At 37.0% G+C, this 72,089-nt stretch overlaps 3 protein-coding genes across 17 annotated transcripts; all 3 read left to right on the top strand.

The window, feature by feature from the left end:
- Window positions 1–31,080: 31,080 nt before the first annotated feature.
- LOC105178756 (chlorophyll a-b binding protein 5, chloroplastic) lies at window positions 31,081–32,261 on the top strand. Its single transcript, XM_011102300.3, has 2 exons — window positions 31,081–31,278; window positions 31,501–32,261. Exons 1-2 carry the CDS (start codon window positions 31,130–31,132, stop codon window positions 32,150–32,152), a joined length of 801 nt encoding a protein of 266 aa, XP_011100602.1. The 5' UTR covers window positions 31,081–31,129; the 3' UTR covers window positions 32,153–32,261.
- An 8,082-nt stretch (window positions 32,262–40,343) lies between these two features.
- Window positions 40,344–46,597, top strand: LOC105178754 (uncharacterized). 15 transcript variants are annotated; one of them, XM_088876576.1, is made up of 5 exons: window positions 40,344–43,338; window positions 43,439–43,484; window positions 43,715–43,760; window positions 43,881–44,088; window positions 46,270–46,597. In XM_088876576.1, exon 1 carries the CDS (start codon window positions 40,583–40,585, stop codon window positions 43,334–43,336), a length of 2,754 nt encoding a protein of 917 aa, XP_088732702.1. In that variant the 5' UTR covers window positions 40,344–40,582; the 3' UTR covers window positions 43,337–43,338; window positions 43,439–43,484; window positions 43,715–43,760; window positions 43,881–44,088; window positions 46,270–46,597. The 15 variants fall into 15 exon arrangements, with proteins under 15 accessions (XP_088732702.1, XP_088732700.1, XP_088732701.1 ...); XM_088876574.1 differs by having other exon boundaries at window positions 43,851–44,088; XM_088876575.1 differs by having other exon boundaries at window positions 43,423–43,484.
- A 1,255-nt stretch (window positions 46,598–47,852) lies between these two features.
- Window positions 47,853–48,212, top strand: LOC148784626 (uncharacterized). Its single transcript, XM_088876234.1, has one exon. The coding sequence runs from the start codon at window positions 47,853–47,855 to the stop codon at window positions 48,210–48,212; it is 360 nt and encodes a 119-aa protein (XP_088732360.1).
- Window positions 48,213–72,089: the final 23,877 nt, after the last annotated feature.

Genomic DNA, 72,089 nt, shown 5'->3' with positions numbered 1-72,089 from the left:
TCCCCTATCAGTATATGATGGATATGTCTCCTATACGCTTTGAGATGGTTTAAACTCTTTAAGTCTATAGCCATAGCGATTGGTCGAATAGGAAATAGTTTCCTTTGTCGATTAATAGAGTAAACGCATCTAAGTATTCGACATAGTTGTCTGGTCCAGGATGAGAACCATTGCCCAATTCCATGCCCTAGACTAAGGTCGGGAAATCGCCGATGGAAGGACCGTACCTGTATGAACTCGAGAGTCTAAATGTTCATGTCAATATTCACCTAGTCTCTAGTGCCATGGATCATTGCTAAATGGCTACCCAGGGTGACGGGTGTTTCTGATTAATTGTTAATTAGAAATAATTAATTAAAGTAGATTTAATTAATTATTTGTGTTGGATAATGTCCAAGTCTAGCTGAGGATGGACCTCAAGAATCACTATGGAATTAATTCGAGAATAAACAAATTAATTTAATTTGATTAAATTAATTCAAGGAGAATATATAAATAATTCGATCATTTATTTAATAATCTTTTTGATGGATGTCACAAGAATGAATTAATTACATTAAATAATGTTGGGCTTAACACCTTTAAATTAATTGGATTAATTTATAAGGTTTGACTTAATTAATTGATTGAATCAATTAAGTAGTATTTGAGCTCAGATTTATTTAATTGGATTAAATGAATTTTTGAGCTTAGTTGGGCTAAAATTAATATAATTAATTATTGTCCAATGAACTTTGGTTGGGCTTGATTTAATTTGATAAATCAAGCCCGGTGCGTACTTGAAGTCTAATCAAGTTAAGAATGAGTTGAAAGTCCTCACCATGATAAACATGATGGAGTGGTTATTTCATCATGGTTGGAGGTTATATGCATGTGTGTATAGGTTGCCTTGGAGACAAACTTAGTAGTTATTGAATTTTGAATTCAATAACCATGATATGAGCCAACATATCCAACATATCGAACATAACCATGATATGAGCCATGAAATTTTGCTGAATTTCTTTCTCAAAATATTCTCCTATTTATTCTATATTGAAATTTGATGCAAGTTAGAAAATAAAACAATCCAAAAGCGCTAAACAATAGTGTTTGTTCGGAGTTATTTTTCTTCATGTTCTTTGTTTTATCTAGCAATAGATAAAAAACTATATTTATTCCATAGTGTGGAGTGGAAAAATTAGAGGGATTCTAATTTGGATTCCAAAGTGACTGGAATGAGAGAATGTCAAGGGAACAACACACGTTGAACGCTTCCATCGCGTTCCCGAGCTATACCGATTCTTTCACCCGGTGCATGCCTGATATCTGCTCGTCACGCTCAAAGTGTACGCGACACCAGGCTTGGTACATCGGACAACATACTAAATGTCCACATCCTTTTAAGTTCCTCATCCGTCTGGGGAGACTGCTTCCGGAACATCTTAATCCCATGCTTCATGGGAAAAAATTCTCATTCTGAGTTCTACATCTTGAATCTTTTCAAGACTTTCTCAATATACTAGGATTTGGTCAACCCTAACATCTTTCTGGAACTATCCCTATAGATCTTGATGCCAAGGATGTAAAAGGCCTCACCCATATCCTTCATGAAAAATTATGTGGACAACTATGCTTTAATATCACCCAACATCTTGGCATCATTCCCAATGAGCAAGATGTCGTCTGCATAATGCACAAGGTATGCAATCGAGCTCCCACTAATCTTCTTTTATACACAAGGATTAAATTTGTTCTTGATGAAATCATAATCCCGTATGACTTCATCAAAACATGTGTTCCAGCTCGCGAAGCTTGTTTGAGGCCATAAATGGACCTTTGGAGGGGACAAACCTTCTATTCTTCTCCAACAGAAGTGAAACCCTCCAGCTAATCCATGTAAATCTCTTCCTCAATGAAACCGTCAAGAAAAGTCATTTTCGCTTCCATCTTTCATATTTCATAGTCACACCATGCTGCTATTGCAAGCAGAATCCGAATGGACTTGGCCATGGCTTTGGGCGAATAGGATTTCTCCAAATCGACTACTGGTCGTTCAGTGTATCCTTTTTCCACGAGCCTAGCTTTGAAGGCTGTAACCTTCCCGTCAACTTCAAGCCTATGTTTATAGACTCATTTCCAACCAACAGGCTTAACACCTTTAGATGGGTCTACAAAGATCCAAACTTGATTTGAACCCATCAAATCCATTTCAGATCTCATGGCCTCAAGTCACTTATCCAAATCGATATCCGACAATACTTCTCCACACATCTTTGGATCATTTTCCAATTGACTAGTCAGTCATAGGAATCCAAACTTATCAGGCGGTCACGATTCACTGGTCGACCTGTAGAGGACTAGAACACTATCATTGGGAACTATTGGCCCAAATGATGTTCCTTCATTTTGTTGAGGTGTTTCACTTGTTTCCTCAAGTAGCACCTCATCGCGTCGGCTATCCGCAGGAAAATCATTTTTCAAGAATACTGCATTTCTTGAGATAAAACCTTTTGCTCAGATAGATCATAGAAGTAGTATCCCGCAGTTTCTTTCGGATATCCGACAAGCATGCACAGACTAGACCTTGAATCTAGTTTGTCTCCCACTAGCCTCATGACATATACGGAACTACCCCACACTCTCAAGTACTTGTAGGATACAGGCTTGCCATACCATATCTCATATGGCGTCTAGGGAACCATCTTAGATGGCTCCATGTTAAGTAATTTGGGCGCCGTCCCAAGAGCGTGACCCCAGAAGGAAGTGGGCAATTCCATAAAACTCATTATGGACCGAACCATGTCCAACAGGGTTTGATTCCTCCTTTCAGCCACGCCCTAAGTTGTGGTGTTCCAGTAGGAGTCGATTGAGAGAGAATTTCATTCTCATTTAAGTAATCAATGAATCCACCACTTAAATACTCTGTGCCTCAGTCGGACCAAAGGGATTTAATGTTACGGTCAATTTAATTGTCAACTTTAGGTCTGTATGCCATGAACCTTTCAAAGGCCTTAGACTTGTACCTCATTAGGTAAACATAACCATACCGTGAGTGATCATCGGTAAAGGTTATGAAGTGCGAGTATCCTCCTCTAGCAAGAGTATTTAATAGTCCACAGACATCTGTATGGATGAAATCCCAAAGACAGTTAGCAAGTCACTTTGTCCAACAAAAGGCTTCTTGGTTATTTTTCCTTTCAGATAGGATTCACAAGTTGGCATATTGTCCAAATCGTCTACCTCTATGCTCTTTCAGTCTACCAATTTTCTCATTCTATCTTTTGAGATATGGCCTAGCCTTATGTGCCATAACTTTACGTTGTCATGATTATCTCATTTTCGTTTGTGTTAGGCAGTCATAATTCAATTAGACTGTTGGAGGATATAAAGACCATGTACCAATGTACCAAGCAGATGATAGTTATTGTCAATCATCAAATAAAAATTATTTTTATTTATCGCAAATATATAACCATCATTGTCTAAAACAAGAATGGAAATAATATTTTTGATCATGCTGGGTACATAATAACAGTCTTTTAGTTTTATCCAAATATGATCACTAATAACTAAGTCGAGAGATCCCACGGGTTCCGCAGCGACAGCCTTCCCATCGCCTAGCTTAGAATCATCTCATCCTTACTTAGCTTTCGGCTTCTTTCCGACACCTACAAGTTATTGCAGATGTAAGCTCCACAGCCAGTATCCAATTAACAAGAAGCAGAATTAGTTATCATATTCATTTCAATCACAAAAATACCTGGATTGGAGAGGAGTTGTGGGTACTGCCTCTTCCAATGCCCCTTTCCTTGGCAATGCATGCAACCATCATTTGCCTTCGACCGCTGAGAACCGCCTACCCTTTCCCTTTTTCCATTCCCACAGTAGCAATAGGGGCGCTAAAAGCGCTACCAATGGCTGCGATGGCTTTCCTCTTGCCCTTCTTCCTCTTCTAGCGTCCGGCCTTGCTTTTTGCTTTAGAGGTTGAAGCCTCTCCTTCCAATATCTCTGGCGTACACTTGTGGGCCGCCTCCTGGTATTGGACCAGTATATTAGTTAACTCATGAATAGACTTCTGAAATCCGCTCATGTTGTAGTTAATAATATACGAGTCATTATCAAGCGCAGCTTTAAAGTCTTCGAGCTTCTCCACTAGGGACAACATCTTGACCCCATGACATTGTACTGACGATCCTTCAGCTCGATGTGGTAAGTGGTCCGGAGCCTTGTAGAGTCCTTAAAGCAGGAGCTCTCCCGGCTCCTGGCGGCATATTTAATATGCCTATCAGGAATTGCATAAACTTCCTTCATGTGGATCATTATTTAGGTAACGTAATCTAGCCTATCATATTGCTTTTGGATGTCATTGAACATCAAAGCCAATATGATACTGCGAACCGTGCGGTTATCCTCAAGCCACTTTCGAACGTGACATGTTCTTCGGGCGAGGACCTTCCGCCAAGGCTGTTGCAAGTGGCTTGACCAAGACAATGCCCTGGTTCACAAAATCTAGGACAATCCTCAAATTTCACAACCAGTTGTTCTAGTTGGTGCCATTGAATTTGTTAGTCTCCAATATCATGGTTAAAGGATTCTTAGACATTTTGTAGACAATAGAAAATTAAAATAGAAATTAGCGAATGATTGTAATATTATAATTATGCTTAAAGACTTGGTCTTTAGTCTTTAACTCTCCCATTATTTATACGAAAGCCCACCACTCTCAAGTGGAGTTTCGGAAATAATATTTCCTAGTGGGCTTGGGATCCACAAGTGAATTGGCCATGCCGCACTTTTACGATTCACATGGTAAAAGCCTCATGGTATGTATCTACAATTCTCATTCGATTAGATTCCCAAGATCTTTACCTCTTCACATGATCCCGAGGATTCCAAGCGAATCATGTTACTCGGTGTTAGGTCCGTCCCATCAACCAAATCACATTTCATTCGTCACTCCCACGACTCGTGAGACAAAAAAATGGTGAATATGTTTCTTTGTTCACAACAATTGTGCAGCTTTCCTCTATCCCAAATGTTCCACGACTCGTGAGACCACACTTGGGTATCAGTAGCTTCCTCACCATATTCTTGTATCGAAGGCTTGGACAGATCAAAACCATTTTGATCTAGGTCCATTATGAGCCTGATATTTAACCTGGTTCAACAAAGTGAGAGTTATTATTGAAGTTAGACCAAGACCTCATCACATGTTAACATTGCATGCAAGAGAGGTGTTCAGCCGAGTGGTGGAGAGTGTGTAGGAAATTAGTTTTGTGTATTCATTCATTAGTTATTCTAAATAACTAATACAATATATACCTTGCATGGATGCATTAAAATGATGTCTAGGTTCATTTAACCATACATAAGGTAATAAAATCATCTATTCCAAATAAAGGATGACTAACATGGCACGTTCCAAAAGTGAATTTATTAGTCAATAATTTTATTTTCTAACAATTTCCACCAACTTAATTAATGGGCATCGGCCGATTTTAATTAATTAAAATGCAAGGTCCAATTAATTAAATCTAATTTTATTAAAAAGCCTTCTTTATTAAGTCCATCATATATTAATCCAATTAAATAATAAATCCAACTTATTAAATAAAAAGGACAAGCCCAATATAAATTAATTCAATTATTTTATCCTTGGGCTAATCCATCCAATAGATTCCTCTCATGTATAATTATTTCAATTACTTATGGAATTAATTTCCAATTAATCCCTCGTCCCTTCTCGGTGATTTGTTTGTGACTCTTTAGGCTCACCTTTCAGCTAGACTTGGGCTAGTGTCCAACACTACTATTAATTAAATCTAATTTAATTAATAATTTTTGATTAACCCTTGATCAAGAAAGCCCGTCACCATAGGTGGTCGTCTAGCAATGCTCCATGGCACTAAAGACTAGGCGAATTTTACATGTGAACTTTTGAGCTCCTGAGTCCATACGGGTCCTTCCGTCTACCGTCTCCCAGCCCTAGTCTAGGGTATGGAATTGGGCGTCGGTTCCCATCCTATACTAGGCGTCTATGCTTAATACTTGAGATCGTATTATGGAAAATTGCTCGACATAGGAACCTCTTTTTCCTATTCGACCAATGACTGTGGCCACAACTTTATAGAACGTAGACGCATTTCCAAGTGCATAGGAGATAGCTCTGTCATGTTTTGATAGGGGACGGATCCTCTTCTTGGAACTCATCGTCCTCGCTATATACTTTGACTGCACTAGACAAAGCTTATGATGATCGTGTCTAAGACACGATCACCTCTCGCACAAATCTAAGATACAATCATCGCATGAACATGACTTCCGTGATTCCTCAAATTTGAGGACTTCTCCCATACTATCAGAGCCGGGGACTCAAGTCATACTGACCAAGCCTCCAAGGCTTCCATATAACGATCCCCGCAAGTCAGTTCAGTCGATTTGACACCTAGCTAATTGACCCATTAAGATCGCATAGACGTCCCACGTCTCTCGTCGATGAAAGACGGTGCTCATTTAATGAGTGCGACTCTTAATGCAAGTCTTAGTAGGACTCTCGATGCCCAGTCTTGAGGTCCTTGACATGGAACATTTCAGACCTAAATATAAACAGTTGGTTTCATGACAGTCATCCAATGCGCAGTCCAACTGTTGCACGGTTGTTAAAGTGATTTGTGGGCATCTGTTGTGACGTCCAAGCAGTCCTTGATGTAATTTGGTAAGCACAACGTGTCGATGACGAATTTTTACCACATTCACCAGGACAATTGCTTAAATAAAAATTGCTTTAATGGTTCTCAAACCGCCAATCAGATTGGCTTGGTCACCTATTCCAACATAATCATGTGATAACGAATCAACAACAAGAATTGTCTGTTGGGGATATTCCCAACTCAATGATCCATATGCCTTTATGATGAAACTATTACGTTACATTCCATTCCTCAATCATTTGGGTAAATCAAGAATCATAACATAATTTTTCATCCTGATTAGTCTTACAAGTGCAACAAAATTCCTGTGGGATGCTGTCATTGCGCTAGATATGATCAATCACAATTAATGCCCTTTTACTATATATGTGATCATGAATACTCAAAGCGTAAACATAAATTAAACATGTTGTGGCTAATCTTTAATTAATGAAAATTCATACCACAAGGCATTAAACTTCATGAATCAAATTGATTGAAATACTCATGACAGTTATATGTAAAATAAATTCCATGATACATATATTTTGTAACATAAAAAATATATAACAGATTTCAATCACAGAATTACATATAATTTTCAATTCTCAAAACACCAACAACAACTCAAATCAAGACAGAAATAAAGCATGCTCTGGTACGAAATGTAATAAATGAAAACAAGATGGTTGAAAACTAAATCCATCTAAACATGAATATTACTAAACATAGATGCTGGCAAAAATGTACATGTAATATATATGAATTAATTGCATCTATATACATGTTAAATTATGAGTGCGGATGCAAAATACTTAGCTCTAGCCATTTTCAAATGCAAGTCTATAAATAAAATTGAACCATTATAAAAATATTGATGTTGGATTCTTCTTAAATCTAGTGCGATCAAACCAATCATTACGCATCACTTAAAATTTTTTGCAATCATTCACCCCACCCATGATATAATAAAAACCAATATTCCTTCTGCTCCTAACTTAGGGGACATGGTGTATATTTCAATCACGCTGATTTCATCAGGATCACAATAGTTTATATGGTTTATCTTACCACCTAAGTGAAAGTTAGATTCTAAATTAACAAAACCCCTAAGTGATGCATTGTTATGGTGAACGTGACTTGGGAGGACGCAAAAAATAATAAAAGAATATCTACTACATTATTGTATACAACAAACAAAACTAAAAAGTATATACAACTACAAAGTGGGATATGTTGGAATACGTGACCAAAAGACATTTGGATTGATTGATTTATACTAAATAATTTTTATTAGAATAATATTAAGGTGATGAATATGGTAAGAATTCATCAAGATAGCACTCTATTTTTGTTGTGGTTACTGAAGAGAGTGAATCAATCCATGAAGCAACGCGAAAGCGCGAAAAATCAAAATTAAACAAAAAACACAAATGAAAATCCCAATCAAGCGGCGCATCTTTGATCTTTCTCAAGGTTTCGATGTATTAAAAACAATATAATTGCATAAGTCAAGAATAAAAGGAAAAGATGGAGAAAAAATATATCAAAAATGTTACCCTCATTGATTTCTTGAATAGACTTCAAGCGTTGACTCCCCTTCTCGGATCTAGATCTCTATGCAAAGATCCTCCAAAGATATCAATGCTCCCGCTATGAGGATGTGACTTTCTCGTGGTAGCAAGAACAATCACAAAAAAACAAAAACTCAAACAACTGTTATCAAATTAACGTGTTCAATCTTCTTGATTTTTTTCGACGGAGAGAGAGGAAGGAATAGTGAAAATCGAGTCTAAAGATTTGGTCTGTGTTAATATGTGTTCTCGCCACAGCTAGGATTTTTATGTGTGGTATATATATGACCTAGTCATACACATATAGGACTTGGTCTTGTGTTTAATGGATCAGGCTTATTTAACTAAAATTAAATCAAATTCATATCTAATGGACTTTTAATTAAATTTAATTACAATTCCATCATTAAACTCCACGTATTTTAATCCAATTAAAAGATCCAAGCTCATTTTCTCTCTTTTAATTTATAAATCCAATTTATAAATTGGATAAAGTCTATTAAAACTAATCCATTAATTTTAATAGCTAACTTAAAATTTTAATTAATGCAATTAATTAAATATCAAATCACTATTCAGATTTGTCTAAATAAATAATTCGGTCATTTATCCTCTCCAAAAATTAATTTAATTCAATTAAATTAATCCAATTATTTTGGAATTAATTCCAAATTGATTTCATTCGGTTCTAGTGGTAGTATGTAACTCTTTTGGTTCACCCTCAACTAGACTTGGGAGTGTGTGACCAATACAGTTAATTAAATCTAATTTAATTAATTAATTCAGATTATTCCACAACTAGAAATAACTAGTTACCATGTGTGGTCGTCTAGCAACAGTCCATAACACCCTAGGTGAATAGCGGCGTGAACATTTAGGCTCCGAATGTCATATGAGTACGATCCTATTGTCAACCGTCTGCTGGCTATAGTCTAGGGCATAGAATTGGATGTTGATTCCATCCTGTAGTCAGCATCTAAGGTTGTAACATGATTTAATTTTAAATTAAACACAAACCCAAGGCCTATATGTGTGTATATGACTAGGTCATATATATACCACACATAAAATCCTAGCCGGACTAGAGAACATACACAACACACACCAAATCTCTACACACTCGGTTGTCTCTTTTCCTTTCCCTCTTTCTATTGTTTCTTCTTGATCTTGGAGATAGAAGAAAAATCAAGAAGTTCGAACACGTTAATTTGATAATGGTTGTCTGATTTCTTCCTCTTCTATGGATGTTCTTGCTAGCACGAGAAAACCACATCGTGTTAGTGCGAGAATGGATATCTTTGGAGGATCTCTATGTATAGATCTAGATCCGAGGAAGGAATCAAAGCTTGAAGTCAGTTCAAGAAACAAACAGGGGTAATATTATCGATTTAATTTACTCGTTCTTTTCTTTATGCTTGGCCTATACAATTGGATTGTTTATTTTGTTACATCGAATGTTCGGAAAAGATCAAAGGTACACCCTTGATCCGAATTTATGCTTTGATTAATTTTAATTTTTTGCACTTCCACCGCGCTTCCTAGGTCGATGCGCTTCCTTCATGACAATCACAAACCATAAAGCACAATCATATAAACGGACAAAAAAATACAACAAACACAACAAAAAAATAGAATGTAGCAACATATGGGGAACAATCAATATAAAAAAACGTACCAACATATGGGACACGCACAAAGCAAAACCACTACATATTCATATTTTCAAATTTTTGAAAAAGCACAAACACTATAAGTGTCACATGGAATTTCAGAAAAAGAACAAGCAGTATTCATTCCTTCACATTTTTAAAAATAAACAACCAAAAATCTGAAAACTGACTTACTGTGATCTGTACAAGCTCTTTCAAATGTAAAATATTCAGAACTGTCCTTGTCTCGAACCTTCCACACAGTCTTCACAGAGTATAATACCAACAATCGGCCTAGGGTTATGAAATTGGGGGTTTACGAAGGAATTTAGGGATTTTGTAGAAGAACCATTTTCCACCGATTTAGGTATTATGGAAAAAATTTGGGAAAAAATGTAAGAAATTTTCATGTATGAAAATATAAGGCTCTTGGGGAAACATGTTTTTAACACAGTTTCTCTTTAAAATTACTTATGTGATTTCTTCTTTCTTTCTTTATATCTGTAGGGACTATTTTTGAAAAGACTACACTGCCCTTAATAGACTCACATGCACTGCACTTGCATTATTTTCGGCTGAAAAAATGGACGAAAAATGGGATCAGATGACAAAGTAAAAAAAATACAAAATTTTGAGGGTTAGTTGACACAAAAAATAGTTCAGTTGCAGTGTAAGAAGGCCTATAATTCAGAGCACAATATATGAGTTGCCCTTAATAAAAAAAGCAAGTTTCATTTTTCTCTGGAATTTTGATATTCACTATCTACTAGAACTACTTGTGTTTCCTGTGCTAGTAAAATGCTGCAAAAAGAAAAAATGAAAAAGGACTTAGTAGTCTAGCTAATAAGGTTATATATTTAATTTTTAAGTTTTATGTTATAGTAAGTTTTAATAAAATACTTTATAGGAATTATATTGAACATTGTTTTTGTGGTCCAAAACAAATTTAACTTATTTCAGATAAAAATTCTAGTCACTCCAAACTAACTTTAATGATCATTATTTTTCTTCTCAATAAATTTTGAAAAATAAAATATTTTAAACTTATTTTTCTAAATAAAAATTTATGGTTCCATGACCATGTAAAATCTTTTAGTTCCATGACCAAAAAAATTTAATGTAAATTATTAACTTATAATTCTACAATAATAAGATTTTGAAAAGAGCAAAGAAAAAAAGTCCTACTTTGAAGGTTCAAATATCACTGTACTATGTGAAGGGACAAGCAGATTGGCCCGGGAACACGTGAGCAGAAGTGAAGAGCAAAAATGCGTAAAATAAAATTTTAAGTCAACGAACCAAGGGGTGAACTTGGAGTTTTCGAGCGTTCAATGTAGTATGAAAATAAAAACATAAAATAAAACCATACGAGAGTTGTTTGTAGGAAACAAGAAAATAAAAGGGATGAAGATGATACCTTTTAGTTTTCATTTACTTAGCCGAAATGTTCACCGGAGGTTCCAATGTAGCAACCCTCTAATTGCGTCCACACCACACCGAAAATAGGGATCTCTTGAACTCCTTGCTAGAAGAGAATAAGAGAGAAAAATTCTCCAAGACAATTGAGAGAGAGGGTCGGCTAAATGCGAGGGAAGGAGGAGTGGAATTTTATTTTTGTGTTGCATAATAATGTGTGGTAATTATTTTTTAAATAATTATACAGCATATGTATCTTGTATTGACGAATAAGAATGTGTCCAAATACATTCTTTCATCCAAAACGTACTTTTTTTCTTTGTTCTAAACAAAGAGGATGTCATTAATGACCAAAATTGCACTTTTCAAAAATAAAAATTGTTGGTCAATTTTCCCATGGGCTCAAATAAGCCCAAACTGTCTATATTAATTAATAAAATCCAACTTATTAAATAATAAGGACAAGTCCAATATAAATTAATATCATTAATTTATCCTTGGAACCTTCCATTGCTCTCATTTGTAAGTAATCTAATTACTTACAGAATTAATTCCTTATCCTTTCTCGGAGATTTGTATGTGACTCTTTAGGTTTACATTTCAACTAGACTTGAGATAGTATCCAACACTACTATTGTTAAAATCTAATTTAATTAATAATTCTTGATCAACCATTGATCAAGAAAGCTCATTATTATAGGTGGTTATCTAGCAACGGTCGATGGCACTAGAGACTAGGTGAATGTCCATGAACGCTCTCGAGTACATACGTGTACGGTCCTTCCATCTACCATCTCCCCGGAGATAGTCTAAGGCATGGAATTTGATGTCGGTTCTCATCCTAGACTAGACATCTATGCTTTAATACTTGAGAGCGTGTTACGCTTAATTGATCAATATAGGAATCTCTTTTCTTATTCGATCAACTACTGTGGCCATAGATTCAGAAAGCATGATTGCGTCTCCAAGTGCAGAGGAGATACATCCATCATATGCTGATAGGGGATGGATCCTCTTCTTGGAACTCACCGTCCTCGTTACATACTCTGATTGCACTAGACGAAGCTTATGATGATTATGTTTTTAACATAATCACCTCTCGTGCACATCCAATATACAACTATCGTATGCACGTGACTATCGTGATTCCTCATGTCCGAAGAATACTCCCGTACTATCAGAATTGGGAATTCAAGTCATACCGACCAAGCCTCCAAGACTTTCGTATGACGATCCTGCGAGTCAGTTCAGTTGATTCGACACCTAGCCAATCAACCCACTAAGATTGCATAAATGCACCTCGTTTGTCACCAATGAAATGCAACAATCATCAAATGAATACAACTCTTAGTGCAAGTCTCCATAGGACACTCGATGTCCAATCTCGAGATCCTCGACTTGAAAACGTTTCAGACCCTACCCTTCGGCAGTTGATTTCATGACCGCCATCAATGCGCAGTCTAACTGCATGGTTGTTAAAGTAGTCTCTGGGCTTTGTTGTGATTTTCAAGTAGATGTAAACATACAAATCGAGAAAAACAAATAAAGAAGGCAATCAAGTGAATACTCATTTTATTCACTAAATAATATTGCATAACACCGAGTATTGTCAGAACAGATTACATCCAGGCCAATCTAATTATCTTTTTGGTCAATTGTTCTAACAATCTCCCTCTTGACCTAAAGTCAATCATCCATTGACCTCAACCCCATCTTATCAAGATATGAGCATGAGCAATTTGCGATACTGGTTCAATAAGTGGATTTACTGTGTTTTCTACTGACCTGACTCGATCCATTCGAACGTCACCTTTGCTCACCATCTCTCTAAGCAGATCGTAGCGTCTAAGAATGTGTTTGGAAGGATGATGAGATCTCGGTTCCTTTGCTTCTGCTATTGCCCTGTTGTTATCGTAGAAGATAACTACTAGTTCAGCAATACTAGGACCACATCCAACTCTTGGACGTAGGTTTTCATCCAAACCTCTTCCATAGTTACTTTTGAAGCTACTATGTATTCAACTTCTATGGTGGAATTTGTTGTGCTAGCTTGCTTGGAACTCTTCCAAGTAACCACACAACTATTTAGCTTAAATATAAAATCTGATTGAGACTTGGCATTATCATATTTGATTGGAAGCTACATCGTTGTAGCCTTCCAGTATCAACTATCCTCCGCAATAGATCAAGAACATATCTTTAGTCCTTTTTAGGTACTTGAGCATGGTCTTGACTGCACTCTAGTGTGCCTCCTTGGCACATGCCTGATATCTACTCGTCAGGTTCAAAAGTGTACGCAAAATCGGGCCTAGTGCATTGACCAACATACTAAATGTTGCCTATGACTGAAGCATAGGGGATGTCCAACATCCTCTTAAGGTCTTCATCAGTCTTGGGAGAATGCTTCTTGGACAAATTAATTTCATGCCTCATTAGAGAGAATCCTCGTTTTGGGTTTTTCATCTTGAACCTCTTCAAGGCTTTCTCAATATACGAGGATTGGGTTAGTCCATACATACTTTTAGATCTAGATGCAAAGGATGTAGGAAGCTTCACCAATATCCTTATTGGAAAATTGAGAAGACGATCATGCTTTTTATGTATCCTAACATCTTTACATCATTTCCAATGAGCAAGATATCATCAACATAAAGCACAAGGTACGTAACTGAGCTCCCACTAATGTTCTTGTATACACAAGGATCAAATTCATTTTTTATGAAGTCATATCCCCGTATAACTTCACTGAAATCTGTGTTCCAGCTTGAGGAAGCTTATTTCAGGCCGTATATGGACCTTTGGAGACGGCAAACCTTCTGCTCTTCTCCAATAGAGGTGAAACCCTACGGCCGATCCATGTAGATCTCTTCCTCGACAAAGCTATTAAGGAAGGACGTTGTCATGTCCACTTACCATATTTCAAAGTCATACCATGTTCCTATGGTAAGCAGTATCCAAATGGACTTGGCCATGGCTACAGACGAGTAGGTTTTCTCAAAGTCGACCCCTGGTCGTTGAGTAGATCCTTTTGCCACGAGCCTTTCCTTGAAGACAGTAACCTCCCCGTCAACTCCAAGCTTACATTTGTAGACCCATTTACATCCAACTGACTTAATGGGATTTAGGTGGGTTTACGAGGGTCCAAACTTGGTTTAAACCCATCGAGTTCATTTCGGATCTCATGGCCTTAAGCCACTTGTCCGAGAAGATGTCAGACATAGCTTCTCCATATGTACTTGGATCTTTATCAAATTGGCCAGTCATCCCTAAGAATCTATATCTATCAGGTGAACAAGACACTCTGGTTGACCTACGGAGAACTGGAGTATTATCAGAGGGAACCATAGGTTCAGATGGTGTTGCATTATTTTGCTGAGGTGTCTCACTTGACTCTTCAAGTAGTACCTCATCTCGTTAGTTATCTGCTAGATAATTCCTTCCCAAGAGCACTCGCATTTCTTGATACAAAAATATTTTGTTGGGATGGGTCATAGAAATAGTAACCCGTAGTTTCTCTGGGATACTCGAAAAACCTGCACACACTAGATCTACATTCTAGTTTGTCTCCCACTGCCTCTTGATGTATGTGGCGCTTCCTCACACCATCAAGTACTTGTAAAGCGCAGGCTTGTCATCTCATATTTAATTTAGTATCTAGGGTTATTTTGGATGGCGCCATATTGAGCAAATTGGCAGCCGTCTCAAGAGCATATCCCCAAAAAGACAGTGATAGTTCGGTAATACTCATCATAGATCGGACCATGTCCAACAGGGTCCGATTCCTCCACTCAATCATGTCGTTAAATTACAGTGTTCCAGGAGGAATCCATTGAGAGAGAATTCAATTCTCTTTTAAGTAATTCATAAATTGACCACTTAAATACTCTCCACCTTAGTCTGATCAAAGGGTCTTGATTTTACAACCAGTTCGATTCTCAACTTCAAATATGAATTTCTTAAACCTTCCAAAGGCCTCAAACTTATACCTCATAAAGTAAACATAACTATATCGTGCATGATTATCAGTGAAGGTTATGAAGTATGAGTTTCATCCTTTAGCCGAAGTATTCATTGGTCCACAAACGTCCATATCGACAAATCCAACAGACTATCGGCAAGCGTACTTTGTCCAATAAAAGGTTTTTTAGTCATTTTTTCTTTCAGATAGGATTCGCAAGTTGGTATATTATCCAAGTCGTCTAGCTCTAGACTTTTGGATTCTACAATTTTCTCATCCTATCTTTAGAGATATAACCTAATCTTGCATGCCAAATCTGTATGCTGTCATGATTATCTATTTTTCATTTGTGTTAGGCAGTCATAATCTGATTAGACTGTTGGAGAATATAAAGACTATTAGTTAATGTACTAAGCAGATGAAGGTTGTTACCCATCATCAAATAAAAATCATTTTTATTGATCATAAATGCATAACAATCATTGTCTAGAACTGGAATGAAAATGATATTCTTGAATCTTGATCATGCTTGGTACATAATAACATTTCTTTAATTTTTTCCGAATATGATGACTAATAGCTAAGTTGAGTGATCCTACGGCTTCAACAGCAACATCCTTGCAATCATTGAACCTTAAGACCATCACATCCTTACGCAACCTTCTGCTTCTTTCCAGTACCTGTAAATCATTGCAGAGGTCAGCTCCATAGCCGGTATTCAATGCCCAAGAAGCAGAATTAGTTATCATATTCACTTCAATCACAAACATACCTAGGTTGGAGAGGAGTTGTGGGCATTCTCTATTCCAATGCCACTTTCCATGAAAATAAATGCAGACATCATTTGCCCTCGACTATTGTGAACCGTCATCCTTTCCTTTCCCTTTGCCCTTTCCCACTGGGGTAGCGGGAGTGCTCGAAGTGTTAGCAGTGGCTGCGACAGCTTTTTCTTTTCCTTCTTCCTCTTCCAGCGTCGATACTCTTGCCTTTCACCTTGGAAGTTGAAACATCTCCTACTAATACTACTGGCGGGGACTTATGGGTCATTACCTCGTATTGAATCAAATATTAATTAACTCATGAATAGACTTCTCAAATTCATTCATGTTGTAGTTAATAATAAATGGGTCGTAGGATAGAGGAAGTGATTGAATGATCACGTTGATGTACGTGTCATTGTCAAGCCAACTTTGAGGTCTTCGAGTTTCTCCACTAGGGATAACATCTTGACCCCATGACTTTGTACAGAGTATCCCTCAATTATCTTGGTCCTGAAAAATGCTTTTATGGCGGCATATCTAATATGCCTATTAGGAATCACATAAACCTCTTCCATGCAAACATTATCAAGGGAACATCTTCCAACCTATGATATTGCTTTTGGATGTCATTGGTCACGAAGCTAATATGATACTGCGGACCTTGCGGTTGTCCTCATGCCACTTTTCAAATGTCACACGTTCTTTAGGCGAGGATCCCTCCGGCAAAGTCATCGGGAGTGGCTTGTCCAAGAAATAGCCCTAGTTCTCGAAATCTAGAACAATCATATATTCCTCAATCGGTCGGTCTAGTTCGTGCCATTGACTTTGTTAGCCTCTATAATCGGGGTTAAAAGACATTGTTCTACATAATATTATAAATAAGTTCCAGACCTGGTCTCTAGTCTTTAATTCTCCTACTATTTATATGAAAGTCCCACTCTTAAGTGCGGTTTCAGAAAATCATTTCCTAGTGGACTTGGGATCCACAAGAACAATTCACCATGTCCAGCTTTTAAGATTCACATGGAAAGAGCCTTGTGGGAGGTAACCTATACCATTCTCATTCCATGAGATTTCCAATATGTTTTACCTCACCTCTTCACATGATCGTGATAACTCCAAGCCAATCATGTTACTCAGTGTTTGGCCTGACCCATCAACCAAATCACACTTCATTCATAACCCCCCAGGGTCATGAGACAGGAACATGATGAACGCGTTCCTTTATTCACAATAATGGTGCAACTTTACTCCGTTCCAAGTGTGCCATGACTCGTGAGACCACACTTGGGTAGTGGTAGCTTCCTCACCATATGGTTGTGGATGAAAGATTTTGATAGATCAAAACAATTTTGATCCATGTCCATTATGGGCTTAATGTAGAACTTAGTCTAACCAAGTGAGAGTTAGGTTTGAGTGTTTGACCGAGACCTCATCACATAATAACATTGCATGCCAAAACATTAAATACGAAAACCATTGAATGCATCGAATGCAAAATAGCCTAGCATACCCCTGTGGGATGAACACGGGTGCCCAACTTATGCGACCCACTGAGCCCGTACTAAGTCTATGGTCTATCTAAGGTGGCCCTATGTGAAAGAATTGTTATGGTCCGTGAACGCGACGGAAGTGTAAAATAAAAAAAAAAAATTGAAACGGTTCAAAACGATGTTCCCTTTGAAACTCCACGGCTTCAGTGTTTTTCAAAAGCATAACAACAAATATATAAGCATGCTAGACATATGGCTAAAGGATGAAACAAAAGCATAAAAATACAACCTGAAACTTTACCTTTTGTTTCTATAGATGAACAGCAATGTGCATTGTTTTCCTTTTCGTTCCACTTTCCTTCACTCTAATTTGTAAACACCATACTATGGAGTAGATATAGTACTCTTTTTATTGCTAGACAGAACAAAGAGCAAGAAGAAAAAAAACACCAAACAAACACAATTGGTACTAGCTTTTAGATTGTTTTATGTTCTAACTTGAATCAAATCCAATATAGAACAAAAGGAGAATATTTTGAGAGAGAAAAGGAGCAAACAATTCGTGGCTCATGTGATAGGTTATATTGGATATATGTGTAGTTTTGTATATTACATACAATTGAATTCAAAATTCAATAACTACCAAGTTTGCCTCCAAGGCAATATATACACACACATGGATATAACCTTTAACCATCATGAAATAACCACTCCATCATGTTCATCATGGTGAGGAGTTTCAACTCCTTCTTAACTTACTCCAACCTTCCTCAAATGGGCTTGGACTTCAAATATGCACCGGGCTTGATATAATCAAATTAAATCAAGCCCAAACAAATTCATTGGACAATAATTAATTAAATTAGTTTAAGACCAACAAAGTCCAAAGATTCACTTAATCTAATTAAATAAATCTAAGCTCAAATACTAATTAATTGATTCAATCAATTAACAAAGCCAAATCTAATAAATTAATACAATTAATTTAAACGTATTAAGCCTAAAAGTTAATTAATTCTTGAGCAATTCATCTAATGGATTATTAAATATATGATCCAATCATTTACATATATTCTCCTTAAATTAATTTAATCCAATTAAATTAATTCATTTCTTCTCAAATTAATTCCAAATTAATTCCACCAATTCCATAGTGATTCGTGTGTGACTCCTTAAGTTCACGCTCAGCTAGACTTGGCCATTGTGTCCAACACAAATAATTAATTAAATCTAATTTAATTAATTATTTCTAATTAACCATTAATAAAAAACGCTCGTAACCATAGGTGGTCATCTAGCAATGGTCCATTAGGTGAATGTTGGCGTGAACATTTAGGCTCTTGAGTTCCAAGTCAAATCCTTCCGTCGACCATCTCCTGGCCTTAGTTTAGGGCATGGAACTGGACGTCGGTTCCCATCCTGGCCCAGACAACTATGTCGACTACTTGAGATGCGTTTACTTTATTGATCAACAAAGGAAATCATTTCTTATTCGACCAATGATTATAGTCACAGACTTAGAGAGTCTAAACCATCTCAGAACACATAGGAGATATTCTTGATCATGCTAGGTGCATAATAGCAATCTTTCAATTCTATCCTAACTTGATCACTAACAGCTAAGTGGACTAAACCCTAAGCTTCAACAGCAACAACCTTATTATCGCCAAGTTTCAGGACCACCTCGTCTCTATTTAGCTTTCTGCTTCTTTTCAGCTGCAAATCATTACAGATGTGAGGTCCACAACTAGTATCCAATACCCAAGAAGCAGAGTTAGTTATCATGTTAACCTAAACAACAAATGTACCTGCACTAGAGAGGAGCTTGGGTCACTCCCTCTTCCAATGGCCCTTTTCCCGACAATGCATACAGACATCATTTGTCATTATTGACTTGGAACCTACCTTCCCTTACATTTGCCCACCCCCACTGGGGCAACAGGAGCTTTAATAGCGCTTGCAGCGGCTTTTGCCTTACCCTTCTTCCTATTCCAGTGTCTAGCCCCCTTGCCTTTCGCTTTAGATATCGAAGCCTCCTCAACCAACACCGATGACGTAGACTTTTTGTTCGTTATCTTGTATTGTACCAACATATTAATCAACTCGTGTATGGTCTTCTCAAGCCCATTCATATTGTAGTTTACAGGAAGAAAGAGATTGGAGGATCACATCAATATATGTGTCATTATCAAGCCCAACTTGAAGATCCTCGACCTTTTCAATGAGGGAAAGCATCTTGGTCACATGCTCTTGCACAAAGGATCCCTCAGTCATCTTGGTGTCGAAAAATGCTTTTGTGGTGGCATATCTAATATGCCTATCCGAACTGCATAAACATCTTTCATTCAGGGCATTATCAACGCGACATCATCGTGCCTATCGTACTATTTTTGGATATCGTTTGTCATGGATGCCAGTACGATGTTGCGGACCTTTCAGTTTTCCTCGTGCCACCTTTCAAACGTCAACATTCTTCAGATGTGGAACCCTCCAGCAAGGTCCTAGGAAGAGACTTATCCAAAATGTAAGTCTTGGTTCTCAAAATCGTGGACAATCCTCAGATTTCTAAGCCAATCATTATAGTTCATTTCATTACACTTGTTTGTCTCCAAAATCATGATTAATGGATTCTTAGACATCTACACTTAAAATGTAAAGCAGAAATTAGCAAATTGATTGTAACATTAAATATATGTTAAGACTTGGTCTTTAACCATTAACCGCTCCCACTATTTCTTCAGAATCCTACCACTCTCAAGTGGGGATTCAAAAAACTATTTCGTAATGGGTTTGGGATCCACAAACACAATTCTCCATGTCCCGTTTCTAAGATTCACAAGGAAAAATATTTGTGGGAAGTAACCATTACCATTCTCATCCAATGAGATCCCCAAGATATTTTTTCTTGCCTCTGCATGTTATCCCGAGAACTCCAAGAGAATCACATTACTTAGCGTTAGGCCGGACCCATCAACCAAATGAATATCTCAACTGTCGCCCCCCACGACTTGTGAGACAGGGAAACAGGAGCATATTCCATTTGTTCATAATAATAGTGTAGCTTTTTTCTATCCCAAATATGACATGACTCGTAAGACCACAAAAGGGTAGAAGTAGCACCCACATTACATTATCGTAGATGGAAGGCTTGGAATTATCAAACAATTTGATTTAATTCTATTTTTTACCTAATATTTACCTGGACCATCCAAATGAGAGTTCAAGTTTGTTGTGACCGAGACCTCATCATTATGATATTTTTTATGACAAAGTTTTAATGATTGAGTATAAACGCATTCCAAACACATCATACATCAAAAATTAAAATATTTACCACATGCAAAGATGAGCCTAGCACGCCCCTGTTGGATGATTACAAGCCCAATCTTAAGTGACCCACTGAGCCTCCAGTGAGTCTATGGTCAATTTAGGGTGTGGTCTAACTATTACAAAAGTAACCTATTATCATTCTAATGGGCCTTCCTCTTTGTTCTTCCGCCGTGAGCTCCGTCCAACAGGCCTAGGCTTTGATCTCCTTGAAAGCTTACATTTATTTAAAATAAATAAAATCTCACATTCCTAAGTACATTCATTACAACTGAAAATGAAAATCCCAATCAAAGTTGGGGGGAGTACAAAAGGAGGGACAAAGAAAGCCTTATTATTCCAATGTTAAAAACAAAAGAAGGAATTAAAACAAAAAGGCACGCAGTCCTCACCCAACATAAAAGTAAACCATATATTCGACCGATGGGCTTTGCGATCATTCCCATTGTTTATCCATTAAATAATAATTAGCACATTTATATCAAATATAAATATACTAAATAAATAAATACAATCCATGTATTTAACAATTGATATCCAATAGCAAATGCCAAAAAAAATCATAATTAAATGCAGAAACTAACACACTAATAATCCAATTAGAAAATAGATATTATCCATACATCCAATGTACGACTTTTCTTTTGTTTGTTTGATAACTATTTCCAAATTAATTTAAGGCACAATTTAATTTTACAAAAATTCAATTTAACCAAAATTAAAATTTGCCAAAAATTAATAATTTCATAAAATTAGCAAAAATGAGGAATATCAAATTTTTCAAGAAAAAACGGAACAAAATGGTCCATCCGTTAAAATAGTAAACGGTCGTCTTCTGCCAACCGCAATATAGTGAGTTAGTGAAAGAATTCGATTACAAGTGAAGTTTGCTACATTGACTGAGGTGTCTCTCCACTTGATTTCTCAAGGAGCTACTCTTCACGTCAGTTATCGAATGAAATCCAATTTTTCTTAGGATAACAAATGAACCTGTACAAACCTAATTTGCTTCCCGCTAGTCCTTCAATGTATGCAGGATCATCCGATATACTAAAGTACATTGTAGAAACAGGTTTGCCGTTCCATATGGGCCAAGGTAGTTCGTTGAAAGAACAATCAAACCATGTTCAACAAGGTTCGATCCCTCCCTTATCAAAGACACCGTTCAATTGGGGCACTCCAAAGAAGAACTCCACTGAGTGAGAATTCCATTCTCGTCAGATACTTCAAGAATTCTCACTAAATACACACTACCTCGATCCAATCGAAGGATTTAATTTTGCAACCAATTTAGTTCTCAACTTCAAGGCTAATTCTCCGAACCTTTCACAGGTCCTTAGACTTGTGAACCCCCCTCCTGGTTCTGTGTATTCAATGACTCATAGATGTCTCATTGGATCCAATCCAATATACCATTGGCAACCACACTTTGTCCTACAAAGTGCTTCTCGATCCTCATTTTTCTCATAAAGTGCAAGCTTGTAGACTCAACTTGTCTATTTTTAGACTCGTCGAATTCACCAACTTCCTTATCCTAATTAGAGAAATATGACCTAGCTTTGCATGCTAGATCTGTGAGTTTATCTTGATTATCTATTTTTATCATTTGTTTTGACCACTCATAATCCAATTATAAGATAGTGTTGAAATAATTACGTAAACAATCTAGCAGACAAGAATAACCATTCTTTGTCGAATGAAATAACTATCATTGATCAAAATCATGTAATCCAAATTGTCCAACAATGAAAAAATATAATTTGATCATGCTAGGTTACATAATTATATCATATCAACCTAATCCTAATATTATCACTAATAGCTAAGTCTATCTAGTCCTTTAACCACAATAACAACAACCCTACAATTGCTAAGCTTTAGGACCATTTGCCTCAGTCTTCTACCCCTTTTCACCACCTGCAAAGGTCATTGACACTAACCAAATGCCACTGTAAGCCATCTACGCATACGCAATAACCAAAATGCCTCCTTCAAATAAATTTTCAATTTCCCAAATAAGTTTGAAATAATTATTTGTTTTCCTCAAAAGTTTTTTCTCTCTCTCTCTTCATTCTTTTGATCTGAATAGGGATCGACTAAGCATTTATGAAGACCTACGTATGTTTTGAATTAGAGTGAATAGTAATTTATCCCATGTGATATTGAAAATGAACATATTATTTTTTTATAAAAAATTATAGCAATTTATCCTCCTGAACTTTTTAAAATGAAGCAATTTACCTCCTTATAAGGAGGTAAATTGCTTCATTTTAAAAAATATAGGGAGATAAATTGTTATATTTTAAATAATACAGGGAGGTACATCGGTATTTTTTTTTTTCATAAAAGGATAATTTGCGATATCACAATAGGGTTACTTGCATTTTTTCTGTTTTGAATTAGGCTCGTCAATTGTAGGTATTGCTTTGTTCACATACTCAAAAATTAATTTTTATATCCATATTCAAACCTTAACCCAATGAGTAGAAGACCCTACTCTATTTTAAACTCAAAAATTAAATAAGTGAATAGAAATAGAGTCTAATATCGTAAAATACTCATTGGTATAGGTAATGGCTAATATCTAAAATACCCATGGATAATGATATAGTCAAATATCCAAATATATTCATTTATCTATTAATTTAAAAATTATTGATTTAGTAACTTATAGTAAATCAATCGACTAAATTTATTTGATATTTACAAATTGAATGGTATATAATTATATCATTACCTATTTTATTTATATTAATTACGTATTGAAATTTTGACCAGAATGCAAGAGTTTTTTGTATTGATTCCACAATTACTAAAAATTAATGTTATGATCAAATTAAGCAAAAACTTAACTTGAAAGTTTAGAAAACTCAAAAAATACGAAGAAAAATTGATTTAGTTAAATTTGACTAATATATTGAATAAATAAAATTTATTTTAACTCAAATTATTAAAAATTCATCAAATCAAAGTTGAATCCAAATGCAAATTATACTTACGAGATTTAAATAAAAGTTAGATATATTATTCTAGTTTCATTTATTTTTACCAACTTTTACGCCTTTGTTCTTATTTTAAACTTGTCTTGATTTCATAATTAATTAATATTATCGGTCCATTATTTTCATAAATTTAAGATTCTTATTTAAAATTTTATTAATGTCGGTCGTTATTCTGACAAAATAAAGTTCATTATTTAAATATCAATGATAATCAATTTACACCTATTAAGATTTAAATAATTAATTTTATTTTATCCACGGACTGGTCATAAAAATTCGCTAATAAATTGACTCGAATGTATATTTGGTAAGAAAATCCCCAATTGAATCGATCTACGGAAGCTAAGCAATGTGTCATAACAGATATGAATTGGAGCATTTTTATGACTGCAACTTTAGAGTTACGTTCAAACTTATTACAGGGGCAGTGTGCTTTATTTTTAATTTCAAAGTGAAGTACTCCTGGATTTTTTCAAATATTTTCAGGGTTACAAGAGGGTAATTTTACATTTAAGCGGTGTAAAATGTATAAGCGTAGAGTGTGTGTAACATAGAATGAATGTAGTTGGCTCAGTGCCTCTCCATTCATCACGTAATCCATTATCTGAAATCCTTCAACCTCTACTTGTGGCCTCAGGATAGAATATGGATAACAATTTCACACATGTTTGTCTTCATCACTTATTCTCTATTGTTATTATTATTTTTTTTTTTTTGTGTGTTTTCATTTTTAATTTTTGATGTTTGTATTTATTTTTAAAGATAATTTAAAATAACTGTTATATGTTTGATATTGTGCTTTGAGATAGAAAAGTCACTGTTCATTATTAAAAATAACTCTTTTATATATATATTTATATATGGATGTGTGTGTATGATTATTGTATGTTTATGTTGTATTTTAGGAGATAAGAGTCACTGTTTATTCATTGTTCATTGTTAAATCAGATTATGTTCAAGACAAAATATCACACAAATAAGGTGTAAAAAGAAATTGCAGGCAAACATTTAGTGTGTTTTGGCCCATCATCGAGATGTTCATGTTTGTTTGTACTAGCAGTCCACGCACACGCGATGCGTGGACAAATAAAAAAAGTTACGATAAAAATATTATGGTAAATTATACTAACACCCCTTGATATTAGGTCAAAATACACACTCACTCTCTTCTTTTTGCAAAATTATAGTTACACTCCAAGAGGTTATAGTTTTAATTACAACTACACTCCCTATTCAAATGGCACCCCTCAGGGAGTGTAGCTGTAATTTTGCAAAAAGTAGGGGTGTTTGAGTAAATTGGCCTAACCTCAAGAGGTGTCAATGTAATTTACCCAAAATATTAATATACATTAATCATTATGTTTAAATTATGTATTTTGATCAATTTAATACATATATAGTCTCAAGTAAAACGATATAAATATAGTGTGAGTTAAGAAAAAAGAAAGAAGTTTGTGGGGGAAAAAATAGCGGTAAGTGAGAGAGAAAAATATAAATTATTTGTGAAAATAAAAATGGAGATTGGGTGAGAGAATTATAGAGCACTGGGTTGAATCAAGAAAATGGGACAAAATGCATAAAACCCCTTGTGTTTTAAAAAGTCGGCTAAAAACCCCCTTCTATTTTAAAAATAGGTTAAAACCCCCTTATGCTTTGTAAAACTCAACTCAATTGCCCCCTCTCTATTAAATCCAACTAACGGTGTTAATTTTTTTTATAAAATGACCGTTAGATCCTTACTTAATATATATTATTTCTTATTTTAATGACCGTTGGATCTTTTTTGATCAAATATTAATCCTTAGATCTAATCAATTAATTTCAACCGTTAGATTTAAAAAAAAATGAAAGATTTAGATTCAATAAATTATTGAACTTATATTATATATAAATAATTTAAAATTTAAAAAATATATTATTATTATATATTAAAAAAACTTACTATCCCACCCACCCCCTTACCCCCGCTGCCCCCCTCCCCCCATCTTCGCCACAGCGGTGCGGATTCTTAAAACCATCGAATCTCCGTATTATTTTATCAAAAGGAGTTAGGTCAGTCTCGTTAGAATCGTTTTGAATAGACGAGTCTGATGGTGCTGGTCTGAGATTGAGATTCGACCGAACGGCGATGAATCAACAGCAAATATGTTCGGCGGTCGTAGCTTGAGCCCAATCTCTCCGATTGACAAAAACTCAAATTGAAGGTATGAAAATGTTCGTCTTGAAGAGTGGATTCAAATGGTACCATTGGCCGTTGGAAACTCGTTCGTACGGCGCAGGACACTTAACAACAAGTTTTCGGAGTAAAAGGTGCGATAATCGTTCAATTTTTTTAATTAATTTTAATTATATTAATTAAAATATATTTTAGTCAATTAAGAAAATTTTTAATAATTATAATAATTAAATATTTTAGCTAATTAAGAATAATTATAATAATAATTATTGCAGTTAAATATATATTTTAATTGATTAAAAATAATTTTAGATTTAACAATTAATAATTATAAAATTATTTGAATTTAAATATAATTTAATAAATTAAATATAATCTAATATTTTAATTTACATTATAAAAAAAAATAAAATAAAAATAAAAAATGGCATTTTAGTAAAAAAAACACCTAAGAAAAAGGTTAAAAACAGTTAAAAAATACCTCCACACGCTCTTAATGCACCTTCTGTTAATTACTTACGGAAGGGACATTTGCTACTGAGTTTTACAAAATACAGGGGGGGGGGGGTTAGCCTATTTCTAAAATAGAAAGATATTTTTTAGCTGACTTTTGAAGACACAGGGGGCGCGGTTTTATGCATTTTGTCCAAGAAAATGAATTAAGAGGTAAATAACTATTCTAATCCAATATTGTTTTAAGAGAAGAAATGAATTGAGAGGTAAATTTGGATATTCAAAAATTGATACGACAATAAAAAAAAGTTATAATAGTATAGATATATTTTTACTTAATTCTTTTTACTATCATTCCCAACTCGATCGCTACCTTTTTTTTAAATATTTACATACATATAAAAAAATTTCAATCATAATTGTACAAACTGATAATATATTTATTTCATAATATTAATTTGATAGGACATCACTAATAATTATAAATTAATCAATAAGTGTCGTTATCAATTTTCATGGGTATGGCGGAAAGGAATTGGCCTAAAAAGAAATGCTAAGTCCAAGCACGGGCTCGCCAGCCCAAGAGAGAGTCAGTCGGCCCAGGTCGTCGGGTTTAACCCAAGAAGGGAGCACCCTGCAATATGGTTCAGCCTAAAGGGGAGGCCCACTAGGCCCAAAACAAAAGGGAGTCCCCCTACACTAGAGTCCATGCAAGGGGGAAGCCTACCTCGTCAAGTTTGGCACAAGGAGGCCCGGTCCGAAGGCCTGCTACTCCCTTCAAAGCCAACCCGAAGGAAGGAAGGTGCCATCAAGGGATTGGACTCTTCAATCTAAGAGAACTCCCCACTAGATAGGAGTCTGCATGAAAAAGGAGTCCCCTTCATCCAAAGACTTGCTGCTTACGGAGCGGATAGGTACAACCTTATCCTCCCTGAATCCCTCCTTCCTCGTTGGGCATACGGATCCCCTTCTCCGAAACTCTTGCCATAGAGGGATTCCCCCTCTGTATATAGGGGAGGTACCCCTCAACAAAAAGCACCCTTCCACCCTCGAGAACCTCTCCTATTGATACTCTGCTACCCTAATAATGTGCTCTTACATACGGAATTCTCACTTTTATCATAATTTATCATCATAATTCATTTTTATATTTATCTATTCTTAAATCTGGAACTAACTTAAGTATCAGAGTGCTAACCTTTTGTTTTTCAGGTTCCCTTTCTCAAGAGCTTTCACTCAATTAGCTCAAATCTAACATCAAGATCCAAGAGCTTTGGACCCGTGCTAAAATCACACGCATTAATTTGGCCCATCTGTGGAAAACGTGAGATACCATGGAGATTCTCAACAATCCCACTAATAAACAAAAGACAGTGGAGGTACCTACCAACAATCAGCTTCTACAGGTTGTTGTTGGGGCTTCCCTAGCACCAGTAGGAGGATCCACCCTAGCCTCCCCAGCTCGGATGTTGTCTTCCAAAGTGACAAAGTCGTTGGCTGATCCTCCAAGGAGAAGCACCTCCTTTAACACTACATCAGGTGAACTTTCTCCAGCATTGCTGCACGCGATCCAAGAAGTGGTTGCAGCGGCCATGTGGGAGCAGATGGCGATACTAGTTCCTGCCCATTCATCCCCTGCGCTCGAAGCAGGCACTTAGGTCCTTCTTCAGGGGGACTTGTAAGCTCTGTCTCATGCAGGCATCTAAGCTCTGCTTCCAGCAGATGCCTTATTCTTCCTCTGGTGAGGTTCCTAAGTCTTGCACCAAGAAGGGCCCCCTCTCAAATAAGCCCTCCTCCTATGAGGCACATTAACTTTGCTCCATGCAATATCTATTCGTAATATATATATATATATATATATATATCTGATATATTTAACATTTCTTTGCAGAAAATAAAATCCTACATAAAGTAGGCACAAAAGTCATATGTTAACCCCTCCTTTGTAGAGTTAGGGACACCCTCCTTCCTTATAGACGTCAGGCTAATAAAGATGGGTCCCTCCTTCCAAGGATACAAGGTTCCTACTCTAAGGAGTTAGGAGGCAGCCTTCCTCTTTAGAGTTGGGGAAGGGGGGGAATTGAATGATGAGTATGACCCAAAAAGGATTGGCCCAAGAAGAAATGCTAAGCCCAAGCAAGGCTTGCCAACCCAGGAGAGTAAAAAAGCCTGCCCAGGTCGACGGGCTTAACCCAAGAAGGGGGCACCCTGCAATATGGTTCAGCCCAAAGAGGAGGCTAACTATGCTCAGCCCAAGAGGGAGCATCTACACCAGAGTCCATCAAATGATGAAACCTACCTCATCAAGCTTGCCCCAAGAAGGAGGCCTAGTCCGAAGGCCTACTGCTCCTTTCAAACCAGCCCGAAGGAAGGAAGGTGCTCTCAAGGGGTTGGACTCTTCAGCCTAAGAGGACTCCCCACCAAGTAGGAGTTTGGACAAAGAAGGAGTCCCCCTTCATCCGAAGACTTGCTGCTTAAGTAACGGATAAGGTGCAACCTTATCCCCCCTGAATCCCGCCTTCCTCGCTGGGCATATGGATCCCCCTCACCGAAACTCCTGGCATAGAGGGATTCCCCCTCTATATATAGGGGAGATAACCCTCGACAGACAGCCCCCTTCCACCCTCGAGAACCTCTCTTGCTAATACTCTGCTATCTCAATTTCGTGCTCTTACATACGGAATTCTCACTTTTATCATAATTACTCGTCATAATTTATTTTTATATTTATCTATTCTTAAATGCGGAACTAACATAAACATTGAAGTGCTGATCTTTTATTTCGCAGGTCCTCTTTCTCAGGAGCTTTCATTCAATTAGCCTAAATCTAACATCATGATCCAAGACTTTTGGATCCATGCTAAAATCGCACACATCAAATTTTATTTAAATAAAAAATATAATTGAGTTTACACCATTCATAATAAAAAAGAAAACTACAATTTTCATGAAATGAAAAAATATACTGATTTGACAGTACTAACAATATAAAATACAATCTCATTAACTAATTTAAATATATTCTCATTCTTCACAAGAAAATCTATACGGAATTGAAAACATCGTTTCATACTGAAAAGGAAAAAATTAAAATAAAACCACAACCAAATGTGGCTAAGTATTAAATACACTATAAAAAAAAAACAGAAGGATATTGGCGATAAAATATCAATTGAGAAATTAAAATTTCACTAATTATATATATTAATTGAAAAAAATATAAGCAACTCCCTTGTGATATCGCAAATGAGCAAATTACCCTCTTATGAAAAAATAAATAGCAATTTACCTCCCTATATTTTTTAAAATATAACAATTTATCCCCTTATGATTTGTAAAATTAAGCAATTTACCTCCCTGTATAAGAAGGTAAATTGCTTCATTTTAAAAAGCACAGGGAGGTAAATTGTTATATTATTTTTATAAGGGGGTAACGTGCTCATTTTTAATATCACAGGGGGTAAAATTGCTATTCACCCTATATTAATTGATAATAATTTTTATTTTATCACTGTAGTGATTTCTGTAGATTTTACAATGATAATATTTAAACAATACAAATATAGTGGCAACACATATAATCGTCACTATATTTAAGTTGTCACTGCAGATGTATCACTAATTATTTATAATGACAACTTAAAGTATATTTTTTTGTCATCAATTATTATAACATTACAACCAGATTCAAATTTTATCATCATTTAATATATCTGTAGTGTGACAATTTTAAAATTTTACTTAATATTTTGTTATCAATATTATTTTTTGGGTAAATTGCAATCTAACTACCTGTGTTATAAAAAATAGGCAAACGACCTCCTTATGAAAAATAAAAGCAATTTATTCCCCTTGTATTTTTGAAAATGTAATAATTTACCTCTCTATATTTTAAACGTTGAAGCAATATACCTCCTCAGACAGGAAGATAAATTGCTATTTATTTTTTATAGAGAGTAATTTACTCTTTTTCAATATTATAGGAAGATGAGTTAATTGTTGTAGTGTCTCTTGAAAAATGTATCTAAACAACTTAACATGTATATATGTGTGTGCGCACGTTCCAACTTTTTTACTCATATTCCTGAAGGCTAGTAAAAAATACAATTATTTGAAAAATATAAAAATATAATAAAATTGAGTACGAAATTACTTGCATCATGATTTTTTAAATTATATTTTGTCAAATATTTCACTTACGTCACACTTCTTTTTATTGCTACATTTTATGTAATAATATCTTGTGATTTTATTAAATTAACTTTCTTAATCATAATTAACTTCATTAATTATGTAATTGAAACATTATGTATAGTATCTTCTCTCAATATAAATTTAATTATACATATCCAAATCATACTACATATATATCTCTTAATATTATAACTCAAATAAATATAAATCCGTAGATATCGAAATTGCGATTGAGATTATTGAGTGCCACTTGGCCAAATAATGGCCCGGGGTTGTCTTGGCAAAAAATCTGGAGGGAAATCTAAATCCCAAACACCAACCAATCAGCTCATGCTGACGTGTACATATTCTAATCCACAATATCATCTCATTTCCATATATAACCCCATCAACCACCCTCCAACTCCAGAAAATTTATTGAGAAAAAAAATAGACAAAGAAAAAAACTGTTGAAAATGGCAACTTCAGCGTTTCAGCAATCTGCATTTGGTGGGCAGACGGCTTTGAAGCCCCAGAATGAGCTGATCAGGAAGGTCGGCAACGTCAGTGCCGGAGGCCGGTTCACCATGAGACGTACTGTCAAGAGCGCTCCTCAGAGCATCTGGTAAGTTTAGAGTAAACCAACCTGTTTCATCAATTATTTTCTACTCATGTTCATTTTTAAAATTATTATAAGTTATTAGTTTTGATCAATTGTTAAATAAATACAAATTTAAATTACATACACGAATTGAGCATATCTTTTTTATTAATAAAATATTATTTTTGAAAGAATACGTGATTTTCTTATAGTCTAACTTGTTAATTGTATCGACTATTGAAATAGGTACGGACCGGATAGGCCCAAGTACTTGGGCCCATTCTCCGAGCAAACCCCATCATACCTTACTGGTGAATTCCCTGGAGATTATGGTTGGGACACTGCAGGGCTGTCGGCTGATCCCGAGACATTCGCTAAGAACCGTGAGCTTGAGGTGATCCACTGCCGTTGGGCCATGCTTGGTGCATTGGGTTGCGTTTTCCCAGAGATCCTGTCCAAGAATGGGGTCAAATTCGGAGAGGCCGTGTGGTTCAAGGCCGGAGCCCAGATCTTCTCGGAAGGCGGGCTCGACTATTTAGGCAACCCTAACCTCATCCACGCACAGAGCATCTTGGCCATCTGGGCCTGCCAAGTCGTGTTGATGGGTTTCGTCGAAGGATACAGAGTCGGAGGAGGCCCACTTGGAGAGGGACTCGACAAGATCTACCCTGGCGGAGCGTTCGACCCGTTGGGCTTGGCCGACGATCCTGAGGCATTTGCCGAGTTGAAGGTTAAGGAAATCAAGAATGGGAGATTGGCAATGTTCTCAATGTTTGGATTCTTTGTGCAGGCCATTGTGACTGGAAAGGGCCCAATTGAGAACCTCTTTGACCATGTTGCTGATCCAGTGGCCAACAATGCTTGGGCCTATGCCACAAACTTTGTGCCTGGAAAATGAGATACTTAGACAAAATGTGCTAATGTTAGGGGAGTGTTGCTGAAACTATTGTATTGTGAATTTGAGGTGTATTCCTGGTATGATGATGTGAGAATGTTTCAACTCTAAATTTGCTGTTCTTGGCACCTTTTACCTTACATTACATAACAACGTACTTTTAATGTAATTTTTTTTAGAAAAAATTATAAATTGGTACATTGATTTGAGTTTGAATTTGCCTACATCCTTCTATTGTAAGTTTGGAATCGGGTTTAAAGTTTCTTAATATACTCTGCAAAATAGAATTCGTAAAAGCAACGTTGGGAAGATCTCTATTATAAACCACTAATATTTAAATAAGAGGAAAAATGTAAGCAACTCTCTTAGACATCGGAAATGAATAAATTAACCCCTTATAAAAAAAATAACCAACGATTTACCTTCCTATATTTTTTAAATACAACAATTTATCTCTCTATAATTTTTAAAATAAAGCAATTTACCTCCTTATACAAGGAGGTAATTAAATTGCTTCATTTTAAAAAGTATAGGGGGACAAATTGTGATATTTATTTTATAAAGGAGTAATATGCTCATTACAGGAGGTAAATTGCTATTCACCCTCTAAATAAGTGAGGTGGCTTAAAGATTAAGCTCGTAAAGCTAGTAAATGTAACAAAATTTATAATAAAGCATGAAGAGCATATATTTATAAATATGGTCAAATTGTAGTGACCAGGAAATCATAGTTGCGTGAATTCAAAATCAGTTAAGATATAAAAACTATATGAAGGGCATTTTAGTTATCTCAAAATATACAAGTGTGGTCCTCTGTTCTCATGTCAAGTGTATTATTGAATCAATAAACTTAATGTGTAGAAGTTTGGTTAAAATATCATAATCCAAAAACATAATGTTTACAATCATGGGAACCCTAACTCCTACTCAAATTTGGGTTAAATACAGTTTATATTTCTAAAGTATGTAATCCTCATCAATATATCCCCTAAACTAAATAAACCTTCACTTATCCCCTCTCTTAGTTATAATTCTTTAAATTAAATAAAAAAACAAAAATATCGTTGATTATTAGTAATATTATATATTCATTTTGGTAGACTATATAGTGAAATATATCAATCAATTTGATTTCAAATATTATTTAGTTTAGATGTTAATAATTTATTGTTGGACTAGTAGATAAATTTATAAACTTGTATTGGTGCATCATACGTGCTAAATGTAATTTTAATAACAAAAAAATATTGCAATATCAAGCCTATCATTTTGGTGCCTAAATGTCAAATGAGGTAATTTGAGGGTTGATAAGATAATTAGTTTTTTCCAAATCGCAACTCTATTTAATCCCTTAATCTAGCTCTAGGTCCAACATGTTAAGTTTGTTAATTGATGGGCAATACCTAGATGCAAACCATTTTAATAGTTAGTAACTAGACTCGTAACTAATATTTTTATATTAGATCCAAAATCGGCCACATTCCTATTCAAAAAATTTTTTGGGATGCATTGAGTCTATAAACTAAAATACCAGTGTATATGAATATCATTACGAGTACATTTTAATATTAAAAATACATTTTTATTAATTAAATTTAAAACTATTGAATTTATAAACTTGTGCTAAAATTAAGATGATAAGTTAATTCAAAAAAATTAAATAAAAAATATAAAAATAGGTATGATGCGTTCAAAAAATGCAGGGGCCCAATGGATAAGGACTATGCTAAAAACTTGGGCGAAGCAAAAGCAAATCTTGAAGGGGGGACATGCAAAAAAGGTATTAGCACCCCGACGCTCAAGTTAGTATTGAATTTGAAATTGAATAAACCCAAAAAGTAAATAAATATAATTAAATTTGAGATATGGTGAATAAAGTCGGAAAAAGTGTAAGAACACTTGATAATATGCTTGTTAAGTGCTTAGAGAATGTTTAAAGAGTGAGAGAGATGATTTAAAGAGTAATAGAAGTGTGAGGGACGTTCAAAGAGTTAGAAAGGTGTCAGGAAGGTCTCATGAAGTGCCTTCAGTATGGAAGAGTAAATTTGTATTTATAGGGGGATGCCCTCTTCCAATACGGCTCTGCACGTTTCCTCAATGTTCGGAAAAAGTGGACGAAAGCCGTTTGGATAAGTCATAATTTGTTCTTACCTTCTGTTAGGTGCTTTTGAATTCCTATCTCCATGTTGTGGGGACCCTTCATCAGCGAGGGTTCCTAACCGTTAGGGAGTCCAAGCTGCCAAGTAGTCTAGGGCTTTAGAGGGACCTCCCTCGTCTGCAAGGAGTCCCAATCGTCAGAGAGTCCTAGTTGACAGAGAGTCTTTCCTTACTTTTTTTGGGAGACCCCACACCTGTAAGGAACCCCAGCCGCCAGGGGAGGTCCTCGTAGGACTGATTGGTCCAATGTGGTTGTTGACATCAGGGTTATCGAGATGCCACGTAGGAGAGTAGGCTGCCACGTAGAAGAGTGGGCTGCCACGTGAGAGAGTGGGATTTCATATGTTTGGGCCTTTTGGGATGAACAGATTGTTGGGCTTTTATTATAGTTCGAGTAGGGGGATGCCTTCAACTTCCTCCTTTGCCAATTTATTTTCTGGGGACCACCCGCCAAGACTATTGGAATAGGTGACCAAAAAAGTCAATTAGATTGGCAGTTTTGAGAACCATCCAAGTAATCTTTATTTAAGCAATATTATCCCGACGAATATGGTAGGTGTTTGTCTTCGGCACACGTTCTGTTGTGCTTACCAAATTACATCAAACACTGCTTTGACGTCACAACAAATGCACAGATCATTTTAATAACCTATGTAGTTGGGTTGCGCATTGGATGGCGGCTATGAAATCAACTTCTGATGGTTGGTCTGAAATATTCTAAGTCGAGGACCTCAAGACCGGGCATCGAGAGTCCTACTAAGACTTGCATTAAGAGTCGCATTCATTTGATGAGTGTCGTGTTTCATCGGCGACAGACGTGTGACGTCTATGGGATCTTCATGGGTCGATTGGCTAGGAGTCGAATCGACTGAACTGACCCACAGGAGTCGTCATATATTCTGCCTTGGAGGCTTGATCGGTATGACTCGAATCCCTAGTTCTGATCGTACAGGAGTAGCTCTCAAACTTGAGAAATCGCGGTTATCACGTGCATATGATGACTGTATCTTGGGTCTGTGCGAGAGGTGACTGTGTTACAGACACGATCATCATAAGTCTTATCCAGTGCAGTCCAAAAAGAGGATTCGTCCCTTGTCAAAACGTGACAGAGGTATCTCCTATGCACTTGAAGATGCGTTTACACTCTGAAAACCTGTGGCCATAGTCATTGGTCGAATAGAAAAAAAAAAGTTCTTATATCCAGCAATTTGACATAACACGATCTCAAGTATTAAGCATAAACTCTAACCCAGGATGGGAACTGACACCCAATACCATGCCCTAGACTAAGACCAGGAGACGGTAGACGAAAGGACCATACCCATATGAACTCGAGAGTCTAAAAATTCACATGAAAATTCACCTAGTTTCTAGTGCCATGGACCGTTGCTAGACGGCCATCCATGGTGACGGGCATTCTTGATCAAGGGTTGATCGAGAATTGTTAATTAAATTGGATTTAATTAAAAATAGTGTTTGATACTAGCCCAAGTCTAGATGAAAGGTGAACCTAAAGAGTCACACACAAATCACCGAACGGGACGAGGAATTAATTGAGAATTAATTTCATAAGTAATTGAATTACTTATAAATGAGAGGGATCCATTGGATGGAGAAGCCAAAGAATAAATTAAAAGGATTAGTTTGTATTAGGCTTGCTCTTATTATTTAATAAATTTGACTTATTAATTAATAAAGGCTCATCGGCTCATATATTTCATTAGATTAAATATATGATGGACTTAATTAAGTGGGCTTTAATTAAATTAAATTTAATTAAAATAATTGGGTCTTGTATTTTATTTATTAATAAAATCCGCCAAGCCCATAATTAAGTTGGTGGAAATTATTAGAAAATAAAACTTATTGACTAACAAATTCACTTTTGGAAAGTGTCATGTTAGTCATCCTCTATTTGAAATAAAGGATTTTATTACCTTATGGATGATAGAATGAACCTAGACACATTTTAATACATCCATTCAAGGTATATATATGTATATTAGTTATTTGAAATAACTAATAAATACATAACAAAAAGTAAAAAAATAATTTCCTCTCTCCTAGCACCACTCTCGGCCGCCCCTCTCTAGAACACAATAGGTGTGTTCTTTCTCCCTAATTTTCTTCTAGCAAAGAGAATTGAGGGATCCCAAAATTTTGGTGTGGTGTGGACACAACTTTAAAGGACTTCTATATTGAAGTCTTGTGTGAACGGGTCAAACAAAGGAGGTTCGAAATAAATCAAATCAAAGAGGTAATTTTGATTTATGATTTATGCACCTCTCATTTTTCATTCCACCATTAGCCCCATTTAATTTTATTGTTATTATGATTAACTATATCGAATGCCCAAGAACTCCAAGTATACACCCCTTGAAATCATGGTTTTATTACGTTTCGTTTTTAATATACGTAATTTTATTTTACCACTTCCACATGCACGTTCTCTGACCAATCCACTCGTACTTTTTAGTGCTTTCAAAGGCCACCTATCAGGTCCTCTTTGGCCTCTTAGAATATTACGGGCCTCTCATATCTTTCTTTTTTTTGGATCGCTTGTACTATTTGGGCCAGCCTATTTTTATGCACATCAGTAGTTCTCTCATTCTAATAAGTGGAGATTCCAACACTTTTTACAGTAAACATCTTTAGAGGTGAGGTTCGAAGAGGGTTTTTTTTTTTTGTGAATTCCTGCAAAGAATTTTAGTAGCATAGGCATGTTTATAAAAAGAAGAGTTTACTTTGTGCGAGTACGAAGGAGGGCTTTTTATGAAGGTGCCTCCACGGAGGAAAGCTTAATGAGTGTTTTTTTGTGTCTTCGTTGATGTAGAGCTTTATTATTCTGCAAGAGAATGTTAAATAGCAAAGACATAAATATTACGAATAGGTCTTGCACGGAGCAAAAATTATTATACCTCATCAGAGGAGGGCTTATTTGATGGGGGTCTCCTTCGAATAGGACTTCGGAACCTTATCGAAGGAAGAATAAGGTGTCCGTCAGAAGTAATGCTTAGATGTCTCTACGGAGGAGGGCTTAGGTGCCTGCATGAGACAGAGCTTACAAGTTCCCCAGAGAAAGACCTAAGTGAGGGCTGGGGTGCCGGAGGAGGACCTCTGTGCCTTTGTGGAAGATATGCATTTTTATGAGAGGGTGCCTGCCTGGGGGCAGAGCTTTAATGTGAGAGGTTTGAGAAGGATGCCTCCTTCATGAAATCCCTACAAGAATGCACATGTTAAAACATCGTAAAATAAACCTCCAATGTTATTAAGTTAAAATACTAAAGATACCCTCCAAGGGAAGCTTGTATTTGAAGTTTATTCGTTGAGGGGGATGCCTGCCTAAGGGCAAGGCTTATTCCATGAAAGATGCTACTTCGAGGGCAGGGCTTAATTTTCAAGGAGGATGTTCGCTTGGAGGCAAGGCTTATTTTTGAGGAGGATATCTGCTTGGGGGACAGGGCTCATTTTTTGAGGAGGATGCTCCTCTGCTCTTCGAAGGGGACATCCTGCCCACTAAAAATTGAATTAGTAAGAACATTAGAATTAAGTAATGATAATGATGGGACCGTTGAAGTTGGGACTTGAGCGGAGGTAGTAATAATCCATAGGATGTCCTCCAATATGAGGGGGACCATCCTTCCGCGAGAGTCATCCGAGGAGGTGTGTTCTCATTCCATTGTTCGGACGTCCTAAATCTATATTCCCACAGACGATGCCAATTGATGCATTAGGAAAATGCACTGGTCAAATGGATCTAGAAAATGGTTCAAGGCTTGGGTCAAAGCGAATGCAAATCCTGAAGGGGGATCTGTAAAAAATGCGTCAGCTCTCCATCGCCCAAGTTAGTATTAGATTGAGATTGAATAAAGTCAAAAAGTAAATAATGTGATTCAAAGGGTTATATTTTTGGTCCCATAAGTGGACCCGATTTTAATTTTAGTCCCATACTTAGGGCAATTCGCACATTCAGTCCCGTATGTGAATTTTTTTTCCAATTTCAGTACCAGATGGGAATTTCAATTAGAAGTTAACGGCAGCTGCTGAAATCCGTCTGCTATTGTTAAATATGGAGGGAAAGCATGGAGAATTGGAGGGAAAATCAGCAACTTGGTGGGAAATTACATTATACCCTCTTTCTTCTATTTAAGTCATATTTCTTCATTTCTCTCTTGCATTTAGTAGAAAAAAATGTCATAAAATATGTCACGAAAAAGCTCCTACCTGGGTTGTCGTCAGTCCATGAGGTTTTCAAAATCGCAAGGCTTCCACAATGACAAAAAAATTCTCTATTACCAGCCATATTTTGTGATATTTTTGTGACATGTTTTTCTACTAAATGCAAGAGATAAATGAAGAAATAAGACTTAAATAGAAGGAAGAGGGTATAATGTAATTTTCCACCAAGTTGCTGATTTTCCCTCCAATTTCCCATGCTTTCCCTCCATATTTAACAGTAATAGACGGATTTCAACAGCTGCCATTAACTTCTAACAGAAATCCTCATCTGGTACTGAAATTGGAAAAAAAATCCACATACGGGACTAAATGTGCAAATTGCCCTGAGTATGGGAGTACGGGTCCACTTATGGGACCCAAAATGTAATTTACCCTGATTCAAAATTGTGATATGGTGAATAAAGTCGGTGAAAAATGTAAGAACACGTGATAACGTGCTTGTAGAGTGCTTAAAGAATGTTTAGAGACTAAGAGAGGCGTGAGAGGGGTGTTTAGAGAGTGAGACAGGTGTTTAGAGTGTGAGAGGGTAGTGAGATGGGGTGTTTAGAGAGTGAGAAAGATGTTCCCCATATGGAGGAGTAAACTTGTATTTATTTTGAAAGTGACCCCGTCTACTGGGGTGTATCTCACTCTCGAGATTCTTGTGGAAGTTGATTGGAATGGTTGGGATAAGAGGTAGATCGTCCTTATCTGCAACTGGGTGTGCTTTAATAGGAGTCATCTTCAGTCTTGGGAGACTCCTTACTTGTGAGGAGCTCTAGCCGGCAGGGAGTCACTCCTTGCTTATGCATGCTTCTTTGTCTTGGAGGCCCCTCGCCGATGAGGAGTCTCAGCCGCCAGGGAGGTCCTCCTACGACTGATATGGTCTAAGGTGGCTGCTGACACCTGAGTTGATGAGTTGCCACGTGGGAGAGTGGGCTGCCACATCTGTGGGCCTTTTGGCAGGTTATGATCACGGTCCAAGTCGAGGGATGTCTTAAGCCACCTTCCTTCCTCTTGGGCTTCTTAGACTATTCGTTTCTTTGTTCTTTTTTTCGCTGTTTGGGCCTCTTTCAGCCAGTCTATTTTTATGCACATCAATATTGATTATTTGATTAGCTCTATATTTCTATTTTAATATATATATAAATTATATTTACTATACGTAATTTTTAGAATTTTTATTTAATTATATCTATACTATTTATTAAGTATAAGGAGCTTAGAGTAACTAATTTTGGTTGGAAAAATATGTCTGAATAAAAATCCGCTTAGTTATACTTTTTCTTCCACAAATTAACAATAATTTTCTTAATTATTAATTTAATTAAGGGTAAATTGCAATCTATTTACTTGTATTATGGAAAATAGACAAACAACCCTCTTATAAAAAATAAATTCGCAATTTATCCCCCTTTGTTTTTCAAAATTTAGTAATTTACCGGTTTATGTTTTTAAGAATGAAGCAATTTACCTCCTTAAATAGGGAGGTAAATTGCTTTATTTTTTAAAATATAGGGAGTAATTTACTATTTATTTTTTATGGAGGAATAATTTTCTCATTTTCAACATCACGGAAGGATAAATTGCATTAAACCCATTTAATTAATATTGTTCTATTCATTTAGAAATAAATAAATTATGCACACGAATTAATTATGCTTCAATTATTAGTATAAATTATTTATTTTGCATAATAATTTTTCCAAATAATTTTTTCATTATATTTAAATTTAAAAATCACATTGGATTCAGCATTGGTGATCCTAGGTGGGATTGGATTGGGAAATGACAATTTAACAATAACCCTAGCATTTAAGGATTCAATTGGAAACCAAACTTCAACACCATCACGAAAGTACTTCAACCTGAACGCCTACGCAACAGCCACAGCGCCCCACCCTTCCTCGTGCTGCTGTGGTTTGCCCTTTTCCACGTTCACCCTTCCATCAATGTGCCACCTCCATTTATGGCATTCCCGTGCTCCTCGGCATTAACAACCCATGAACTCTCTCGCCGCCGCCACCACACTCTCCACCGGCGGCATTCTTTCTCGCAATGGTGAAACCCCTTAAACCCCATTCTCCACATCTTATTCTTAACTACAGCCTCCGCTGCTGCCCTTTCCTCAGTTTCTCTTCCAATCCTGATCTTAATAATCTGGGCTTTCCGAATCTAGTGCATCGAGTCTGTGAAATATTGTCGAATCCGCGAATCCCATGGCGGGGGAGCTCGGAGCTGAAATCATTGGCCCCAAAGCTAAAACCTTACCACGTCGCCAAAATTATCGAAACCCACAACAGCACCGATTCTGTTCTTCAGTTCTTTTACTGGGTTTCGAAGAGGCAATTTTACAAACATGATATAAGCTGCTATGTGTCGATGTTAAATAGGCTCGTTAAGGATAAGAACTTTGCGCCTGCGGACCATATTAGGATCCTGATGATTAAAGCCTGCAAAGACGAGGTAGATATTAGAAGGGTTGTTGATTTCTTGAATGAGATAAGTAAAGTAGGTCTTTCTCATAGTCTATATAGTTTTAATACTCTTTTGATTCAATTGGGCAAGTTTGATATGGTTGCAGCAGCTCAGACAGTCTATAAAGAATTGTTAATCAGTGGGATCAGACCCAGTTTGTTGACTTTGAATGCCATGATTAATATTTTGTGTAGGAGGGGGAAGGTTCAGGAGGCTGAGATTATATTGGCTCAAATATATCAGTATGAAATGTTTCCGGATGTATTCACGTACACATCCCTGATCCTTGGGCACTGCAGGAATGGGAATTTGGATAAGGCATTTGTGGTTTTTGACCAGATGGTAAAGAAAGGGATTGATCCAAATGCAGTGACGTATACTACTCTTATTAATGGGTTATGTGATGGTGGAAGGGTAGACGAGGCTTTATGCATGATTGAAGGAATGATCGAGAATGACATTGAACCTACAGTGTATACTTACACAGTTCCCATCACAGCACTGCTTGCCATTGGGAGAGTGGATGAGGCTATTTCTCTGGTTGCAAGCATGAGAGACAGGAGTTGTCAGCCTAATGTGCAGACATATACGGCCCTGATCAGTGGGTTGGCAAAATGTAGTCAACTTGAAGTAGCAATAGGGTTGTACCACAAGATGTTGAGAGATGGTTTGGTTCCTACCACAGTTACATATAATGCTCTAATAAACGAATTGTGTGAGAGAGGGAAACTAGATACTGCTTTTAAAATCTTTCATTGGATGGAACGGCATGGCCACTTGGCCAAAACTGAAACTTATAATGCGATGATAAAGGGATTCTGCATGATTGGAAATGTCGACAGAGCCATGATTCTTTTTGATGAAATGCTGAATGTGGGTCCGCCTCCCAATGTGGTTACGTATAACATACTCATCAATGGATACATCAAAAAGGGTTTTCTAGATAATGCCAGGAGATTGGTGGACTTGATGAAGGAAAATGGATGTAAACCTGATCAATTGACATACACAGAACTTATGGCCGGGTTTTGCAAAGGGGATAGGCTAGATGTAGCGTCTACACTATTTAAGGAAATGATGCAGCAAGGTTTGAGCCCAAATATGGTGAACTACACCACTTTGATCGATGGTCTTTGCAAGAAAGGGAAAGTTGATGATGCATTGATTTTATTTGGAAGGATGCAAGAGACTGGTTGCCATCCAAATATTGAGACTTATAATGCCATTCTTAATGGTTTATCTAAAGAAAATAGGCTATCTGAGGCGGAGGCACTATGCAATAAGATGGCAGAAAGTGGGCTGCTCCCTAATGTGATTACATATACTACTTTAATTCATGGTCTCTGCAGGAATGGTGGGATACATCTTGCTTTCAAGATTTTCCATGAAATGGAAAGAAGAGATTGCTTGCCAAACTTATATACCTATAGTTCATTGATCTATGGTCTGTGTCATGAAGGCCGGGTTGATGATGCAGAAATCTTGCTCGAAGAAATGGTGAGTAAAAAATTATATCCTGATGAGGTCACATATACCTCACTTATCGATGGATTTGTATCTCTAGGTAGACTGGATCATGCATTTTCCCTGCTTCATCGACTAATTCATGCGGGCTGCAAACCAAACTACCGGACCTACTATGTGTTGCTGAGAGGAATGCAAGAGGACTGCCACATGGTTTCTGAAAAAATCGCGGTCCAGCATGGAACTGCACACAATCACACGTCACATGAGAAGGATATTACTTTTGATACCTTCTGCAATCTATTAGTTAGGATGTCCGAGATTGACTGTGAACCTTCTCTGGATACTTATTGTGTCTTAATTGCTCGTCTTTGCCGTGATGGAAGAAGCCATGATGCAGATCTGTTGGTCGAATTTATGAAGGAGAAAGGGCTTTGTCCTAATGAGGCAATATATTGCTCTCTCCTCAATGCTTATTGCAAGAATTTGAGAGTAGACTCTGCTTTACATATACTTAATTTGCTGACTACCAGAGGCTTCAAGCCCCCTTTATCAACTTATGCAGCCGTTATATGTGCTCTCTGCAAAAGAAAACAGATCAAAGAGGCTGAGGTTGTGTTCGAAGACATGCTTGAGAAACAGTGGAATAGTGATGAGATTGTCTGGACTGTGTTGATTGATGGCCTGCTTAAGCAAGGGGAATCAAAAGTGTGCTTGAATCTTCTTCATGCTATGAACTCTAAGAATGTCCCTATTAGTAAGCAGACATATCTAATGCTGGCAAAGGAAATGCCGAAAACTGACAAATTAATGAATGAGAACCAGGTTGCTGATACGTTGCAGGTGCTGGGAGGCCAAGAACCTGGATAAAGGTCTGCTGTACGAGTTACCAAACAGAAAATATGTTATCTCATGAAAAAATCCTTATTCGACATCCCTTCTATTTGCTGAACCAGAATGACTTGCATGCAGCATCTTTAGGAAGAATTTGAAGCTGCGAAGTACAGTAAAAGAAGTGGTGAGCTGATTATACTATTCTATGTGTAGTTTATTCTTATTTCCTTTTCGTTTGATGTCTTTGTGAAAATGGCCCCTTCAGATTAACAACTACAATAATTTTATTGTAGTTATTATTTTGTGTTTAGCATTGATTTTGTTTCTCAAATGTTTCCATTGCCATGTAGATCACATTATTACTTGTGGAGCTGCCCAATTCTTGGGATCTCACTCATGAATTTGTCATTCTAGGATGAGCGAGATATGGCCTAATGACTGGGCTTTCTGAAAATTTCAGGTAATACCTTGACTCTTAATTTCTTAACTTTGTACTCCTTTTGTACTTTAAGCTAGTTGTAATGGCATTGAGAAGATATTAATCAAATAGGAGTATTAGTCGCGAAGATGCCCCTTTCAGGCACTTCAAAGATCCAGCTGTATCTCTGGAAGGTCAACATGCAGAAATTGATCTCGCAACAAGGCTAAATCAAATGCCAGTTAACATAACCTAATATACAATTCTAAAAAGATGTGGTTGTAGTGATCCTTGAACTAGTCATATCTGAAGCGCAATGACAATTGGTGCATGAGCTTTGCCTCCCAGTTGAACAGCCAATCATGTACAGGTAAAAACAGAATGCTTCTTCTAGGAGCTTAGTTTAACAGTAGAAAACCATTCTGCTGCCTGGTTGTTTCTGGGATCAGGTTTATTTTCTATAAAGCACAACTCTTTGGCAATTACTTGCTATAGTCAGATTTGGTGTGTGTCTTTAATCCTATTTCAAATAAGTGGGGCATGGAAGTGATGTGCTGACCTTGATGTAAGACCTGATTTGATATGAGGTACATTATGATACTGATGCGATGACAGGAGTTGGTCTATATGTCAATGAGCCTTCTTTGGAGTAGTATGTATTTACTTTGTTGACTTTATACATGTGTACATTTATAGTATGTTTAGATGTATGGCGCCTATGGGCTAAGTTTAGTAATTTATACAAGAATCTAAAGGGAACTATTGTCTGTTTCTAGTAAGTAGGAGAAATTTTCCCAGAACATAAGAAACAGATGAGGAGCTTATGCCTGCATTTAACCAAGAAGTAATAGTCTGAACATTGGGTCAAGCTATGCCATATTCATGTCAAGCTTATGGGACCTTTCACAAAAGCTTGTTGTGTGAAAGCACTGGCGTAATCCCCAAGCTATTTAATAGTAAGTATTTTGGTTCGGTACTTTGGTTAACTGAACTTTTATTAGTAAATCAAAAAATAGATAAATCATAATTAAATTTCTTATCTATATTTATAAGTAGTATAAAAGTAATTAGTAGATATAAATCATGTAAATAAAAATTAATGTAAAAATTTATAAGAAAAATATATTGGTATTTTGGTACAGTTCAGTAGGGCGGAACTAAAAGACAAAATTGAATTGAATATCGTATTTTTATATAAATTAAAACAAAATTGTGAACTGAATTCTTAAGTTCGAATTCAGTATGGACCGAATTTTTAGTTTCAGTTCAGCCTAATTGGTCTTTGCAATGGAACAAAATAAGATTTAATTTTGTAATCCTACCAGGTGTTTTATCAGAGAAGGAACCAAAACAATGCTAGTGGTTAGAGCTCATGGCATTCCTGATAGTGAATTACTGGGATAGGTTCTAATAGGTGGAAAAATAATTTGCTCAATGCATGGTGATATGTGAATAGTAGATCAATAAAACCAGTTCAAGAGGACACTGAGAGCATTCTTAAAACTAATGTGCTTTGATGTCTTGAATGGACTTGGGAGAATGCATACAGTGGCACGAGCAACAACTAGGTGGAAAGGAGCGTGAATGAACTGATTATGTTTTTATCTGAAGTTAGGTTCCTTGCTTCTAGAGCAAGGTGCAATTCTATTAATGTACACATGCTGGGGGCTCGCTTGTAGAATTAGGGAAATTTTGGACTTGACTATTGTGTAAGAGCATGCGACCACAGGTACAGTTCAAGAGTAAGAGTTGGAGAAAAGATGTGGAAAGATTGGAAAGTATGAGAAGAGTCTGGAGGCCATCTCGGCTGTCTTTCGTCCTGATATATAGTGAACAGTAATTTATCTACAGCAAATTTAGACAACCTTCTGTCTGGAGTTAGCAAATGCTCCATTTAACAGTAAGTTCAAGAACTTGGTTGTCTTTATAATCCATGATGGGATTCTTACAAGGGTTGGTTTGGTTTTAAATAGGGAAGTATATTAGTGGTCAGTCAAAGGAGGACAGGGTTTTATCATAGCTGTTCCTCGAGTAATGCTCATGAATATTCTAACAAAATCCAAGACAACCAATGATTCCGAATAACATTCACTTTGCTACACTTCGTAATATAGCAAAATTTATGCAAGATTATCACATTTCATATCAATTATTTGGATGGACTGAAACAGAAAAAGGAGAGTAAGTAATGGAAGGATGAAATTACTATAGCTGCTTCCACTATGACCAAAACTCGTGATGTTGAATCTTTAGTCTGAGACGTGCCATGTAGAGCTTGGGGGTGTGGTGTTTGTACACAGTTTGGTTGATTTGAAATAACATTTTAACCACCTGAGGTTTGCAAATTTCATTTGTAAACAAAGGATGGACAAAATCAGGAAATAAAAAATAATGGGAGACCGTAAATATGTTTGATGTTGATGCCTTACTGTTCTTTCATATCTTTTTACTTAAAGTGAGTTGTATGTTAATGTTGATGGCTTTTTACCTGTTACATTTTTGCATCCAAAAGGGGAGCTCGTGGAAGTTGATCTGGGCGTCTCTTTTTCAGGTTCATATTATAGAGCTTGGGTTTAATCCGTGTACAGCACTAGAGCTATCTCAAGTTGTTCAAGAATGCAGACTGAAATCAGTTGCATCAATTTGTTGAATTTCAAGTAAGCCCCCTAGAACAATGGTTACTTACCTAGTTTTACTTCAACATTGTTTATTCACATTTTTTACACAAAAATACACCCCGCTGTCTGGAATTAGTATCCTCCAGATGAAGGGAGTCTTTGTATACAACAGCTTTATAATTGTAAAGATGAATCAGGTTTAGCATGTAATATGTGTCATGATTCTTTTTGGAAATAAATGACTTTGAGCATGCGGTTGCTTACGTTCGAGTAATGTGCTCTCTCTCTCTCTCTCTTTATATGTATACATATGTATGATATTGTTTACATAGTAATAATTGATAATTGATCTTGTATTAAATTTGAAAAGAGCCTTGATTGTGCTATTGGTTTTGTTGTTTCCCCATTTGAACTTATTCTCCGAATACATGACCAGACTTTGCATAATTTTCCCAGCTGAATATATTGACTGGCCATGAAACCTTCTTTTTTCCTTTCTCATTGTCTATGGCCATTGGAAACAAGTGCTTTCTCTTCCTCTCACTGATGTAAATTCATTTTCATTGTTCTTTTTGATAAGTGCAAAATGGCAATTTAGTCGTATTGTAAATTTTCGTTTTCAATTGTAAACGCATCAGAGGACTGAACGATCATAAGTACAAATAATCAGTATTACCACTAGAGGCTGAATATATAGTTCAATATTATCTTTATTTATTTTTTTATACTAATATAAAAATACAAAATCAAACATATCAAAAATATTGAAACAGGCATTTTTATATTTTTCTCACTATTTACCAGGAGGAAAAAACACATTAAAAATAGAATCTAATGAAGCCAATGTAACCAAAGCATTATCTTCTGCAGCTAACACACTGGCAGTTAGCAGTAAGAAAACAATGAACCTTCACTAGACAACAAAAGTGTAGCCATCTATGAGTGCTCAAAACAAGCCGACGCCCGACGTCACCCCAACCTTATATTCCTCTAAACACATCCTTCCAATCACTATATGCATTCCCGTTTGGCCTTTTCCCCTCCACACTTAGCTACCATGAAAGCCCTCTTGGCTTCACATACTCAAATCAGCCTCCCTCAACACCCTCTCAAACATTTCCTCTTGGATTTTGCTGCAATAGTCGTCCGATTGTTTTTGGGTTTTTCTTCGGAGGTCCCAGTGCTTGGGTCCACACTCCATCACAACCATCCATCACAGAGGATCCACTGTATACGGATTCATGTACGGTTGTGATTGTCGGAAACTCTAAGTTTCGGGCCTCCGTCATCAAGGAATCATTTAAGAGGCCGATTCAAAAGTTGACAAACTAGTGGCAAAAACTAGAACATTCTTCTTCTTCTTCTCTCTCTTTATATATATATATGCATCACACACACAACCCTCCAAGAATTAAACTCACACATACATTGGTTGAAGCTCCTGTACTTCCGGCAAAGTTTCATCATCACACTAAACACACACTCATCGATTATTACAAGTAAAAAGACAACAATCATGGGACGGCAGAACAATGATCCAAGGGTGGTTGGATCGTCTATCGTACTATTGCAAGAAAGATTCAAGCAGCTGGAAAGAGTGAAGGAGATGAGAGAAGAGAGGCAGCTGCTCAGACCGCTGCCTCAGTCAACAGACAGCTATGATGAGGCGGCCAAGTTACGCATGAGCTTTCCAATGTCGGGAACAGTTTTTCATGATCCGCTCGCGCTTGGGCTCAACTCCATTCATGTTCATGATCATGCATCAGGTTTACGAACTACCAAGCCACAGGGGTTTCCTTCTGCTGCTGCTGCTGGGGGGAATGGGACAGGTAGCTTCTTTGGAAATGTTGATGTTGATACATCTCTTCATCTCTAGACATGCGAATATACATATGCTCTGGGATTAGGTTTCTTCCTTTCTTTGTCTCTCCATGTAAGAATAGATGATGCAATAAGAAAAATTAGGTAGTGTCATGGTTCAAAGCAGCGGTATTGGTGATAATATTGATAGGCATACTTATGCATCGAACGCGAGTTATTGGGATATATACTATCTGGCGATTCAAAAAAAAAAAAAAAATCAACTACAAGAATCTAAAAGGCAATAAAAACTTAATAAAATTACAAAATCAAATGAAATTAACGGAAATTGCTAATTATTAGTATATATTAAAAAGTTTTCAAAAATGATAATAAAATTTATTCTCAAACTTCGAATTGTAATAAAAAATAGTTTCATTATACGTATATAGTACATTAAATAAATCATATTACAAAAAGTTTCAAAGCATAAGTGTTAATTTCCTTGACAGGTATAGCATTTATGATGTGTTGTTATCAAACAACTCTCACCGATAATATCATCATATCTGCCATATCATTCAATATTATCAAATATTATCTGTAATACATATATAATCCTGGCAAGATCCGATCTGAATACTTATGGACCAATATTTTGAACCATGAGTATATAAATCTCTCTATATAATGAATTCTATGAAAATATTAATGGGCAAAGAATCCCCTTAAAGAAAATAAGAGAGAAGGCAACACAAATTAATTATAGAAACCGAGACCATTTTTAAAAATTAATATGGGTTGGTATTGTCCACGGGATAATTTGATTTATTTTTCAAAATATAGATAATTTTGTTTTTTTTTATGATTATTAATCGATAATTTTTATAGGGGTAAATTGCAACTAACTTGTCTATATACATGTTACAGGTTTGTATGATACATGGTTATAAATAGCAAAAAGCATAATCGAATATAAAAGTAGATGACAAACATTTGAGAACACATAGGAAAAATACAATTTAATAAAATCAAATTGTGAGAATTAATGTACGATTCTGGGTGCAGTTTATTTAAGAGGTGGCGAAATATTTAGTGGGAGTAGGTACAGCCGATACATTTGTTTTTGTTGCCTGCCTTCTAAAGAGAGTTGTTTGCAGCAGCACAAATATTTCTCGTATAATATATATGCTTGTTTGCTTGATTTTTTTTTTTATAAAATATATCTTAATTGTATCTTTTTATTGGTCTGAGGAAATATGTAATATCAACTTTAACTATATTTTATATCTTATGTAACTCTTCTACACATGAATGAAGGATTGCACGGTAGGATGCAAAAATGCACTAGCGAAAGCGATAAAATAAAACATGCAATAACAAAAATAAATGCAAGAGTTAAACAAATCAAAGAGGTGTACCCTTGGAGTTTTTGGGCGTTCGATGTACTATAGTAAATACAAACATGGGGCTCATGTAATATCATTAAAATCGAAAAACATAAGAGTGAAAAACGATACTTTTTGTTTTTCACGGTCATTTGAAATGTTCTTTACTTGAGGCTCCAACGTAGCAGCTCTCTAATTCGTCCACACCATACCGGTGTCGGGATCTCTACGTCCTCTTTGCTAGAAGAGAAGGAGAGAAAAATTGCACCTTGTGCAAGAAAGAGAGGGGGCTACCGATTGCTAGAGGAAGAGGGGGAATTTTTTTTACTGTGTAATTGTGATTATAATTATTTTTTAAATAATTATATTACATATATATATACCTTGTTTGATAATTAAGAATGTTTATAAATACATTCTATTATCTACAAGGTATATTTCTCTTTATTCCAAATAAAGAGTTTTCCAAAATGGATAGAATTGCACTTTCAAAAATATAATTTCCTAACCATTTATTTCCTTCAATGGATTTTTCCATTAGCTCAAAATTAGTGGGCTTGGCCAATTTTTACCTTTTAAAAATCATAAGCCCAATGAGTTTTTATTTAAATCCAATTTAATAAAAATCCATTTAACTGAGCACAACTTGTATTTAATCTAATTAAATATATAAGCACACATTGTCCTTATTTAATAAGATATAACTTATTAAATTATAAGGACAAACCCAATATAAATTAATTTCATTAATTTATTTCTGGGCCCTTTCCCATCCAATGGATCTCTCTCTCTCTCTCTTTAAGTAATCCAAATTACTTGTAGAATTAATTTTGAATTAATTCCATGTTCCTTTTCGGTAATTCGTGTGCGACTCTTTAGGTTCACCTTTAAGCTAGACTTGATCTAGTGTCCAACACTATTATTAATTAAATTTTATTTTAATTAATAAATCTTGATTATCCCTTAATTAAGAAAGCCTGTCAATATGGGTGGCCGTATAGCAATAGCCCATGGCACTACAGACTAGATGAATTACCGTGTGAACATTTAAGCTCTCGAGTCCATATAGGTACGGTTTGTCCTGTTGAAATAGGTGACCAAAAGCCAATTAGATTGGCAGTTTTGAGAACCATTCAGGCAATCTTTATTTAAACAATTTTGTCCCGATGAATGTGGTAAGTATTCGTGTTCGGCACACGTATCTGTTGTGCTTATCAAATTACGTCAAGTACTGCTTTGACGTCACAACATATGCCCACAGACTTAAAAACCCATGTAGTTGGGCTGCGCATTGGATGACGGTTATGAAACCAACTTCTGAAGGTTGGTCTGAAATGTTCCAAGTCGAGAACCTCGGGACTAGGTATCGAGAGTCCTATTGAGACTTACATTAAGAGTTGCATTCATTTGATGAGTGTCGTGTTTCATCGGCGACAGACGTGGGACGTCTATGCAATCTTGGTGGGTTGATTGGCTAGGTGCCAAATAGACTAAACTAACTCGTGGGGATCGTCATATGAAAGCCTTGGAGGCTTGATCGATATGACTCGAATCCTCAGCTCCAATAGTACGAGAGTAGTTATCAAACTTGAGGAATCACGACAGTCATGTGCATGCGATGACTGTATCTTAGATTTGTGCGAGTGGTGATCGTGTCTCAGACATGGCCATCATAAGCCTTGTCTAGTGCAGTCAAAGTATGTAGTGAGGATGGTGAGTTTCCAAGAGGATCCGTCCCCTTTCAAAACGTGACAAAGGTATCTCCTATGCAATTGGAGATGTGTGTATGCTCTACAAAGCTTTGGCCGTAGTTGTTGATCGAATAGGAAAAAGAGGTTCCTATGTTGAGCAATTTGGCGTAACGCAATCTCAAGTATTAATCTTAGATGCTTAGTCCAGGATGAGAACCGACACCCAATTTCATACCCTAGACTAAGGCTGGAAGACGGTAGATGGAAGGATCGTACTCGTATGGATTCGAGAGCCTAAATGTTCACATGGATATTCGCCTAGTCTCTAGGGCCATGGACCGTTGTTAGACGGCCACCCATGGTGACGGGCTTTCTTGATCGAGGATTGATCAAGAATTATTAATTAAATTAAATATAGTTAATAATGGTGTTTGACACTAGCCCAAGTCTAACTGAAATGTGAACCTAAAGAGTCACACACAAATAACCGAGAAGGGATGTGGAATTAATTGAGAATTAATTCCATAAGTAATTGGATTGCTTATAAATGAGAGGGATCCATTGGATGGATAAGCCAAGGATAAATTAATAGGATATATTGGGCTTGCCCTTATTATTTAATAAGTCCAAATTGCCCTCATTATTTAATAAGTTGAGCTTATTAATTAATAAAGGCTTATTGGGCTCATATACTTAATTGGATTAAATATATGATGAACTTAATTAAGTGGACTTTAATTAAATTTAATTTAACTAAAATTATTGGGCCTTGTATTTTATTAAAATCGGTCCAAGCCCCATAATTAAATTGGTAGAAATGATTAGAAAGGAAAATTATTGACTAACAAATTTACTTTTGAAAAGTGCCATGTTAGTAATTCTTTACTTGGAATAAAGGATTTTATTACCTTATGGTTGGTTAAAATGAACCTCGATATATTTCAATGCATCCATATAAGGTATAAACGTGTATTAGTGATTTAGAATAACTAATGATTGAGTACATAATACACAAAAAATAATTTCCTACACCCCAATTCCACCTCTCGGCTGCCCCCTCTTGTATACACACTTGTTCTATATTTTTCTCCCTAATTTTCTTCTAGCAAAGAGGATTAATGGATCCCAAATTGCTTTAGAGGGCTTCTATTTGAAGTCTTGCGTGAACGGATCAAACGAAGGAGGTTCAAAGTAAATCAAATTAAAAAGTAATTCTTAATTTATGACTTATGTACCTCTCGTTTTTCATTCAACTATTAGCCCCGTTCTATTTATTGTTGTTTATTATTTAACTAAATCGAACGCCTGGGAACTTTAAGGGTACATCCCTTGGAACCATGATTTATTACGTTTTTATTTTAATTTACGTATTTTATTGTTACCGCTTTTGCTTGCACGTTCCCATGGTGATCCACTCCCATTTTGCGGTGCTTTCAAGTGGTATCAGAGTTCAGTTCGATGTTGGGGTTATGATTTTGTGTGTATAAATATGACAATATATTCTTTACTGCTTTTGAAGCATGATATTTTTTTGCTTATTTTTCTTGAATGATTATATGATAAAATTAATCGTTTAATTTTAGATGATTTAAGTATTTTATGAAAATTAGATTTTTTGGTAAAATACTTGTTTTTAATTTTAGTTTAATGTGCGAAAATAAAAAAAAAACTGGTACTGTAGTAGTGCACTGTCGACAGGTAGCGCACAATGCGCGCACTGTGAGCAGGCAGCACGACCTTGTGCGGTCGGCTATGCGGCTGCTGCGCTGTTGCTGCCATTGACGGCCGATGGCTAGGCCGTTTTTTGCCGTTTTCTCAAAAAATTGAATTTTTCAATTTTTGTTTTTATTTTCTGAAAAATATTAATTTTTGCTGATTTAATTTTGGAGAAAATTAAATTTTTTCTAGAATTAAATTGCTTTAATTAATTTGATTTATTTACGTGCATTGGATGCACGAGACTTAATTAATTAATTTGGATTATTTGAGCGCATTGATGCACGAGGCTTAATTAATTAATTTAGTTTAATTGCGTGCATGAGATGCACGAGGCTTAATCATTCATTCTAGTTGCAATTTTTTTTGAGTAAATGTAATTTTTATTAAGTAAATAATAATACAGTACAACAGTACTCGTCAGTTCGTTTCTCCCTTGACAGGCCAAGGGATACGCTATAGTCTATATAATGCACACGCACTAACAGAGGTAGATAAGTTAATGCTAATAATTCTCTGTCTTACATCATTCACTATTAAGGTAGCCAAAGTGCTCGACGGTCGTTTGGTCTGCTCAAATCTTTGCAGGTTCCTCTCCTTCCATATATGGTACATACACGAGCCCAATAATGCACGGTAAGCCACATTAATGATGTGCTTACCCCTCCATTTTCTAGCCGCCAATTCGACATCCCTCGGCCAATCAATGTTAGGCCAAGCAAATCGTACCATTCGGCAGATAGTCGTGAGGCACTGGCGACTATATCGGCATCGGAAGAATAAGTGGTCATGCGTCTCCGTTGCGTCCTCATCACAAAGAATGCATACGCCAAGGTGGGATAACCACGATTTGTCAGTCGTAGACAATTTCTCCGAAATAGCAAGCCATAGGATGAACGTATGGCACAGTATCTTCAACGGTCCCGATAGTAGTGAAATCCAACCTACTTTCAGTCCCGGTGAGTTAAATAGTCTATATAATGATTGGGCTGTGGGACACCCTCTATTAAATCTCCAAATAACACGATCATCTCCTGCATGAAAACAGTCCATGTCCATAATAAGAGGCCAATGCCATTGCTCCTCGACTATGACCGTACTCAGCTTACTCGACTCCGAGATACCAAGAAGGCACGGGCCCCGTGGCAATCTCTCAATAAGTGGCCCGAGATGGTGCCAAGGGTCCTGCCATATATAGAAGTTAGCAACTTTCTCCAACCCTACGACCCCCCATGCGCAGGAATAGTCCAAACAGTTTTGTCACATAGTCTCCCAAAGTACAGCCAATCGACCCAGATAGAGGTTCTGTCTCACCGAATTACATCACATAATTTCTTACTCATTAATGCCTGATTCAGGGTACCAATATCCTTTAGGCCCTGACCACCCTCCGCCAACGGTTTACAAACCTCTTTCCATGCGATCTCAGCACAGCCACTGCTACTCGTACCCTTCCAAAGGAAAGATCGCAATCGCTTCTCAATTTCCTTAATGACCCCCTTCGGCAGAATAAAGGCAGACGCCCAATAAATACTCAAGACAAGAGTATGAATTTAATAATTTGTACCCTGCCCACATACAAGAGAGCCATCCCCTCCCATCCAGTGATAAGCTCATCTATTTTTAGTAGTAACGGTTGGCAGTCAAAAATAGTTAATCTAGATGAGAGTAAAGAAAAGCCCAAGTACCTCATTGGGAGGTGTCCCTCTTGAAACCCAAGTACCGCTAGCATCTATTCTTTCAATCCTTGTGCTGATCGTGATAGGATAAGGAGGTTTTTTTGCCCCGACCACACGGCAAAACGGTCTAGTCCCTCCTTTAGTACCCCAATAGAATCCATGTTAGCTCGGAAAAATAGCAATAGGTCATCCGCAAACCCAAGCTGGAATACTCGTGTCGTCTCACATTTCCAATAAAATGTAAATAGCATGTCATCTGTAGAAAACCCAAGTGCACAATCTCCATAACGAGAACAAAGAGATAAGGCGATAGAGGGTCTCTCTGTCTAAGTCTTCTCGCTCCTGCGAAGAAACCATGGGGTTTCCCATCTACTCCAACCGAAAATGAGGTTGTTGTGACGCACTCCTCAATTTCATGAACGTAGGGGGAAACCCAAAAAGCTGCAATACGGCTAGAAGGAAATCCCATTCCACAGTGTTGTACGCCTTTTGAATATCCACTTTCAATGCACATCTCGGGGGCAGAGGAGCCTAGTTATAGCCTGTAAATAGTTCTTGTGCTAACATAATATTATCCCTAATACTCCGACCTGGGACAAAAGCCGCTTGACAAGGACTGATAAGCTTGTCCAAAACCACACTCAATCTTCGGATAATAAGTTTAGTGATAATCTTATATATCACATTGCAACAAGATATAGATTGAAAATCAGCAACAGACATTGGCGAGTGTAATTTAGGGATAAGAGCCTAAAAGGTGGTGTTGATTTGTTTAGTTTTCCGGTGGCAAAAAAATCTAGAACTGCTTTCGTGATTTTCGGTCCCACGGCTGGCCAAACAGCTTTATAGAATCCTGATGAGTAACCATCGGGGCCCGGTGCCTTATCCTCAATAACATCGAACACCGCTTCCTTCACATCATCCTAGGTAAAAGGCATGACCAAGTGAACGACCTCCTCCTCCGATAACACATGCCTCGCCCATGGTCGTAAGAACCGAATGTCTATCACCTCACTTCTTCTATCCCCGCCTAGCAGAGTCTGGTAGAAGGAAACAAATTCATGTATAACTTCCCCTTGCTCTGAATGGGTGGTTTCCTGCTCATCATTAATCTGCAAAATCCTCCTCACCGTCCGTCTTTGAGCAATCTTACAAAAAAACACACGGGAGCATTGATCACCCCCCTTCATCCACTGCATTTTGGCTCGTTGATGTAGCATGACTTGTTCCAGCTTAGCCACTTTGGCATACACCAATCAACAACAGTGTTCCAATGATAATAGAAGCTCATCCCGTTTATCCGAGCTAAGCATAATTTGCGCCGCCTCAAGAAACCCCTTAGCCAATTGTACATTATGCGACAGGTCCCCCTTATTCCTCCTTTGCTCCCGAAAAATAGGCTTAAGTGCCTTGAGTTTACGAGTGACCGCGTACATGGGCACACCAGCTATCTCATGCTGCCAAACATTCTGTACACTAGGAATAAAATTCGGTGCAAGAGTGAGGTAATTATCAAATAGAAACATACCTTCAAGCTGTTATTATCTGTCCCCGTACAATACCATAGGCGAGTGGTCAGATGTGCGTGGGGCCAGGCTAGAATAGTATGATGTTGGGAACCGCGCTATCCATGTATCATTTATAAGCATCCGATCCAACCTCTTCCATAGATTCCGCGGTCCCGCACTACAATTATGCCACGTGTACTATTCTTCCTGCATTGGTAGTGGGAGCAATCCTGTATCCTGAATACATGTATTAAATTCGTCCATTGTCATCCGAATATCCCCAGATACACCACATACCTCATTGAGATCCTGTACTGCATTAAAATCACCCCTACTAACCATGGGATATTCGCACACTGACTGGCTAGTGTCTCTAGAGAGCTCCACAAGTCCCGTTTGTCCGCCACCTCAGAGGCCCCATAAATAACGGTGATAGCAACAGATTCATGAAGTGCTCTGATAGTGACACGATAATGTATAAATGGAGTACCCAACTCAAGCATTTCAACATAAATAAAACTATCATGACATGCGATCCAGATACGATTTCCAAGCGACACATGATCCACAAACCTTTTCCATTTGGGCAATAAGAAAGACTGAATGCGAGCAATATTATTCATGCGCACATGAGTTTGAAGATGACCAAGAAATTGTAACCTAAACTCAACATCGAGGTCTTTCACTGCGAGTTGATGGTCCCTCTTGTTCACGAACATTCCAGACAGCTACATTTAACATGGATTAATAGGCATGGGGCTGCTTGGCTTAGGACCCCGGGTAAAGTCATCTGCATCGTCAAGGAGGTGTAAGACATCAATGTATTGTAAATGACAAGTGCCTTACTCTTATCTTTGCGTCTCGTATCCCCATGCGACTGGAGCTCTCATGTAGACCCAGTGGAGCTGCCTCCTCCCGCGAAGGCACTGGTGACACTTGAGTAGGCCCAGGATGTATAACACCAGTATTTGTTTCCTCCCTCCTAGGCACAGGCAGTCTTGAGCAATCAGCTTTAGGAGCGTAGACAGAAACTACGGGTTTGTTTGTTTTCACCGGTCTACTCAGCAAGCAAATTTTTACGGTATGGCCCAAACTCATACAACCCGTGCACTTTGGGGCACCAATTCATATTCGAAATCGACTTTACATGGCGTTTCACCTCCATCCTCATTCGGGGTCATGATGATAATATATTTTGGAAGTTTAGAACTGACATTGAGCATGACGCATACACGAGCGAAATCTAACCTCGTGCATGCTCTACTGATGGCATTCGGATACAGTGGCTTCCGGATTCCACTCGCCACGGTGCTTAGTCCCTCTGTCGTCCAAAGTTCAACTGGGAGGTGTCTCAACTTGATCCACACAGGGACCTGTGTGTGCTTTAATTGTCTCATCGCCATCCCTGGCTTCCATTTCTGAAGAACTATTGGTTGCCCCTAGAACAACCATGGTTCGCCCTTAATTACTTCTTCCATATCAATGGTCGATTTGATCTGGAAGAAGAAAAATTCATTCGCTGTGGCTGTCACCTCACGCAGCGCTGGCCAAATCGACGAAACATATTCTTTCAGATGGTGGAAATACGGTCTTTTTCCAAGGAAAAATATCCCACTGTCGTGGCCTTCCATTGCCGAGACCCATCTCAGATAGTTTCCAATGTTAGATGAACAATCACCTCTCCATTTTGTAATGTGGGGGCCACGTACGACAAAGTTTTATGGGAAGAATTGTTAAAAGCATGTGCAGTTTTATCATCAAAATTTGCATTTTCGTAGCATGCATGCAACGGGATACTTCCGAAAAATAATCCGGTGTGTGAAGAGGATACCTTAGCCACACGTGTATGTCCAAACGCCACCTTTTCCACCACATTTTCAGCCGCCGACGACTGAACATTAACCACCACCGGCAATTCAGCACTCGCCGTCGGCTGAATAAGAATAACCACCGACGAGACTGCAGTCAACGACGTCTGAACAACAACCATCTCCGGCGAAATAGCAACCCCTTCTATCTGAACAGCAGCCAGCGGAGAAACAGGCTCTGTCGGAATTTCAACAGTCGCTGTCCGACAGGGAATACCAACAATTGCCGATCGTTTTCCAAACACAGCCAAAATCCCACCCGTCGCCGTTGTAATCTAGCCCATGTTCGCTTCATTCATTTTCCCAATCGTCGGCGAAAGGAGGCGGCGCCATGCCTTTCAAATACCCGCTGCAAATGTGGCTCCGCCGCCGCCTATTTTTCACTACCAAATTGCTCCTCCCAACGGGTTTTAAGTTCCATCAACGCCTCGATGGCCGCTGCATCTCCATCGTCGACAATCCTGTTAGCAAGGCAGAGGAACTCATGAAAATTGAAATCACAAGGCAAAGGGGAAGAAACCCGTCCGCCATTGAAGCCTCTTAAGCTTGCGCCACCGCCAAACCCTAGCGAAGGCAGTTGCCTTGCAGCCGTGTGTTCAGTCAAGTTCTCATCTTTCTCCATTGGAACGAGTGTACCAGCCCTCTCGAAGCTTGGTTTCCCCTCAACAGGCGAGAAACCGCCGTTAAGTGCCGGCAACCGTTCGTCTTCTTCATTGTGAAACCCTAGTTTTAGCCGCTAACTTGCAGCCACGTTTTTAGTCAACAAGCTCCCTTCTTTTGCCACCAAAGCCACGTCATCTACCCCCACAACGCTTGGGTTCCCTTCTTCTGGCGACAAATCGTCGTTACCCGCCACTAATCCATCGCCCGTCGCCACTTGTTCCTCGCGAAGAGGCGGGTCACCATGGAAGCTTCCTAAGTCGTTCTCTTCACAACGATTGCCTTCTGCCTCGATGTCGCCGTTTGCATGGAGGAGGTAGCATTAGTGTGTCTGTTTTGTGGTGTGCTAGCGTGTGTGAGAGAAGAGAGAGAATTTGGAGAGTCCATTTTTTTGTTTTACTGTTTGGTCAATTTGAGTTGCAAATTTTAAGCTTATTATTTTATGCATGTAACTGTTCGTCGTGATATTGGATATCGCGATATCTTTTGGGATGTTCATTTTCTTGCCTAGCATGATTAATTGTTATTATGTGCTAGAATGAATGTGAGTGGATGATCCCGGAGCTAGACCAGATGTATGTCTTTTTATTTTTGTTGGGTGGGTCCGTGTGGCTTTGTGATTTTATTATCTCCTCCCTCCTCATTTTTAGCCTTGGAATAGTAAGGCTTGCTATCTCCTTCTTAATGTACTCCCTTGACTTTTGATCAGGGTTTCTTTTTAAATTATAATGAGAGTAGTATAGGACTTTTCGGTGAGATTTTTTTTTATTTTAAGCAAGCCCATGGAGAAGAAGGTCCAAGAAGGAGGAGGCCCACGGAGAGGGCGGCCCATGAAGATATTCCAAGGCCCATCTATATGTTGATGGGTAAAATATTTTGTAATAGCATAGGGCCACCCTAAACTGACCATATACTTACAGCGGGTTCAGTGGGTTGCATAGTTTGAGCTCGTGATCATCCAACTGGGATATGCTAGGTTTCATTGCATGCGATGCGTTTATTTATGCTTTAAATATTTGATATTTATGCAGGCAATATTTTATATGTGTTGAGGTCTCGGTCAAACCACTCATAATTAACTCTCACTTGGTTGGACCAAGTTGAAGTGTTAGGACTATAAATGAACTTGGATCAAAATAGTTTCATCTGTCCAAGGTTTCCATCCATAATAATGTGGTGAGGAAGCTGCCACTACCCAAATGTTGTCTCCCGAGTCGTGGCACTTTTGGACTAGAGGCAAGCTGCAACATTATTGTGAACAGAGGACACGCTCACTGTTTTTCTGTCTCACGAGTCGTGGGGGTCAATAGTCGAGGTGTGGTTTGATTGATGGGTTGCGCCCGACACTAAACAAATATTAAGCATATAAATGGACATGGATTGAAATGGCATTTCAATCTATCTAGACCTTCAATCCATAACAATATTATGAGGAAGATACTGCTATCCAAGTGTGGTCCCACGCGTCGTGGCATATTTGTTATAGTAGGCAAGTTGTATTATTTTTATGAACAAAGGAATACACTCGTTGTTTCCCTGTATCACGAGTCGTGGGGGGCAACAATTGAGGTATAATTTGGTTGATGGGTCGGGCTTAACACCGAGTAGCATGATTCACTTGGAGTCATCGGGATGATGTGAAGAGGTGAGGCAAAATATCTTGGAAATCTCATGGAATGAGAATCATATCGGTTGCCACCCATAAGGCTTTTTCCATGTGAATCGTAAAAGTGGGGCATGTAAGTTATTCTTGTGGATCCCAATTTCACTAGGAAAGATTTTCGAAACTCCACTTGAGAGTGGTGGGATTTTGTAGAAATAGTGGAAGTTAACGACTAAAGACCGAGTCTTAACTCAAACTCAATATTGCAAAATTTACTTACTATTTCTGCTTTGTGTTTAGAATGCTTGTCTAGGATACCATTTTTTAATTTTTCTTTATTTTGAGATTTATTTAATGGAATGACAATAAATTAAAATTGACTACGAAAATAGGAGGATTGTCCTCGATTTTCGAACCTAAGCTTGTGTCATGGAAAAGCCACTTTCATTGGACTTGCGAAAGAGGTCCTTTCTTAAGGAATGTTTGATGTTCAGGATTAAGGCATAAGGACAATCGTAAGGTACGCAGCGTCATACCTGCTTCTAACATTCATGAGCGGTATGACAGGCTAGACGTTGTTGGTTCAATAAATGCTCCACATGAATTAATTTATGCGGCATTAAACCGGCATATTGGATATGCCGTGACGGAAGTGTTTTTTAAAGCCTAGTTGACTGAAAGTCGTCCGTATCCAAACGTTGGGCTAAGATGCAATCCCTTTGGAGAAGCTCTAAGACCCCAATGTTGAACTTGAAAGGAGATGTACATTGACGTAATCTTTTAGGTCCCTTCATCCCTCCTTCGACCTATTTGTCATAAACTCTAAATGGGCTTGAGAAGACCATTTCATGAGTTGATAAAACGATTGGACCAATACGATGCAACGACTGAAGAATTTGTGCTATCGGTATTGGATATGGAGGCTTCAACATCAAAAGCGAAATGCAAGCGAGCGAACGCCGAATGAGAAAGAAGGATGAAGTTAAGCCAGCCGCTGCAAGTGCTTTGAGCGCTCCTGTCGCCTTGATGGGTGAGGGTAGAAGGAAAATTGAATAACATTTCGGCAGTTAAAATTTATTTATGATGTTTGCATAAAATTGCCAAAGGGAATTAGAAGAGGGAGTGTCGTGAACTCCCCTTCACCCAACTATGACTCTCGAAAAGCACATTTCTACAAATGGTTTGCAGAATGAAAGGGAATAGAACTCTAAGTCAAGTAGTCTTAAAGCTAAGGAAAGACTAAATAAACTTAGCTATTAGTATTCATGTTGAAATGATATATGATTATGTAACCTAACGTGATTAATTCGTTAGTCAATTGTTGGACAAATTAGACTACATACTTGATCAATAAAAGATTTTCTTGAGTCTGCTGAGTTATTAAATTGTCATACTACATAATTGGATTATGGATGCTCAAAACAAATGACTGTAGCAGATGATCAAGAACATAACTTACAGAGAATGACATGTATGAACTAGGGGCATTTCCCTCTAGTTAGGATGAGTAGGTTGGTAGATTCAAAGAGTCTAGCAATATATGATTTGAGTTTACTAACTTCTTAATCCTTTTTGAGAAAGAAGAAAGTCATGAAAGTACTTTGTGGGACAAAGAATGCTTTTAAAAAATGATCTATTGAATTGGATCCAAAATAGATATCTATAAGTTACTAAATACGCAAATGGCAGTAGAGGGTTCACAAGTCTAAGGACTTCGAGAAAGTTCGGAGAAATGAGACTTGAGGTGAAGAACCAAACTGGTTATGGAGATAAAACCCTCAATGGGATCAAGGTGGAACGTATTTAGTGGGAGTTTGTGAAATGTCCGAAAATGAGAATAGAATTCTCATTCAGTGAAATTCCTCCAGAACAGACGATGTTGAACTATCTCTGGTAAGGGAGAAATTGAACCTTGCTTGGACATGGTTTAATTGGTGCTTCACTGAACTAGTTCGGCCTTCTAGATATGGACTTTCAAAAAAGCATCCAATTCTAAAACGTGGTATTTTCTTAAGTTGAAATCCAAACACCATATTTGATATGGAATGCAAACATGTGCCCTGCAAAAGTCTTGAGTATGAAGAATGGTCCTGCATACGTTAAAGGACTAGTGGGAGGAAACTTAGACTCGGAGTCAAATTTATACAGGTTCATTTTCGAATAATGCAAACATCACTTATAATCGAAACTTTAACTGACCACGTCTACGTTCTCAAAAGAACGATCAGAAAACTCCAGTTACCCGATAGGTAGAGTTTATGAAACCGGACAAGGAGAAGTAATGTAGGACATCAATCTAGATAAATGACTTAGAGCCATAAAATCCTCTATGGAGTTCAAACTGGGTTTGAACGCCCTACATACTTGTTTCAAAAAGTTCATGAGGTAAATAATTTGGTCAAGAATAAGGTGGAAGGTCAGTGGGAGCTCAATTGTGTTTCAAATATTTTAGATGAAAAAACGTCTTTGATCATTCAGAATGATAAAAGGATGTTGTGGAAGTCTAAAACACGAATCTTGTGTTAGAAATGGTGACTAGAAAGCCAATTGAATTGGCGGTTCTGAGAACCATTTAGCAATTTTTATGAATATAGTTGCATTCATCTGTGGCACCATGTGTTTGTTGTGCATATTATTTACGTTAAACGGTGTTTTAACATCACAACAAATACCCACAGACCAATTGAACAACACATGTAGCTGGGTTGTACATTGAATGGCAACTCTGAAACCAACTTCTGAGGGTTGGTCCGAAACGTTCCAAGTTGAGGACCTTGAAATAGGGAATCGAGAGTCCTATAGAGACTTGCAATAAGCATTGCAGTCATTGGATGAGTGCCGTGTTTCATAACGACAGACATGGGATGTCTATGCTATTTCAGTGGATTAGTTGACAAAGTTGTTAACTGATTGAACTGACTTGCGGGAATTATTATATGGAAGCTTTGGAGGCTTGTTCAGTATGATTTGAATTCCCGGCTAAAATAGGATTAGTCCTTGGACTTGAGGAATCATGACAGTCGCATGCATATGATGGCTATATCTTGGATCTAGCGAGAGATGACTGTGTCGTCGATGTGGTCGTTATAAGCCTTGCCTAGTGTAGTCGGAGTATCCAGTGAGGACGGTGGATTTCAAGATAGAATCTATCCTCTATAAGTATATGATGGTTATATCTCCTATACTCTTTGAGGTGGTTTAGACTCTCTACGTCTATGGCCATAGCGATTAGTCGAATATGAAATGGTTGCCTTTGTTGATCAATAGAGTAAACGCATTTCAAGTATTCAACATAGTTGTTTGGTAAAGGATGGGAACCGAAGCCCTATTCCATGCCCTGGACTAAGGCCAGGAGATGGTCAATGGAATGACCGTACCTGTATGGAACTCGAGAGCCTAAATGTTCACGCCTATATTCACCTAGTCTCTAGTGCCATGGACTGTTGCTAGATGGCCACCTGTGGTGATTGGAGTTTTCGATTAATGGTTTAATTGGAAATAATTAATTAAATTAAATTTAATTAATTATTTTTGTTGGACGCAATGCCCAAGTCTAGCACTGAGGGTGAACCTAAAGAGCCACATACAAATCTGAAAGGTACCGCGAGGTGCAAGGGGATCGGTCGGGAATGCCCAAGTGCAAGCGGTGATAACAAAATGCATAAATTAAAATGAAAACACAATAAAACAATAGTTCCAAGGGGTGTACCCCTGGAATTCTCAAATGTTCGAGGTAGTTAATAATAATAAACGACAATAATAAAATTAATGGGGCTATCGGTTGAATGACGTATGAGAGGTACTAGAACGTAAATGAAGAATTACCTCTTTTCTTGATTGACTTCGAACCACATTCATTTGATCCGTTCACGCAAGGCTTCAATGTAGAAGCCCTCTAAAGTTACGTCCACACCACGCCGGAATCGGAATCCGTCAATACTCTTTACTAGAAGAAAATTAGGGAGAAAAATACACACCAAGTGTGTATACAAGAGGGGTTCGGCCGAGTGGAATATTAGGATGTTAGGAAATAATTTTCTTGTATTGTGCATCATTCATTAGTTATTCCAAATAACTAATACACATATTTATACATTGAATGGATGCATTAAAATATGTCTAGGTTCATTGAAATAACTAAGAAAATCCTTTATTCCAAATAAAAGATGACTAACATAACACTTTTCAAAAATGAATTTAATAGTCAATCATTTTCTTTTCTAACAATTTCCACCAACTTAATTAATGGTCTTTGGATGATTTTAATTAATTAAAATACAAGGCCCAATTAATTGAATCCAATTTAATTAAAGTCCACTTAATTAATTCCATCATATATTTAATCCAATTAAATATATGACCTCAATAACCCTTTATTAAATAATAAGTCTAACTTATTAAATAATAAGGGCAAGCTCAATATAAATTAATCCAATTAATTTATCCTTCGGCTTATCCATGCAATGGATCTTTCTCATATATAAATAATTCAATTACTTATGGAATTAATTTCCAATTAATTCCTCGTCCCTTCTCGGTAATTTGTGTGTGACTCTTTAGGTTCACCTTTCAGCTAGACTTGAGCCACTATCGAACACTATTATTAATTAAATCCAATTTAATTAATAATTCTCGGTCAACCCTTGATCAAGAAAGCTCGTTACCATAGGTGGCCGTCTAGCAACGGTCCATGCCACTAGAGACTAGGCGAATTTTCATGAGAACTTTTAGGTTCCCGAGTCTATACGGGTACGGTCCTTTTGTCTATTGTCTCATGGCCTTAGTCTAGGACATGAAATTGGGCGTTGGTTTTCATCCTAGACTAGGCGTGTATGCTTAATATTTGAGATCACATTACGCCAAATTGCTCGACATAGGAACCTTTTCTTCCTATTCGACTAATGACTGTGACCACGGTTTATAAAGCGTTGACGCATCTCCAAATGCATAGGAGATACCTCTGTCATATTTTGACAGGGGATGGATACTCTTCTTGGAACTCGCCATCCTCATTACATACTTTGACTGCACTAGACAAGGCTTATGATGACCATGTCTGAGACACGATCACGTCTCACACAAATGTAAGATACAGTCATCGCATGCACGTGACTGCCGTGATTCCTCAAGTCTGAGAACTACTTTTGTCTTATCGGAGCTGGAGACTCAAGTCATACGACTAAACTTCCAAGGCTTGTATATGATGATCCTCGAGAGTCAGTTTAGTCAATTCGACACCTAGCCAATCAACCCATTAAAATCGCATAGACGTCCCATGTCTGTTGCCCATGAAACACGATACTCATCAAATGAATGCGACTCTTAATGCAAGTCACTGTAGGACTCTTGATGCCCAGTCTTGAGGTCCTCGACTTGGAATATTTCGAACCTAACCCTAGACAGTCGGTTTCATGACTGCCATCCAATGCGCAGTCTAACTATTACATGATTGTTAAAGTGGTTTGTGGACATCTCTTGTGATGTCCAAGCAGTGCTTGACGTAATCTGGTAAGCACAACAGATACGTGTGTCAAAGATGAATACTTACCATATTCATCGGGACAACATCGATTAAATAAGGATTGCTTCAATGGTTCTCAAAACCGCCAATCCAATTGGCTTTTGATCGCATATTCCAACAAAATCGCTATGAAATTGGTGGTATTAATTTGGAACTAACTCAAGAAGACATGAATTAATTTAATTGGATTAAATTAATTCAAGGAGAATATATATGAATGATTGGATCATTTATTTAATAATTCATTTGATGGTTGGCTCAAGAATTAATTAATTGGATTGATTAATTTTGGACTTAACACCTTTAAATTGATTGGATTATTTTATTACGTTTGACTTAATTAATTATACTTAATTTACACAATTCCATCCAAATATGTAATTCTATGTATTGTTGCTTAATTAAATTATATAGCAACGATAAATTGATAGAAAATTCAAAGAAATGTTTTGAAAATATATTTAAAAAATATTATTTTATTAAAGAGGAAAAATGAGGTTTTAATGATAATCTAATTTAGGGGTGTTATAAAAACCGATAGTTATAAATATATAAGGGGTTTGATTAAATGAATTCTTACGAATTAGTTGATAAATTAAATATATATTTGAGAAGCTTAGAAAGTGTAGTTATTTAAAAGAAAATGGAACAGGGGTTCGAACTTTGAAATAAGTAAAATATTAGAATATTGGTGAAAAATATACAAATATTATAGAATATTTTATTTAGAGTTTATAATATTATATATATTGATTATACGTATAATATTCTATTATAGGACGTGACAACAAAGTAGAGGGTTGAGCAGTCCCTTGTGAAATCGAAGCATTTTGGGATTTAAGGTAAGTATAGCAAATTGGATTATATATATATATATATACAGTGATAAGTTTAGTATTACATGTTATATATATTGGTTTCTTATATTTGATCGTGAACTTGGATTCATATGTATACAAGTGAATTTTGTATATTGATTGTGTATGAAATTAGTTATGAATTATTTGTTGGATTACCATAATTTTGGTAAAATTATTACTATGTGTTATATGTGATTGTAATGTAAGGACATGCGAGATATGATTATGTGATGATCGTATAATTGATTGTTGTACGAAATCAAATAGGAAAGTTATTATTGAGGAAGTAATTGTTATAGAGAATAGAATGACAATCGTGAATTGAAATAAAAAATGGTGCTTACCTAATTGGGAACGTAGTCAATGGTTTACGATAATGTGATTGATAATGATGTGATTGATGATATAATATGAAAAATATGTGAACTAAGCTAGGTAGCATGGCGCGTAGGGTACCGGGTTATTTCGGGTAGCGGAGAATATCCTGTGCTGTTAGCTACACACTAGGGTGGTGTGGGGATACCATGCTTGTTGTGATGTCTTGTGCTGATATTGCTACACTGGTGTAGAGAGTGTGTGGATATCAAATATAACAGGTACGCTGTGCTGTATATGATATGACGTTGACTGAGATGACGATGGCCGGCAAAACCATTGACTAATTTACTCCAATTAGAGTAAGTAGGCCCGTAGTTAATAAGCGATAACATCAAATATTATATTGTGGATTGATGTACAGTCGTGGGTATGTATTATTCCTTACATCTGTTGTTGCTCTATGCGAAATATTGTTAATTGATGTGGTTGTATTGCACTTGACTTGTGGCCTATGTGTATATATATATGGACTGGTTAGCTGTACTTATTGAGTAAGCAACTCATTCTTTGCCACGTACTTTTCAGGAGATAGGTCACACTGACTAGCCACATTGGACTTTAAGCCGTGCCGTCGTTCTTATTAGGTGGGTCCCGTGTCATCTGAAGTCGGAGTTTTGGCTGTTTGGTTGTTAAACGTTTGAGTCTTTGGTCGGTGGAAAAGGATTATAATGACCACATTGAAGACACAGTCATCTCTTGCCATATCTAAGATATAGCCATCATATGCATGCGACTGCCATGATTTCTCAAGTCCAAGGATTAATCCTGTACTATCAGAGCCGAGAATTCAAGTCAAACCGACCAAGCTTCCAAGGCTTCCACATGACGATTCCCGCGAATCAGTTGAATCAGTCAACAACCTTGTCAGCTAATCTACTAAAATGGCATAGACATCCCATGTCTGTCACTGATGAAACACGACACTCATCTAATGAATGAAATACTTAGTGCAAGTCTCTATAGGACTCTCGATGCCCAGTCTCGAGATCCTTGATTTGGAACGTTTCAGACCAACCCTCAAAAGTTGATTTCATAGCTGTCATCCAATGCGCAATGGGTTATTCAATTGGTCTATGGTCATTTGTTGTGATCATAAAACACCGTTCAATATAAATAGTAAGCACAACAAACACATGTGCCACAGATGAATGCGTACTATATTCACCAAGAAAATATCACATTTATAAAGATTGCTAAATGACTCCCAAAATCTAGCATGTTTATATGTTTATTATTATGCTTTTGACAAACACCGAAAGCCCGGGAATTTCAAAGGAAACACCCCTTTGAACCGTTTTAATTTTTTTATTTCTTGCTTCCGCCACGTTCAAAAGCCATACCGATTCTTTTTCATTGGTATCAGAGCCCGGTTCCATATTGTGGTTAGGTTTAACATGTTAATATATGTTGAGCATGAACAATGTGTTTAATTTGCTTTTGGAAAGCATGTTCTATGGCTCTGAAGCATGATTATATGTTTACAAAATATGTATTAATTTTACTTTCAAATTATGGATATCTATGCATTTTTTGAAAATTGGATTTTCTATAGATGCATGGTTTTATTTCAGTTTTTAACTGCAGAATTCCAAAAAAAAAAAGAAAAACGGAGCAGTACACTTGTTGCAACCCTGCCGGCCGGTCATTGGCCAACGAAGCAGTGCACCTGCTGGCGCGGGCAGGGTGCGCGGCCATTTGTTGTTCAGAACGGTTGAACTATTTTGTGTTGTTTTTGCCAAAAAATTGGATTTTCCTGATTTCTGCAATCTTTTTGAAATTATTAATTTTGGTTAATTTTAATTGTAGTTTAATTGAATTTTTCTAAAATTAAATTGTGCCGTAAATTAATTTGGAAATGGTCTCTGAATAAACAAAAAAAATTTGTACATTGGATGTATAGTTGATATCCATTTTTTTTAATTATATTATTAGTATATTATTTTCTACATTTAATTATATTTTGGTATTTGATATTGGATATCAATTGTTAAATACATGGATTGTATTTAGTTATTTAGAATGTTTATATTTGATATAAACGTGTTAATCATTATTTATTGAATAAACAATGGGGATGATCACAAAGCACATTGGCTGAATGCATGGTTTAATTTGATGATGGATGAGGCCTGCATGCCTCTTTGTTTTAATTCCTTCTTTTTTTTTTAGCTTTGAAATAATAAAACTTGCTTTCTCCCTCCTTTTGTACTCCCCCAATTTTTTATTTGGATTTCTAATTTCAGTTGTAATGAGTGTAGTTAGGATTATGAGGATTCATTTATTTTGAATAAATGTAAGCTTCCAAGGAGATGAAGGAGTAGGCCCGTTGGGAGGAGCTCAAGACGAAAGAAGAACAAAGAGGAAGACCCATTAGAATGTTAATGTGTTACTATTTCGTAATAGTTAGGTCACACCTAGATTGATCATACACTCACTGCGGGATTAGTGGGTCACTTAGGATTTGATTTGTGATCATCCAACAGGGGCGTGCTACGCTTGTTTTTGCATGTGGTGTATGTTTTAATATTTGAAGTATGATTTGTTTGAAATGCATCTGTTTATACTCAATGATTAAGACTGATGCATGCAAAATCTTATAATGATGAGGTCTTGGTTACAATAAACTTAACTCTCAGTTGGATGGTCCAAGTTAAATATTAGGCCCATAATGAATTAAGAGTCAAATGGTTTGATTAAATCCAAGCCTTCCATCCAAAACAATGTGGCATGGATGCTACTTTCACCCATTTATGGTCTCACGAGTCGTGGCACATTTGGAATGGAATAAAGCTACATTATTGTTGTGAATGAATGGAATATACTCCTATTTTCATATCTCACGAGTTGTGGGGAGTGACAGTTGAGATATTTGTTTGGTTGATGGGTCGGGCCTAACACTGAGTAACGTGATTCGTTTTGAGTCCTTGGGATCATGTGAAGAGGCAAGGTAAAACAACTCGGAGATCTCATTAGATGAGAATGCTGTAGGTTACCTCCCATAAAACCCTTTTTTGTGTGAACCGTAAAAGTGGGGCATGGAGAATTGTATTTGTGGACTCCAAGCCCACAAGAAAATGGTTCCCGACTACCCCACTTGAGAGTGGTGGATTTTCTGATGAAATAGTGAGATGGGTTAATGACTGAAGACCAAGTCTTAAACTTGATATTTAATATTATAATAATCTACTAAATTTCTGTTTACATTTGATGTAGATATCTAAGAATCCACTCACTGCAATTCTTGAGGCTAATAAATATAATGGAACAAATTACAATGATTAGCTGCGAAATCTTAGAATTGTCCTAGATTTTGCGACCAAGACTTATGTTCTGGATAACTCTCTTCCTCAGGCCTTGCTAGAAGAGTCCACATGCGAAGAACGTTTAACATTCGAGAAGTGGCATGAGGACAACTGGAAGGTTCACAGTGTCGTACTGGAATTAATGCCCAATGAGATTGACAAATAGTACGATAGGTATGATGATGTCCAATCGATAATACTCTGCATGAGCTTGGTTTATGCAGTTCCGGATCGGCATATTAGATATCTTGTGACAAAAGCATTTTTTGGTGCTAAGATGATTGAAGGGTATTCTGTACAGGAGCGTGGGGGTTAAGATGCTATCCTTTGTGGAGAAGCTCAAGGACCTCAAGCCTGATCTTGCAAAAGAGATGCACATTGACGTGATGCTTCAGTCTCTTCGTCTATCCTTTGACCCATTTATCTGAATTATAATTTGAATGGGCTTGAAAAAGACCTTCATGAGTTGATGTGTTGGTCCATTATGAGGCAAGAATTGAATAGTCTGCACTGTCGTTATTGATAAGGGAGGCTTCGACCTCAGAAGCGAAAGGCAAAGGGGTTGGACGCTGGAAGAGGAAGAAGGGTGAGATAGAATCAGCTAAGGCAAGCGCTTAAAGTGCTCTTGTTGCCGACCTGGGCATGAACAAATGGAAGAGGAAGGCGGTTATGGATTCCAAAAGATGTTTGCATTAATTGCCGTGAAAAGGGGCAATAGAAGAGGGAGTGTCCCAAAGTTCTCCAGAATCAAGGTATAATTTGTTATTGAAGCTTTAACAGATTTGTACTAGTATTGGATACCAGCAGTAAAGTTCATATCTACAAATGATTTGCAGGTGGTGAAAAGGAGGAGAAGGCTAAGACAAATGGTCCTGAAACTTAGCAATGGTAGGGATGTTGCTACTGTGGTCAAAACACTAGATTGACTTAGCTATTAGTCTGTAAATACATGATTTTATTTCAGTGTTTTAATTGCAGGAGTTAAAAAAAAATTGAAAACTAGAGAAGTACAACTGTTGCTGCCTTGTCGGCGGTCAGTGGCCAACAGGGTGTGCGGCTGTTGCCTGGCGTGAGTGCCAGCAGGGCACGTGCGCGCGGCCGACAGTAGACGACTGTCTGCTGCTTTAACGGCTGGCCTTTTTGTGCCATTTTTCTTGGATAATTTGATTTTCCTCATTTTTGTTAATTTTATGAAATTATTAATTTTTGACAAATTTTAATTTTGTTTAAATTGGATTTTTCTAAAATTAAATTATTCGTTAAATTAATTTGAAAATAATTTCCAAACAAACAAGAGAAAATTTGTATGTTGGATGTATGGATGATATCCATTTTTTAATTGCATTCTTAGTATGTTACTTTCTGCATTTAATGATATTTTTTTTTGGTATTTGATGTAGGATATCAATTGTTAAATATATGGATTCTATTTATTTGTTTACCATGTTTATATTTGATATAAATGCGCTAATTATTGTTTTTCGGATAAATAACGGAGATGATCACAAAGCCGATTGACCAAATGTATGGTTTATTTTTATGTTGGGTGAGGCTTGCGTTCCTCTTTGTTTTAATTCCTTTTTTCGTTTTTAGCCTTGAAATAATAAGGCTTGCTTTCTCTCTCCTTTTGTACTCCCCCAACTTTTGATTGGGGTATCCATTTTTAGTTATAATGAGTGTAGGTAGGAATGTGAAGTTTTATTTATTTTGAATAAATGTAAGCTTCCAAGGAGATGAAGGCCTAGGCTTGTTGGCCGAAGCTCACGACGGAAGAAGAAC

Source organism: Sesamum indicum, linkage group LG12 (assembly GCF_026168435.1).
Source record: "Sesamum indicum cultivar Baizhima isolate 11 linkage group LG12, ASM2616843v1, whole genome shotgun sequence".
Lineage (NCBI taxonomy): Eukaryota > Viridiplantae > Streptophyta > Magnoliopsida > Lamiales > Pedaliaceae > Sesamum > Sesamum indicum.
Note: the sequence above shows the minus strand (reverse complement) of the source record. Positions and strands in the feature narration are given on the sequence as shown.

Bases quoted from the DNA above. Each gene is read 5' to 3' on its own strand.
- LOC105178756 (XM_011102300.3), top strand. From the start codon at position 31,130: ATGGCAACTTCAGCGTTTCAGCAATCTGCATTTGGTGGGCAGACGGCT. The intron at 31,279-31,500 runs GTAAGTTTAGAG...CTATTGAAATAG, and splicing joins AGCGCTCCTCAGAGCATCTG to GTACGGACCGGATAGGCCCA.
- LOC105178754 (XM_020699394.2), top strand. From the start codon at position 40,583: ATGGTGAAACCCCTTAAACCCCATTCTCCACATCTTATTCTTAACTAC.
- LOC148784626 (XM_088876234.1), top strand. From the start codon at position 47,853: ATGGGACGGCAGAACAATGATCCAAGGGTGGTTGGATCGTCTATCGTA.